We start from the raw sequence: 71,691 nt of genomic DNA on the forward strand, positions 1-71,691 counted from the left end.
ACCTGCATTCCAAATCAGTTTTCTCAAACAGATCTGCAGCAGAGATGGAAAGTTCACAGCAAAAATGCCCTCTGGGTGTCTGAGTTAACTCTGGACAACAAACACGCTAAAATGTGAATGAAAAAACTCTTGTTGCTCATCTTTCTAGTATTGATTAGCAATGAAGTCTAAAAAATTTTCAATGTGGCTCTAATCTCATATTTGGACTCTAAATAACATTCCAGTTTGGAAAAGCACCAAGCTGCCATCTGATCTAGTAGCAGAAACACCCAATGCAAGGCATCACAAACTGCAAAACCCACCTGAGCTAGACCGAGATCTGCAGTTACTCAGGGGAGAAATGGGAAATTCAACACCAGAAATGTGGTCATTCCTCAAACAAGGCCTTCCAACAGACTTTGCATTCTTGGCAGAAGCTCACACAGAAAGGAGACAAGAGAGAAAGGTGGTGGAAGTGCCATCAGCAGGAGCTGAGGGTGAGCAGAACACGGGTCCCAGGCTCCACTGCTCTGCTGTCCCTGCAGACACAGAGCCTTGCCTTCCCTCTGTAGAAAATCAGTTCAAAATGAGTAGAGAGGAAGAGACAGGAGGTAAAGGAGAATTTATGCAACACTAGACATCAGGAAAAGGAAAGGAAGGAACCAGGTTGGACAGTACAAGGAAAGTTTACAAAAAAAATAAGGTTGGTAAAGAGAATGGGGGCAGCAGTGATGCAGAAAGAGAGCAGATGAGGGAAAGCTGTGGATAACACCGCCAAAATGGCGTGGAGACTGCACCTGAAGGCCTCCTGCTCAATCCTCCCCCTTGCAAAAGCCCCTCCTTGCCCTGCCCCTGCAGGGATGCTGGCAGCAGGGCCGTCTGCCTCTGCTCCCACCAGCTGCCGCTGGGCACCTCTCGAAGCTCTTGGCTGCCCTCCCTGGCTAAGAGATTTCCTGCTTCCCCAGCCTGTGCCAAGGGGAAGCTGAGTGCCAGAGACCTGGGGACCTCCCTCCTGCTCCTGGCTGGGATCACCTTGGAGCAGAAGGGGAACAGGAAGCATTTTCACTCCTCTTGACTTGTGCCACACATCAGTGTGTTACTGCTTGGCCTCACACACACAGCCCTCAGCAGCTACACAAAGTCATTACCAGAAGAAATGGCAGAAACCCCTCAACAACCATCAGTACAATAATAAACAAATTTTGTGTTTTCATTAAGGAACAGAAGGCAAATGGAGGTTCTCTCTCTCTAAGAATCCATTTGCTTTTCTGTTAGTTTTTCCTTTTACCAAAGTAATTGCAGATATTTAGGGTCCCAGATTTTTGGATGCTCCAATATGGCTATTATGACAACTTTCTTTGCACATGACACACAGGCTTCTCTGCCTGTTAATGCATGGCAGGACAAGCCAACCAACAGCAAACCCTTGTGTCTCGCTCCAGCTCCTCAAGTCCTTCTGCTGTCCCAAAGGATTTCATTTCCCATTTCCTCTCCAAGCCAACACATCTTGGGACACTGTTAGGGCACTTACCTCCTGAACAGGACTAACCTGGCCACCACTGTCAGAAACCAGCTGTCCATGGGTGCTCTTAGCCCTCCTCTCCACAGGCACCAGGCTGCAGCTGTGCCCAGCTGTGCCCCAGCACCCCACAGGAGGAGCCAGACAGCCAGAAATATCCTTTCTGACATTTCTTCCTTCACTGTCTGCCTTCCAACCATACCCCATTTCATATTTTAAGTTTCCTGCCATCCAGAAAAGCTCTGCCTTTTAGGGGTGAGCTCTTCTGCTGCTTCCCAGCTGGAAAATTACATGTGGGAACCTCACACCCACAGCCAGAACCTGTAGAATTTTAACAAGCTTTGTTTCTCATTAATTTTATCCTAAAACATGACTTCAGTTATAGCAGTGAAAAGAAATCCCCTTTTCCTACACCTGGAAAGAAACAGCTGTTTCCTCAGTGCTGAGCCAGCCAAGGTAAATTAAACTCAAAAACACAGGTTCCCCTTTAAAGCAGTCTGAAATTTCTACCATGTTTGTAACAGGGTAGAAAGTATTTGCTGAATCCAGGCCTCATGCTCAGCTGTTTTGAGCAGTTAAAGTGTGAGAAAACAGGAGAAAGGAATGATGCTCCTGCTTTTAATTGGTTTAGTTGCTAATTACATTTTCTGACCAGCTACTCATCACCACCACTGAATGCAGTTCAAGAGGATGGAGGTTAACACCACCCAAGAGCCCATTCTGAATGCACAGCCAGCCCTGTGCTCCCCTGCTCCTGAGCATTACCTGGGAGCTGGACAGCAGAACAGAGAGCCCTTAAAGGGCAGCTGCAGGGAAATGGAATGGAGCCTTTTCTTTATCTCTGCATGGTATCACAAGCTGTACTGAGCTTATGTTGCAGTAAAGGAGCTGTAAAGAAAAGCATTTCATCTCAGAAGGGGAGTTTAGTTTAAGGGCAGATGCTTCAGGAATGTTCTGAAATGTCCACCACAGGCTGATTTGAAGAAGTTACAAAAACATCACTCAGAATTTAAGAGCAGCTGATCCTGCCTGAAGGATGAACAAGATTTCTTAGGCTTTCCACTCTTGTGCCAGACTTAAACATAAATATTAGAATATACATTAGGACATAGCCTTTTTGACAATTATTTCTTTTCATCGTCATTCAGACAGAGCTGTCGTGCTAAATGTTGATGTTTCTTCTGTATTAACCCAAGCAGAATGAATCAATGTTTTGCTACTGTATTTTAAAATAACTTATGCTATTTCATTGCTCTCTGTGGTACCTTTCTGCCAGCAGAACATTCTTGTCATTGCCAGCATAACCCTGTGTCAGCCTTTGCCAAGCAAGAACTCATTATCCAAGCCAGTTTTCCCTCTGAGAACAAGCAAGGACCACCTTGACCTTGACAACAGACACCAGAAAAAGTCCTCCTTCACCCCAGTGTAGCTGTCAGTTTACAAACCCAGCCAGCTCCTTGTGCATTTTCTCAGAATAGTTCCTTCTTGCTACATTGTCAGATTGTGCCTTCAGAGCTGTTATCCAGCGTAATATTCACCTAGAACCCCGCCCTAAGCCCTCTGGAGAAATAAAAACGTTCTTTCACCTGAAACTTCTGTGAAGATGCTCCCCTGTGACTTGTCATTGTTGGCTCAGCCCAGCTAAGGCTGACCCCTCTCTGTGAGCTTGGAAGAGGGCCCTGAAGTGTGATCTCCACAAGGCAGGGAGACTTAGAGCTGCTGGTAATTTATTCATGCAAGATCCTGGTCCAGAGGGCAGCTGAAATTCACAGCAAGTTCTAATGAATTTGTCACCTTGTGTAAACTAGAGATTCTACATTCAGCGCTGCTTTTTACAGCAGACACACAAATTCACTTCTGCAGGAGAAGAACATTCTATTCCCCATGGCAGAATCTGGTGTGTAATGATAGAAATTGGGTTTGGAAGGAACTCCAGAAGAAAGAAGTCTCAGTGGGAATTCTAAGAGGAGATGGCAGAAGGGTGTCACCAACTTCAAAACATCTTTTGTATGTTTCCCTCACTGTTTCCTTTCAGCATTACAGAATAGCAATCTTACCACACCAGTACACAGGAGTAACCAGATTTCTCCAAATGGCTCAGTCCACAGAAATGTTCCCTACCTCATACTCCTGGACTCTTCGAAACCTACCACTACAGTCAAAAGGCAAAAGTCCTCAGCTAAACTGCTACTGTCCCCTGGCATTCCAGACCAGCCTCAAGTTTGCCTTCAGTGTGTGCTTTCCACAAAAGTTGAACAAATTTTGTAGTGTACTGGGAGTGCAAGTAACATGCTATTTCTTCTAGTCAGCCAGAGGATTAACTTTGCACAAAAATGTGGTTATAAGAGCTGTTGAATAAGTAAATTAGAAGACAAGGTTAAGTGAACTAGACAACAGAATCTGAAATAACTAAAATTCATAGTATTGTATACTGCTGGTCTTGCTTAGGGTTTGCTGAACACTAATTTCAATAGCTTCTCCCTTTCCCTTAGCCTGGAACATTAATCATGTTCCAAGGCAACAGGTTTCCATGACAGCAAACATTAACTCTCCTGCAGCACAGCCTGTTATTTCTGCTACAAACACAAAGCTTTCACTCATATACTGTAACCCAGCCCAGACACCCTCATTGAAAAAGATCCCTGAAATATGCTAACAGACATTTAAATCAACAGCTCTATTTCCTTTGTACTGTGATCCTGCCTAGGAACACACACACTACTGAATTGAGCAGGAATGCTGTCAGCTCCCCCAGAAGGACACTGCTACCTGGTCTGAGCTCAGAGCTCTGCCAGCCCTCTAAATCCAGTGATGCAGGAGGATGATGCAGACTCCAGGCTCATAAAGACACTGGATAAAGGCAATGAAAACCCCACCATACAGATCAGCTGCAGAACTGAGACCTTTGGGTTTAGTCATCTCAGGCAGGGTGAGAGCAACTCCCCCTCACAAGAGCTGTGCTGACAGAAATAAATTCCTTCACACGCACTTCCAGGGGAACAGAGCGTCAGGGACAGGCAGGGATGAGAGCTCTCTCTCTGGGAGCTGCCTTGTTATTTTGAGGGGACTGTGGACTGAACAGTCTTTGATGAGAGCTCTATCTTTGAAAGCCCCACTCACACTTACACTCTGATCTTCCCTTAGAAGCCAGCCCCACCCAACACCTCACATATGCATTCTGCATGCTCCATTACTCCAATGCAGCACTTACTCCTCCTAAGCAGAGGATAAAAAAATATGTTTTCTATTGAAAGGGCTGTGAAATAAAGCAAAAGAAAAATTCACTCTTTTGTAAGTACATTATTCTGTCCAAGGAAAATTCAGATGCAGAATCACACCTGAACTTTACCTTGAGTTTCCCACTGGGATTTCTGAAAGCACAGGTGGGTTGCAGGAGCAGTTGGAGAAGGTATTGAAGACATTCAGTGGCTTTTGGTTAAACAAATCTGATAGGAGGCAACCTAAATGTCAGTTTTCTTAAATTATTTTAAGGAACTGACACCTTTTAATGAACACTCAGAAATTTACAATGAAAAAAGAAACAAAAATTATAAAAATTCATGAATCCTGTGCAATCCTGCTGCTCTTGTCTCTCATTCAACATGATTTGTCACATTTCTTTTACTTTGGACACTATTACACTTATTTTTATGCCAGTCTAATGTTTGTCTCTTCTGCCAGGATATGTTCAGAGGTGTCTCTGAACTTATGTGCTGCAAATAGTTGCATGACAGAGAAGCAGCTCTGTCCCAACTACTGAGCAGCAAGATCACACTAAGAATCCTCCAGGCAGGGATGCTCACACGAAAATCAAGCAGCTTCTTGTTACATGCAGCTGGTGGGAGCAAGGAAGGGAATCTAGGCTAGCACCATGACTGTGATTAATGGTTATTTTAGTAAATGCAATTTTGCAAACTAGGACGTGTGCTGGAAGCTTGTCAGCAAGGTGAGAGTTTAGGTAATGGCAAAAGATTATCAGGTGGGGAATATTTAAGGACCTTGCTAATAGTTTTTTGGATAATAATTTCATAAAGTTTCTCAGAAAACTTGACATTGAGCATTGCCTAGGATAGTCAGGCAAGTTGGAAAGAGAAACATCAAGAGCAAATATAAATGGCAATGCTTCAGAGATTAGTGAACACGTACAAGACATATGCACCTCCTGCTCCAAGAAAAATCAAGGAACTAAGACATCAGGAGACACAAATCTTCTGATGAGCTAGGCACTGCAGTGCACCAATCTGTGTAGGGTTCAGTTAGGGGCAATGAAGTTCACAAAGATGGGAACACGTGCAGTCTGACAGCAACCTAAAGGTGACCCAACAACAACTGGGCTTCATTTGGGCTTCTTCCCTTGGAGAAAGACTTGAGGTGAACTGAATTCCATTACAACGTTACTTATCTGAGTGATCCCTTTCTCATTGAAGGTTCTAAGTTTAAATACAAGTTTTATGTTTCAAACCCACCTGCTTTTAAGTATGCAGGCAAAGTCACATCAGCTAAGGCTCACCTCCTGCTTTGTGGAGCTCTCCTACACACAAAAGCAGCAGGAGTCTGTAGAAGTTTCTTGAAGCATGAACATAATTCAGCAGTTCTTTTAGAGTACTTAACATGCTTTCCATTCATCTTTGTAGCACAGAGGCAGGTGGCACAACAAGGCACACCATATTCCAAGGAATTTTTGCACTAGGGTAAGGAAACCAGACTAATTCCTTCACACTTACCAGACTAACTCCTTCACACTTCTCAAGCTGACACTGGATACACCAGTTTGGCAATGCTATTTACTTCAGATGCTACACTGATATGGCTGGTATAAGTACCTCTACCCAGTCCATTATTTTCTTCCATCAGGAATTCTCTTCAACTTGAAAATGATGGAGCAAGAAGCCTTCTAGCTCTTAAAGTGACTGAAAAGACAGGCTTTTGTACCAAGAAATCTTTTTGATACTCCTATTTTGATCCAATTCAGAATTCAACCAACATGACAGCTGTTAAGAGTTAGAGAATCACAGCATGGCTCCAAAAGGGAGTAACATCAAACTACTGATGATTTCAGTTAGTAGAAGTCACTTATAAAGGCAAAGAGCAGAAGGAGCCTCTTTGCACATTCTGAAGTGATTTCTTAATCAATTAAACACTGTACATTAAAAAACTTAATTTCAAACCATGAGAAAATAATATACAAATAATACCATTTCATTAATTTACTATTATATTGAATGTCTTCAGAGCTATTAAAGGCCCTTCAGAAATTTTCACTGTCTTTTCCAGGCTGAAAGTATGCTTTTGACATCAATACAGAGAAAACAGATGGATAAAATAATTATAAAAAAGAGCAACATGATGCTATGAACCAGTTTGTCACAGTTTTACTAACAGACAGGAAAGCACAGGCAGAATAGTGGGCTGACAATCAGCAAAGTTGTGTTGTGTGAAAGTGCCCCCACTCTCAAAAAAACCCCAGTGTCCCTTCTGTAGGAATGTACAAACTGATGATGAAGGAAGGAGCAATACCAAAATCAGAATAAGCATTCAGGACATTTAAAGATTAGAAAGACCTCTGAAAGAAAATATTGATTGTACATCTCAGAAATCAAGGGGAATGTTGAAGGGAAATGCAACAATTCTCGCATCATTCTGGCATATTTGTCTGATAACTTCCCTAATTTTTGTGTAGAGTAATTTCATTATTTGACAGAAACAAAACATCTAGCTGAGAGTTATGGGTTCAAATAAACAGAATTTCTCTGAGCTTTGGATTCTGTTAAAGGAGGACAATCTCTCTAAGGGAGCCAGTTCAATCAGTTTATAGAGTCTGAACTGCACTGAAAGGCGAGTTAGCACACCTGGCTCCACACACACTCTGCTGCAATGGCTTGTAACACACAGCCCAGCTGACTCCTCTCTACTGTGTTATCCTTTTCACAGCTTGCAGATTATAAAAAGCTGATTAAATTGCTCAACCTTCAAAAACCAGGGCATCTTCAACTACTAAGCTGATCATCCCAACAGGTGCATGAATTTGAGACTGGAAAATTCTACTGGGAAATACAGGTTTGGGATACCAAAAGATATAAAAGATTATCTTCCAAAGGCTGATTATTTCTCTTCAGATTTTCTCCTGCACTCATGCTGCACAATTTCAAAGTCTGGAGCCTTTGGAGAGGTCCAGGGGATCTAGGAAGGGGATAGGAAAATGAGGAGAAAGACAGAAACAGGCCATCTGCATGCAGCAGCATATAGAGGATTCATTAAACTCAGGAGAAGCCTACCTTCAAACAGTCTTCCAGATTAAAAGGAGGCATGGAGTGCACTCTAGGAGCAGTTGGAGCAGTCTTATTAGCAGACTAGAGCAGAAAAGAGAAGAAAGACAGTGAAAGAAAGGAGCTGCTCCAAAGAGATGCATATTTCCTCATATACTTCAACAGTTAATCTTGTCACAAGTTTGTGAAATCAGGGCCCACAACAATTTGGCTTTTAGAAAAAAATTATTATTACAGCAGAATAACCATTACATTCAAAATAATGGACATTTGTACAAAAGTAGAGTCATACAGTCAGCAGTGAACAAAACTAGTAAAAATACCTCTTCAAAGTATTGTCAGAGGAGCATCTTGTGATGACAAAACCCGTAGCTAAAAGACGTGGTACAAAACAAGAGCTGAGTCCAGCAACAAGAGGAGAAACTAGACTGGGGCAATAACAACTCTGAGAAACTCATGTACAGAGTAATGCAAAGCACAGAATTGTTAAACCCTTTGCTACATTAGCTGACCTTCATCTTCACCATTATACAAACAAACCCCTTCAGTTACTGGTTTTTGGTATTTCTCTGAAGATCTGGCACATTGGGAAGAATTTCAGGAAGTGCACTTTGGAGGTGCATACAGCAGTTTTCTCTCCAGGTAGTTTAACATTAAAATGCAGGCTTGTTCATGTATTCTTCCACTGTCTAGAAAACAAAAACAAACAAAAAACCCAAACAAATTAAAAAAAGAAACAACTGATTCATTATGGAATGGTACAGTAATATTCAGAGAAATCCTTTTGTCCTCTTTGAGGACTGCTGTAGTTTTGCAGGAAATTATCTAAAATAAATCATGCCATAGCATAGCTGTGGCCAAACTCATCATGCCAGTGGGCTTTGCACACAGTGGCTGAGTTCCATGTGCACAGGGCACAGCAGGTGAAACCTGCTCAACTCCCACAGCACAGCCCAAGCCAGTTCTACCACTGTGCTACTCCCTTCAGGATTGCGATGGATCCTTCACTACCAAGGTAAAAAAATGAATGAAACCCATCACATGCAACTGGTTTTGCCATTTCTGCCTCAGTGTTACTCATTACATTCCAAGTTACAAGAGAATTCCTGCAGGGCTCTGAATAAGGGTTACATATCTGTGCCCTACAGAAAAACTACACAGGTGCTTCTGAATGAAAGCAGAGTTTGCCAGCAAATACTCTTTCCAATTTTAAATGTTAATAGTAGGTCACGTTTCCAATGCTATTAGTGAAATAGAAGAGATTTTCTGTATTTACATATGCATACATAAAATATAACCTTAGATTATGTTCTTATATTAGAGAAATATCTTAGATACATCTTAAACTATTTATTAAGAAACTCTAGCAGTTCAGCTGCAAGACAGCAACAGCTTTATATAAAGACCCTCCAGATGATACCAAAAGGGTTGAATTGAAAGCTTATGTATCTGCACTGTTGTACCTGTTGAAACTGAATGTAAGACACACTTGGATAATTAAGTACCAGAAGTGCTTAGCCGTGTTTTCATCTCCTGTCAAACAAGGAAGATTAGGAAGATGAGGTGTTTGCCTTTTGTCCTCCTCTCCCTTACCTCCTGCAACATGTCAGAGTCTTCTATGGCTTTCACTGCAGTCTTCTTTGAAGTCTCTTGTACTTCTCCACCAATTATAAACTCATCAAGAATAAAATAAGCTTTTTCAAAATTGAAGATAATATCCAGCTCACACACCTGCCAGAACAAGAGGCCACAAGCACATTTAAACCACTTTTACAGTATTACAAGCACTACTAGGCCAAGAGCTGTTGTGATGATCAAATATCCTCAGCATAAGCACCCCTGTGCAGGTAGCAGGGTGAAGAAACAAACTGCATGTTATGTAATATTGAAGCTTCTGCACACGTTCTCTCCACATATACAGACTTACAGCAGAGATATTCCACTTATTATTAACTTCATGCTGGCTGTCAGAGATACAAGCTGACTTCCTGGCCTACTAACCTTATCACAGGCCCTACACAGCCCTTGTGGTATGGGTTACCTGGGTTCACAGAGCAAGAAAATTCCCTGCCCAGCAGGAGCCACCAACTGCTTTTTAGTTTTGAGGAAGTACAGACATGTCATGGCACACTGATTTAACTAAGATATGAATTAAGGTAGAAAGGATCATTTCAAAAATATTCAGAGAAAAGATGGGCCTCTTGTATTCTCTAAAGACTTACTGAAAGACTTGTTTGGACCTTCTCTAAGTCTTTTCTTTAAAAACACACTGATTTTATCTTTTGCCTCTATGTCCTTAATTGTTACACAGTATTATGAGACAAACAAAACCAGTGCATCTGAAAATGTCAGGAGAGAGAATTAAACCAAACAAATCAAACAAAATTCAAACAAACAAAACAAATCAAAACTAAACCTATTTTGAGTTTTTAAAATATTTTTTCCTGAAGTTTTCCCTTCAAATTCTATACCAAGACACATACAAAGCATCAAGATTAATTCTGGGTGAGTGGAAAAAGGATGAGAAAACAATCTTATGACCATTTCAGCACTGTTTTAAAAAACACTCTAATAATTAATTTCAATCTGGATTGAGAGCTCCTGCAGGGCAAGTACAGCAGATGGAACACAAAGCAAATCAGCTCCACATAATTTTGTTTATCAGACAGACAGGAACGAGTTCATGGGAGAAAGTGAAACCTACATTTCCAAAGTATCTGTCCAGGAGCTCCACGTATCGATGAACGACCTCTAGTGTCAGCAGCTCGTTGTCCTGGTCTTCTATTGCACAGCAGAAATACAAACTAGCATACCTGGGGAAACACAGGCAAACACATGGCAGTCAACAGCTGGGACCTCAGTGCTCTGCTCATCTCTTACAGGTCATTCATATGACAGTTAATTCTTATCTAGTCTCTAAAGTAAACATTTTCTGTCACTCTTATAGTGTCCCAGAGAACACTTTCATAGATCAGATTTAAACAAATTATTATTTTAGTTAGAAGAACCAACTACACTCTTGGTAAAGTGGGACACCTGTAACACTGAAACAGGCAATAAATCAGTAGTAAGCAGTTCCTTCAGGTCTCCTCCTCCTGCTGCAATAGCACTGCAGTGAGTGGGGTTAATTAGACTGTAGGAGAAGCCACCCCTTCTAATTAAAAAATAACAATAAGGCAAAGGTGAAAGGCAAAGGTGAAAGAAGTTACATCTCAGCATTTGTCATCTGCTGGCTGTCAAATGACAGTGTTTTACAGAGGGCCAGAATGCATGAAGCTGCTTAGATCAAAGAAGCTTTGTAGCTAACTTGCACCAAAACTTTATGTTTAAACCAACCCAAGATCTATTCAGCTTGCTGATACTGTGGCTGGAGGCCACTCTGTCACAGCTTCTGATCAGATGTTTATATGCTTCTCATCACAGTATGGAACTCAGTTTTTGCTAAATGGGAGATGATTAATTTACCCAGTGTACTACACATTAAGGCTACATTTGTTTGCTACAACTGTAGGAGAACAAACAGGCAGTTAACATTAGGCATTGTGGAACTGGGGATCAGTGATTTCTTTGGAAAATGAAATGAGAATTAACACCTTTCCAGAGCAACAAATATTTCAAAAACAAAATTTGACAGAATTATGGAAGTGCCTTGGAACAATTCCTCCAATCTCCACAGCTAATAAAATCCAGCACACACATCTCAGCCAGGCTACCCTGTGGAATTTGAAGGGGCAGTGAGGTCTAATCCCTCTAAACACCAATACCTATTACATTACTCGTGTTTTTCTCATTTGACAGACTGTACAAGTATTTTGCACCCCACAATGACCCTGCTGGTGTGTCCAGGGACACTGCCTTGTTGTACCCAGATTGCCAATGGCAGGCTCCTAACTCAGCCCAGCTCTACAAGTGTTGTTTGCTGCTTTTCTTTAGGTGAGCCTTTGTTTTTCCTCTTCCAGCATGTGTTACTCATATGAACAGTGATTATACGTTCTTACAAAATTACTCACACCTTTTGTAAACAAGCTTGAGGTCTTTCCAGTCAACAAAACTACTTGTTTTTTGATTGCGAGACAAAATAATCTGAATAATTTCTCGAATGATCTTTTTCTTCTCTTTATCAGGTAGCGTCGTGTACCATTTCTGAAGCCTTAACTTCCCCTGCCGACTGAACAGCAGTATAAAGTGTATCTAGAGTAAACAAAGCAACATGGTTAACACCAGGGCCAAGGCCAGGGAAGAGCATTCCTCTGCCTGGCACCAGAAATCCCAGAAATCCAAGTCCTGGTCACACACCTCCAACCCTGGCATGATGGTTGGACACGGTGTCAGTGAGGTCTGGGGGAGGCTCAGCATGGGAAAGATCTCTCCTCTCTCCTGTTTCCTTCCCAGGCAGCTCTCCCCTCCCTGTGGCACATCTTCCCTAGGTAAACCCTTCACATCCTCTCCTACCCATCCTCCTTACCTTGTGCAAACAGCAGCTTTGCTTCCTTTTCTGCCCCTGCCCTGGGGAACAGGAGGAGCATCACCACTTTGCAGTGGTGACAAGAGGGCACCACCCCCTCCCTCCAGCAAAATCAGATACCTCAGTGAAGGGAATAAAGACATCCACAACAGTAGTAGGGAAATCAGGATCAGTGTGGCAGAAGGCTAGAAATATGAAGACTGAGATGGTAATCATAATCACTAACAACTCTGATATTGCACTATTTCAGATCACAAAACAGCAGGTTCCTAGAAGAGGCAATAAGGGGCAGAAGAAACCTACTTTGGAAAGGAAGCTTGACTGGTTTTATTGAAGAAATTGGGATATTATGAAACTCAGACAACTGTAATGATGAAAGACAGACCTCAGTGAGTGATACTGTATTAAGTAAAGGACAGTATCTATACTGTTCAAAAATTCCCACTTTGAAGCTAGTCATAACTTTACAAGGTTTGACCTATGATTGTTTCCTGTCTAGCATAAACAGTATTACTCAAATACACAACAGCCAGCTTTTAAATGCCTTGGGAGAAAAGTATCAATTCACACTTATATAAAGAGTACTATTGGCAGGTTAAAATAACTGACCATAGTGTATATTAGCAGTACAGTATCCCATTCACCCAGAGCAAGAAAATGGCTTTAAGAATGTAAGACATCAATTTGAGCACAGCATCCTTCTACAACAGGACACCTGCTGAATGGGAAAAAACCCCTACAAACCCACTGGGGGGTGGGGGGTAGATGGAGATGTGTTTAATGGCTGAAGACATCTGAAGTGCCCTGCTCTTGCCAGGCATCCTGACTGGGCTCTCAGCAGTACCAGTACCAGGCCCAGGTGTCTGCAGGAAGGGTGGCTGTAGCTGTATCCATGTGTGTGACAGGTACACTGCCAGCTGTCCATACATCCATGTGTGTGACAGGTACACTGCCAGCTGTCCATACACTGACTGGTGCCTTCCCCTGATCCTGGGGGACCAGGGAGAAGCATAGGAGCCTCACGTTCCTCACTTGCTCCCAGCCTTTGCAAAGCCCTCATCCAGAAGGTCTCAGCACATCCCTCACCATTAGCCTAATCGTGTCCTTCCCGAGAGGTTTTTCAATCTCTACCCTAATCTCTTCTGCTCCTTGCTTCCTGTTCCAGTTTATTGCTGTACCCATACATCATCACATTTCCAAGTGAGGATTACAAAGTTAATGCTCACAATCACTATTAAGATTACAATGCAGATTTCTGTGAAGATATTCCACAATCATTCCACACTCTGGTAAAGTCTGGGCAGCGAAGTCAGAGAAGTTTCTACACCAAAAAAAAAAAAAAAAAAAGGAAAAGCTACTGGATTTTAAACAAAGCATTCATTCATAATTCAGAACCATTCTCTAGCTATTGAGTTGCATAGTTGAGTAATCTGGAGATAAGAGTTCTGACTATACTGAGAAAGACTTCAAATGTGGGTTCATTTTAGGGAAAGGAGGAAGGTTTAAGCCATGTGTGTCTTTGGCAGGATCTACTGCTGGATATAAGGATATAAGGCTCTTGCCATTGTTAGTCCAATGTGCTTGATAAAATTACAAGGATTTTGTAGCTGCATTCTGTTGAGTCCTATAATATTATCCAGACAAGCTTGCTAAATAAAAACAAGTATGCTGCTGGCCTGATTACAGTGAAGAGCAAAGCACCATGGTTTTGCCTTTCTCTGTTCATATTACCAGCTGGGTTTTAACATGGCCATCTTCCAGCTGCCAGGGTTACCCCTTCCCAGGTGATGTAGGGACAGCACTCACTATCCACACACTTGCACACTGAGAGAAGCTGGATGAACAAAAGGCTGTTTTGCTTGCTGCACAGCACATTAACTCCAAAGCCCTTGTAAAGATGAGGGTGTTTTGAAAACAGAGCATAGGTTCCACAGATAAGAGCAGCAGGTCAGCAGAAGTCCATCTATAAGCCATTGGGTAGAGGTAGCAGCTATTTGATAAACAAATTTCTAAAAATATGGTGAACCATCAGATAGGAGAGGATGATCAGATTTGACTGAAAATGCAGGGAATGAGCCAATGAGCCTCAATCAAAAGCTGACAGCATGTTCAGCATAAGGCTGTGAGCTTTGTGGCATCCTTTGCCTGCAGTGCTTCAATAGGAAAAGAAAATTAAAAGGTATTCTGGTTTAGGGTCAGCTGTTGGATCCAAGAGACCTTAAACTAGAGTGCCTGCATGTAATATACATATATATCTGCAGAACTGCAATCTTATGCCTCTAAAAGATTAAATACCAACAAACCAGGGAATCACTGTGAATTTAACCACCACTTAGTATTAGACAATTAGTTACTGCAGGATGTTATGCTTCACCCATAGAAAGTGAGCTGCTCTCCACTTAAAACTGCTTTGTGAACTCCACTGTTTCTTCTACACATGCAGTTGATGTCTCACCACCAGTTTTATGAGCTGAGCCAATGTTCTTTGCAATCAGAAAATATCCATTAATGCTCCTAAATGAATAAATGTTCATACACAAGCTCCAAAAATCTCATTGTTTGGGTCTCCTGTTCCACACTGTTTCATATACAGACTAACTGCATACCTCACATGGCAATTTAATTATTACAGTAATATATACAGCTAGAAAATAGAACCTTTAGCAAAATTTTAAATTTTACAGTCTGCAGCAAAATAGTGCACACTCAAGCCTAGGTACATATCAGTGGCCAGCTAAGAATTACTGTAACAAAACAACTTATTAGAAAGCTGCAGGTACTTAGAAGCAAAAATATCCCCTTCAATTTGGGGAACTCTGTAGGAGGTAAATAATACATTCTTAAAAGGTTAAATGGTTTTCAGCATTTTAAATTTCAACATCCAGTGCTGCTTTCAACATTCAGTTCAGCTTTGCTCTGCCCAGCCCCACTGTCAGGACACAACACATTCCTCACTCTCATTGCTCTGTTCATTACATCCCACTGGAAAGACTCTGATGCATCAATAAACCTGCTAATATTGAAGTACTGCACAAACACAGATCTAACAGCTCATCTGTTCCTTGCTCCTTGACTGTGAAAACATCTTTGCTTTCCTGTAGTGCTGATGACAAGACAGATGTTGATTAAGAAATTTTTGGTTCATTTTCAGCAGCCAAACTGCAAAGAGAAGTAGATTATCCTGCAATGCTTTACTCATCTTTAAAAGTCCTAATGCCAGAGGAAAACACAGGTAAATGACTTGCTACAAGCAGAATATCTTCGAAAGCAGAGTGCTTGGGTCCCTTTCTTACCATCCCAGGGCATGCTGGCTGTGACTAACAATCACCAGACCCAGGGCTGATGCCAGAGGGAATTTTTAGGTGCAAGACTGAGTGGGTTGGGATGAAGAGTATAGTTCCTAAGAGAGCATTAGCTTACTTCACATGTGGAGTCTGTGGAGACAAGCTTGGTCTGGGAGCTGAGACTAATTTTATTTGCTTGTTTTACTGAATCAGACCCAACCACCCACAGCACTGTGCAAAATGACCTCCATAAACGTCAGTAAGGAATCCAAATGACTGCATTTTTTATTTGTAGGCTATTGGAAAAATAGTTTGTTGGGGTGTTTTTTATATCAAGCATTTAAACCGTGGAACTCTACCCCCTTCTCATGCATCTATGAATCAATTGCAGCAGTAAGTTACTTAACAGACTGGAAAGTTATGGCCCTCTGTTCTATCAAGATTTACAGAACTGTACCAGGATAAAAACCAACACCCTTAGTTTCAGGGCTACAAAAAGAAAATCAAATTCTAGACTTTGACATGAAATAATTTACCAATAAATAGAATGGACATCGAAAAGGCAAAATACAGAAGGTTTGCATATTCATGAACAACAAATACAAGAGAGACAAATGAAACTAACACACACTGTGATTTCCTTCCACCTTCCTTGGGAGACCTTTCCCTCCTTTAACTAATGGGCTGTACTAATCTGATAAGCAGCTCACCCAAGCTTGTCTTCTGGACTGCTCCCTGCCAGGACTGCAGGTCCCCTTTGGTGCAGCCTTCCCCACTGTTTGGCCATTACACACTTCAGACTTATCAAACACATTACAACTGGCTCAGTAGGTTCCAACTTGGATCATTTTTGCCTTTACAGAGGGTTTAAATTTTAACCTAATCTGCAACAATTAGTACAACTGTCTAAAGGGCTGCATTTCATTCCATACACAACAAACCACCTGCAGGGGTAGCAGATAAAAATGAATACATGGGAAAGGGGCTTTCCTAGCTTTCCTTTCCTACAGTAATTTCTCCAGTTCACTGTTTCATAACACAAACATGTAAAAGATGCTAAATTTCTTCCTGAAAGGTGATCTCCAGGGGTGTGCAAGAAGCTCTAATTCATCACACTGTGAGAAAGAAGAATGTGCACTAGAACTGCTGCTCCTCTTCCTGTAATTCAACCTGCATAACCTTTGCTGACTGGTTCCAAACCTGTTCTGTGGCATCTGGCTTCTCCATGTCCCTGGGGGAGGAGAGGAGGACAGAGATGGGAACTCACCAAGGAGCCTCAGGGGAGGGGAGGCACGAGAGGAAGACTGCAGAAAAAAGAGCAAGAATCCTCTTTCCTGTCTGGGTGTGTGGTTGGGCAAGGATTTGTTTGGTGAGGCAACTCTGTCACTTCAGCAGCTCTGGGCTAACACTGCCTCAGCTGTAGCCTCTCCAAATTTGGTTAAGAGCCTTCCAAAATCAAAGCCACCTTTATAAAACAGACACCTGAAATTCACATGTAAGTAAAATCTGCAAATTAGGAACTGCTATCCTTGGCAAAGTGAGGAAACTTTCAGCTTTCCTTAAAAACTTTCTCTAGGGCAACAGACAATACAAGACATGCTAATCAATGAAAATTCCCAGACCACATAAAATGAGAAGTGGGATGAAAATCCAGAACTTCAGCTGCCAGCAGAAGCCTGGGGAAAACCAGCCTGACTGGCTGTACCTGGTGGAGAGGAAGTGACCTGCTATGTGAAAGTTCTTTTTTCACTTATTCTGATTCCCCTGAAGCCTGCTTCATCTGCTCCCACTGTTTTAGTCTAACAGAGTTCATAGTCTGCTTCTCTTTCACTATTTTTCATTCTTTCCTTCTTTCCTCTGATATGAAAGAATCTATGTCCCAACACAGACAACTGTCCAGTATTTTATCAGTATTTACTTTTACAATAGAAAATTACCAAAACCTACTTTCATTGAATTTTCTTTTAAAAAATGTGAACATTCCCATTATTCCAGCCATCAGCCTTTTTTTTTTTTTTATTTCCAAACCATTTCAAGAATAAAAAAATTCCATTAAATTCATTAAATTTGTGCTTTGTTTAGTGAGTTTGTTTTGCTTTGGGGGGGGGCGGTAAATACTGAAATTAAAACAAATTGTGAACACACAGTTGGTTTGGAATGCCAGGTGTTTAGGGTGAAATGAGAAACATGCACTGAACAGACCTATTGACCTATTAACAATCTACCCACATCAGGACAAAACAGAATACTAACACACTCAAGTACAGATATTTTGGTATGCTGCTGTTACATGAAATCCCATCTGGCTACTGACTTTTAATACACTCTCTGGGGTTTCAGACACTTCTAAAGCAAATATGTAAAAATTCAAAACAGACTATTTTATTAAAAATATTAATTTCCTTGTTTTTCCTGTCACTAAAACATTTATTCACAGCAGCACAGGAGCTGACAGATGTTTGTTAAATACTGTTGGCTCTCAGCTTTAAAATTTCAAACATGTACTTAGTCTGCATGATGTAAGCAAATAAGGAAAAAAAAATATGCACAAACCCAGCAACACAGAAATTCTGAAGCAGTGTATTGCTGCCTACCTGGCACAGGATTCTTCCTCACTTAATCTCCATTAGGAATATTTCTGAGCAATTTCCCCTGAACAATGCATCCAAAGTCCATGCAATAAAAGCTGTGCCAGATCATTACAGGCACACGTGACCATAGTTACACATTGATTTTATGCTTTTCATGATGCAGCAGTCACCCTTATCTTATTACTGAAAGATTCTAAATGGACCAGCACACCAGCATTTGAAGGATATTTATAACATATGGTATCGATCCAGACAACAACAACCTTCTCAATAGCCTCACTTGAGTTAAATAAAACTATAATCAAAACAGGACAGCTGAGCTCAAGCTGCTCCCTCCTGGATCCTAACTAAGGACTGGAAAACAAAGCTCAAGGAACTTGAGCCCAAGCTCCCTCTAGTCTGCTCCAGCTTATCTCTTCATTCAGCAGTTCGAGTCCTCCCAGCCTTGGCTCATCCCTCATAAACTGGTGGCGTTCCTTCACCTGTGAATCAATTCCTCCCTACAGCACAGGCATGCACTGGTGGCCTTCCTGCCCAGTGTCCTCCTACAGCACAGGCATGCACTGGTGACATTCCTGCAGCACAGGCATGGACTGGTGACATTCCTGCCCAGTGTCCTCCTACAGCACAGGCATGCACTGGTGGCCTTCCTGCCCAGTGTCCTCCTACAGGACAGGCATGCACTGGTGACATTCCTGCCCAGTGTCCTCCTACAGCACAGGCATGCACTGGTGGCATTCCTGCCCAGTGTCCTCCTACAGGACAGGCATGCACTGGTGGCCTTCCTGCAGCACAGGCATGCACTGGTGGCATTCCTGCCCAGTGTCCTCCTACAGCACAGGCATGGACTGGTGACATTCCTGCCCAGTGTCCTCCTACAGCACAGGCATGCACTGGTGACATTCCTGCCCAGTGTCCTCCTACAGCACAGGCATGGACTGGTGACATTCCTGCCCAGTGTCCTCCCACTCCCAGAGGAGAGGCTGAACAAGCTGCTGAGAGCTACCCCTAATTCACTACAACCCCAGTGCACTTTACAGGCACAAGAAACTATTTTTCCAGCCTATTCCTTGAACTCCAAGTGAAGAAACAGAGCTAAAATCTCACCCAGAGGATCTGCAAAGGGTGCAGCTCTTTTAGTTTCATTTCCACTTTGCCTTATCAGTTATTTGCAAAGCCCTGCTACATGAAGGCACTGCAGGCACTTCCTTTGCCTCTGACCTCTCCAGGAGCAAAGTTAAAAACCTTTGCTCTGGGACAGGGAGGCACACCCAGATGGTGACAAGCTAACCTGGCTCGTCAGGGGCTGACAGACACTGCTCCAGCCTGGTGATTCCCATGTCTGGTGAGCAGGAACACTGCAGATGGGCAGCAGCCTCACACTCATCCCTCCAGCTCCCAACAAAGATGCTCACAGAAAACCTGAGCTCCAAAAGGACTAAAGATGTATGTGAGTTCAGATCATGTTTATAGCTCTGAAAGAGCACAGAATAATCTTTTGGAAACACTGAAGCATTTCACTTTTGCATTTTCAATCAAGAAATTCTCCATTTTCCCTTTTCAAATGGCATTGTTTCTTTAAGGTAAAAAACCAACATGGATTTAACCTAAGCATAAACATAAAAGCAACCACTGTTTACAGAAGGAAGGGCTAGAGCAGAGAATCCTCCAAAATGCTTTATATGTTGGCCCAATATTTAACCTGTAGAATGTGAAAGGATCACAGATTCCAAGTCCTGTCATGAGACTTCAAAGCAAGGAAATACCTGAGGTACTGCCTCTTTCCCATCCCATCTCCTGAGCCCAGAGACTGTTGAGCTTCATGCAGCACTTCCCACAGCTTCTCTAGAGCTCAGAGCACACAGGCTCACCCAACATTTCACCTGCTCTCCTTCCAGCACACAGCCTTGCACAACAAAGGCACAACAACGTACATTTCTGCATTTTACTCAAACAGTGGGTTTGTTTCTCATTCCTTTGTAGTTTCTGCCCACAACTTACCCCAGGGGGCTAAGCAGAGGATGGTGACCTCAGAGCTCCTGTGCTGCTTAACAAGCCAGCTTGAGTGTCTGAGTAAAACTATTCCAAGCTCCTAAGGCAAGCAGCAAGGAAACACCAGGCATTTACCGGTTAGTGAAGAGGAATTTTAATGCCTTCTCTAAGAGAGGAGAGCAGATGGACATCCCACATAAACTCAGCAAGCTAGAGAAGAGAAAAACACTGGTGAATGAAGTACCTGGGGTCATGTCTGTAATACTGAGAAACACACATCAGGACATTCCAGGCCAGACAGGCACGCCAAGCTTGTCTTCAAACACACAAATGGAAATTGCACCTTCCCATCCTGCCCCAATGCCTTTGCATGCTGTATTCCTACTCCCAAATGAAGTGCCATGCTTGCAGGACTGGATCTTGCAACTCCCTCTCTACATTGCAACATCTGCAGAAATGCAAAGGCCCAGGGGTGGCCACTCAAGAAAGCACAGAGCCAATGCAGCCAAGAAAATGCAGATGACAGCCTGCAGGAATAGGACAGCAGGAAATGGAAGGGCAGGGATGGAAATCAGTAACTGGGCACATGTGATACAGACAGAATCCTTTTCACACAAGCAGTATTGTTTTCATTTAGGCATCACTAGCAAGAGCATGACTGGCTCACAGAAATGCCTGATGTGGATGCCAAAGCATAAATCTTGCAAGTACTTGAGGAAGAGGCAGCTCTATCTGCCCTCCCTGACTCACTGGTTTCCTCAGTACTTTCACCACATTGTCCTTTTGCAGATCTTGCAGGCTTCAGGAGGTCCATGGGATCATTTATAAAGCAGGAGATTTTGAAGTAACTAAAGACATGGAAAAGCAGCAAAACCTGTCATTTTCTTGCCTCATGACAGACCCAGCTACTCATTATCCCATTTGCCCACCCTAAATGCCATGGCTTTCTCTAAAGCCATCCCACATCCTAATAACTCCTGGCTCTGACATGCCTTCACTTTCCTTATTTCTGAGCAAAAAATAAATACATTTTAAAAAACAAGAATTATTACATTGCTGATTTTTAAGAAAATAATCAGCAGATGATCTATCATAACATTTATTTTGCTTTCCAGGAATAAACTTAATATCCAAGCATGAATGGGAATTCCTGCATGGCCCGAGTGGGCTCCAGTATTAAACAGTGACAATCTGTAATGGCCATGGGCACTTGGAGAAGGAACATCCAAAACTGTCAAGTCAGAGATGACACACTTCCAACATTTTTCCTCACAAATCCCACAAGATGCTATTCTAAAGTCCAACTGAATGACAGTAAGTAACAGAATGCCAGATTATGGATCAGCCCCTGAGCTGTACTCTGATCTAAGCAGCTTCCAGAAGGCCACAAGCATAAGGAACAGGGCATGTGTAAAATCATCTGGTAGTCCCAGACCTTCCTGACCTCCAGGAATCACAGGTTTAAGAATTATGGGACAGAAACTGCATGCAAACAACCCACCTGGGCCCCACCCTCTATGAACTGCCTAACTACTGGGACATCCACAGCAGTGAATTGAAAACAGTCAGTTACACTGTGTGAAAAAGTATTCCTATTTATTTTTTATACATTTAGTGCCTAAAAATTTCACAGGATGTACCCTGATTATTTGTGTAGCAACCATCTTTCTAGTGTTCATGATTTCATGTGTTTCTATCACTTCCCCTGCAGTCACCTCTTTACAGGCAGAAAGTCTACATACTCAGAATCTTCTAAAAGGATGCCATTCCATTGCCATTATAAGTTGCCATTGCCACTAAAAGTTCCTACAAGACAAATTAACAAAGAAATACCACATGAACTTTTTTTTGTCATCTAGCATAAGAACTGCGGTCTTCCACAACACACTATTTTATTCGTCATTTTCTCTCCTCTCATCTGTTCTAATCTGTTGCCATCCTTGTCTCTCATAGGTAAATCCTAGAGGCAAAGTTCATGGTCCTCTGAGGCCAATACACAGGTGTATCATGTGGAAAATAAGCAGTCATTCTTAGAACTGTAAATAGTAAATTCTGTGCAGCACAGGAAACATCTTTTGCAGATCTACATCCATTTTCACAATTAAGGGCATTGAGGGTGTTGATGACATCAATATTCAGAAGAGCTGAGAGTTCATTTCCAAACACTAGGGAGGTGTCAGCAGCTGCAGTCACAGCAACTGATATTCCCACCCCAGCTTCTAGATCAGTGACTGGTTATCAAATATCTTGCTAAGTGGAAACAGTGCTTGCCAACTCCTTTTCTTTTCAGGCCAAGTACATTTTTAGAGCAACTGTGCTCAATGGGATTCTTTTGATCTTTCTCCAGGGTTTCAGATCATGCCCACAAGTACTAATTTGTCTCCCTGTAGTGATGAGTAGCACAGGTAGGAGGGATTCAGACCCTTTACTATACAGCACCAATTCTGCATGCAGAGCTACGCAAGCAGAGCCCTGTATTTATTCACAAAAGTAATCCTGATAACACTGAGGCAGCAGTAGGATCGAAGTGTTGCAACACTTACAGGCACAAGAGACTAACAGCAACACATGTCCTTGGGGAGACTTATCTTTTTCTCCTCTGTGCTCTCTCCCCACTCTCTGACTTTGTTGAGACAGCAATCCTTCATGACATGTATCTCTGCTGCACCCACACATGAGAGGAAGCAGAATTTAGTCTTTCTAAAAAGTAATTTTTAAAACAACATGTCACAAAGCACAAGCTGGGCATAAAAGCTGTGTTTCTTAGCTGGATATGAAATCAGTTTTGCTAAACAGACTCTTCCCTGAAACTTACATGGAAATCTCTGAGAGCAAACAATTGGAACTATCCTCTTGCTAAGACATAGTACCATTTCCACCTTTAATTCCATCCCAAAACACAGTCGAAGCAAGCACAACATTTCAAAATTTCAAAACAGAGGAACCGGTCTATGGAAAGTTGAAATGACCTCTGTAAAGTTCATCACTCGTGAGCCTGGATAAGGCTTACTCCTGGTTTGTAACCCAGCAAACCCTTTTTTCTTGACTCATAACCGAGTGCTAACAACCCCTTTCCATAGACTACATGACAGAGAAATTTAAAGCTAGAGTTCCCTGACAAAAGCACTGTTTCATCAGCACCAGACCCTCAAGAGAAGAAAAGGGTAACGCTGACAGCACTAATCTAATGAAGCAACACCAGCAAGTGTTTGTACTATGGCCTCAAAAAAAGGAAAAATAAAATTCTTACTTGTAAGAATGCACACTCACCTTGTAAAATTCTAACCATCAGTACAGCAGGCAGACTCCAGATCGTCAATAGCAGCACTGCTGTAAAAGCAGTGCTCCCGCGGGACTATCGTGAGTGCTTTGAAAACTGGCATGTGTGAAGTACCCGCATCAAGGAGGGTTCTGAGATCAGATTCCCTGAAATCAGCTCCCATATTTACTGACCTTCAAGGGCAAAATAGGAACTCCAGTTGTTTACATAAGCTTTACAAGAGGAAACTGGGTATGTAGGGCTGTCTCGGGGTGTAACCAGAAAAGTTACATCTCTACAGGGACTTAAGGTGTGGAGACTGCACTGCTATCTGTAAACTCATTACTGTGCATATTCTATTTGCAAATATAATGACAGGTACACCTTTCTAAATACAGGAGACTAACACATATTTAGCATTCTGGCTAAACCACAGAAACAACACAGCTCTGCCTTTGAGGATAGAGACAAACAACAGCACTTGGCCTCCACTGAAGGAGTTGAGAGGCTTCTGATCAGCTGCACTGCCAGTAACTGGTATTACAGGTGCACACAATGGGCAAATTGTGCAAGACAGCAGCTCGGGGCATGCCCGCAGAAGCCTGAATTATCAAGCAGTGAGATGGTTTCTCTATTAAGAGGCATCACTGACCATCTCACTACTTGGGAGCAGGCAGTCCCCCCGTGGGGAACATCCAGCTATTGTTCTCTGGATGTTGGCCACCATTCTTTACAAAAGAGAGCATCCACAGCAACCTTTCTGATCTCATCAAACCAACACCAAGGCAGCACTGGATAGGCAAAAGGTCCCTTCCCGGATCCTCCTGCCCGTAGCTCTTTAACCCGGAGGGCTGCTGCCCCGTCCAAGCTCAAACTCGCCACTGCCAGCCCTGAGCCGGGTCCGACAGTGACACTGGTGACCGACAGAAGGTTCAGAACCAGACCCACACGCTCTCGCTGATCATTACCTGATGGAAAGGTGCAGCCAAATCCCAACAAGCCCCATCAGACCCGGCAGTGGTGCAGAGGCACCCGGGCTGGAGGTAACGCTGCAGTGCAAGCCCTCCACTTACCTGACAACAGGGAATACACCTGGGGAAAAGCTCTTCCCAACGATCCCGCCACAGGAAAACCCACCGCCAACACTGACCCGCCTTACCCCCAGTCAGCCTAGAGACAGACACATCCACACGAAACCTCACTCGATCCTTCTGCAGGCACTGGAGCCGTCCGGCACCTCAGCTCCTCGAGTTACAGGAAGACTTTATAAATAAAGCCTCTCTGTAACAGCCTTGTTTTCCTGATTGTCTGAGAAAGGCTCTCGGCGTGACCCGGGCTCATCCCGAGGGTCGGAAAACAAAGCGGAAAAGAAGAGAACTTTCATTTCCCCGAACAGGTGCAAACCTTGTTCGAGCCCGCCTGGGGATGGCTTTCAGCGTGCCGGTGCCGAGGGCAGCCCCGCTCCGCCCGGCCCCGCTCCGCGCCCTGACAACGCGACCGTCGAGGGGCTCGGCGGCTCCGGCAGGGCACGGGCGGCTGCTCCTGCCCGGCCCGGCCCCGCTCCGCTCGGCCCCGCTCACTCACCATGGTGCGGCGGCTGGCTGGGAGCCGGCCCAGCCCAGCCCGGCCCGGCCGCCTCCGTCCCGCCCGCCCCGCTCAGGTGAGGCCGGGCCGCATCGCCTTCCCACAATGCCCCGAAAGGGAACTGCCGGCGCTCCTCCCGCCGCTCCGGGCAGCGCCGCGGGGCACGGGCTGGGGCCGGGCCGGGCAGGGCAGGGCAGGGCAGGGCAGGGCCCCACAGAGCTGGCAGGCCGCGTGTGCCGCGCCCCGCGCACGGAGTGACCGCACCTGCTGCCCCTACGGGCATGAGCCGCTCGAAGGGCGCCTTTCCCACCTCGGCATTCCCGACACCAATAAAACAGTTCATGTTTTCACTGGCTCCAGCTACTCCCCTGTCAAGCATTCATGCCCTAAAGACACGGGTAGATCTACAGGCATGATTGCTCTACTGCCCATCTCCATCAAAATGGAACTCTGATAGTTTAAATACGTTCAGCGGCTGGGCTTGGCTCAGCGGTGCTTTGTGATGCAGCTGGGTGAGAGAGCAAGACATCAGCAAATCCCCGTAACCTGTGGCAGGGATTTGCTGATAAGCAGCTGGTGCCAAAAGAATGTGTAACATCCACAGACTCAGCACTTGAATCAAAAGATCTAAATCCAGGCCTAGGGCTTCTCAGATTTGTACAAGGAGTCTGATCCAGATGCAAACTACCACAGGGGCATAAAGTGAGAAGACTTAGCATGCTTAAATCCCATGTCTGTAATCTAAAGGAGAGGCATCTCCCAGAGCACAGCATGCTTCAGTTCAGGATAAGGATCCCAACTCCTCAGGCAGGGAAGAACTGTGCCCTGCTCCTGGGTGCAGTGGTGCATGTGAGCCATCAGTGAGAAAGGGAAAGAAATCCAAAGGGACTTGGGGACTTCAGGGATCCCTGTGGTGTCAGAGACAACCCCTCTGCAGCCTCTGGCTTCAGAGAAGGGAGACAGATCCCTGGCCAAAAGCAATTTTTGCATGTACAGCTGAGAGGGCAGTTGGGTTGAAACCCGCTCCCAGTTGGAAATACAAATTTGCAAGAACAGAGTGCAAATGCAGGTGTGTGCTCCTTAAGTTCATTCAACAGCGTGGAGGTAAATTCCACATTTCTCTAACTGTGCATGACCCTTCTCCCCTTAGCCCTGCCTAGGTTTTGGGTTGGCCAGTACAGACATACTGCTGCTGCTTGCTGAGCTCTGGTTTCTGCATGTTCCAGCCCACCAGGCAGCACATGGCACACTGTGCTGTGATGCTGCTGGCTGCCCAGTGCTCTGCTTTCACTTCTGGAGTGCACCACACACAAGGTACAAGGCCCAGCTGCCCCACAGATCTCAGAGATACATCTGCTCACTTGTCCCTGCCCTTTCCAAGTTCACATCCCGGGCCCATAAAGCAGTACTATCTGCAGAGGGCAGGAACATCTCACCCTTCCTGCTGTGGGGTGCAGCAGCGTGTGCTGGCCTCACTGGTTTTACTGGGGCACCACCTTGCCTTCAGTGAGCCTGCCAAATACATACTTAGTACAATCAGAATCTGTTAAAGCAGACCAAAACCTTTTACCACATTCTCTGAAGGACTCACACAAAGTGCCACAGTACTCACACTGCCTCTCCCCGGAGATAAAGGTCTGCCTTCCTCACAACCACGTTCATACCCCTGTCCCTTGCACCCCCAGCTCTACCTGCTGTGGCTTATGCAGAATAGAGGTCTGACTCTGTACTTAAAGCCCAAACACTGCCTTGGTGAACAGGGAGTGTTCACAGATAGCACTGCAGCTCTGGGAAAGCCAGAGAACACTCAGAACAGGATTTGCCTAACACACAAGAATGTGGACACCACAGTGCAGCTGTACTGCAGATGTGAGGCATCAATACTTGCATCTCCAAAAGGAATTTAAAATTAAGGGATGAACGTACCCCTCACTGCCTACCTCTCTAATTTACTCAAGTGATGGACAATAATATTTTTTTTGCTTAACAACTGTTCCCCAATCATTTTACTTTTCTATGCAAAGATCTTACCTAATTAGGCCATAAACTCAAGAGAACCAGCCTGCTGCTTGTGTGTTTTTGCAAGTAATCAGAAAAAAAGTGGCAGCAGCAGCAAACACAGCATGCATAGAGTGAACATTAAGAGCAGTGGCCAAAGTCAGCCCATTATGGCCAATCTTGGAAGCTGGCAGAAAGAAGCCCTACAGAAACAAGCCTGCAGATATAGGATCATGCCTAAATTAGATGCTTTCCAGCTCAGAAAGCCAAGCTGCACTTAATGACTTGCCTAACTAGCCATGGTAAGGACTTGGAATTCTCCCCTCCCTGCCTCTCTGCCACTAGCACTGTGTAGCTGCATAATTTCCTGATAAAGAAGATAACCATCAGTAGTTCCTAGCTGGGAAGTTTGAGCTGTTAGTGTCACTCAGCAGGGGGAGGCAGCTGGGGTGCACAGCTGTGCCAGGTGAACCAATGGGGTGGGTGAACTTATGTCAGTTAAATACCACAACATGAACTACTTCCACTGCTTCCCTTAGGCTCAGTTAGTTAACTTGAACATGAATGTTTGCAAAGTAATGCATATTTATTTCTCTAACTCAAAACTGCTGCAAAAAGCAGATTTGAGACCCTTCTTTTTTGGCTTCCTTTTCTGCATGGAAGGAGTATAAACATTTTCTTTCTTAAGGGTTCTTTGAAACAGGCTTTTAAGAGAGGCAAGGAGCTTTTTACTGCTTTGGCATATTTTATCCTCTTTGCTTATATTCCACTCTCTTAGCAGCCTGTCATATTCAGAAGTAGAAAACATTCACACCAAGAGTTACAGCTGATTCAGTGAGCCTTGAGTGCCTACACCTGATGAAAAAACTTCCCTAGCTCCTAAGTAGCAGTTTTGGTGGCTTTGGGCATTATTTATGTTAAAAGAAGTCATTGCTAAAATGTCAGATGCCTAAATCTGCAACAGGCATTGTCTTGGGTCCTCCTAATCTCTGCAAGCTTTGTGCTCTTCAGAAGCTAATCCGGAACCATATAAGTAAAACTATATATTCAGCAGTGATTTACAAGTCATTGGGAACTTATTTTCCTGTGCATTTCAAGAGGAACAAATCCTGTTAGCTTCAATTAAGAGACACAAACTACTGTCTAAAGAACAGTAGGGAATGAACAAAATCTAACATTCTCACTTCCTTCTAAACAAAACTGCACAAGCTTTCCTTCTGAAAAAAACCCAAACCACCCTTTTACTGCAGGAAGAAGCCTTTTCACTGACACTGAGTATCACAATAAATGAGACAGAAAATTGAACACTTATTCTGATTCTAGCCAGCAGATGCTTTGGTGTTGTTTTTCAGCACCTGAACTGAGCTCACAGACTCCTTCAGGTAAGCTGCCCTGTGCAAACCAAGGAGTTGAGGCTGATGAACACTCCACTTGGTGATTTTATAGGAGACCTGCTGTGCAGATTTTTAACCACTCGATACTAGTTCTGTGGGGGAAAGAAAAAAACTTTAAAAGCCCGATTTAAATTCAGCTGCAGGAGGTAGCTTTTAATTGCACTTTGGATCAATAGAGAAGCAACCTAACACTTGCACTTGGTTACTAGGCAGGGCTTGTACTTTTCCAGACTGCTTTTCCAATGTTCCTTTTTCCTTATTCGCTCCCAAAGTCTGGATTCTCCACAATGTAAGTGCAGAACAAAGTATTCATATCACTAGAGCACATACCAAACCATGTACCTGTGCCATAGATGTTGGTATCTTATCAGCAGCAACATGTTCAGTAAGTAGCCCCAACATTTATAAAGTATTAGAAAAGTGTTAAAAATAGCAATCCAAATAATTATAGCCTGAAGTGACAGGTGTACACAAGCACTTAAAGGGTGTCAAGTGGCATTTTATTTCCCAGCTGTATAAAATTAAAAGCAGGCCAAAGGTAGACAAGCATTACCAAAGCTCCATAGAGAATTCTTTCAATCCAGAGAAAACTTGTTCCTGTAGCCCTCTTGTGTTCAGCTGGATTAACAGCTATTACAGAGAGAGCACCCTTCCTTACCTCCCCAAAATCACAGCTCTGCATGCCTTAACTACACTGCCAGTCAGTTCTTTGTCCTGTACACCTTCACTCAGTTTCTTTCATGGTTTTCCTCTTTCCATCCTGGTTTTAAAATCAAAACCCCTCCAGGCTCCCGTGCTCCTGAAACAGCAGAGTGCTCAGTTGGTGTATTCATACCAAAAAACAGGGAACCACTGCTTTGAAGTAGGACTAAAGCACCTCTCATTGCCTGTGAGCATACTGATATTCCCAGCATTTCTTCTCCATAAAAGGACTGTAATGAGCACAATTTACAGCCTTGTTTGCCTCTTTTAGTTAATGCCTGTGAGTTCAAGTTTTAAATTGAGTATCCCACAAACACCATTTAGACACGTGCAATTCTCTACCCTTGCAGAAATCACCCTGACATTCTCCAAACTCTGACTGTTGACAGTTCTGTTTATTCCACATCTTCCCTGCCAATCACCAAGTTATGGCTGCACTGCAATGAGTGCCTAATGGGATGGAGTGTTGTAACTGAGAATAGGGAAGTGGATTGTGTCCTGAACCACACTCACCTTCCATGTCTGCTGCCTCAGCCATCCTTCATTCAAGCACTGCAAGAGACATCAGGAGGCTCTGGTGAGCAGGGCAGTTGTGCTTCAAGAGCTGCTGTCACCTGTCTCAGGGAGCCAAACTCCAACATGGATGTGCTGCTGTGGAGGAAACCTGGAGAAGGAGCCATATACTAAGGAAGAAAGAGAAATGAATGAGAGCAGAGAAAAGACAAAGGACAGCACCAGAACTGACAGCACAAGCCAGCCATGGCTCAGCAGCAGTGCCATCAAGGAGTACAGGCAAGCAGGGCCCACCTTGATCAGCTGCACAGGTGCACTTGAGCTCATGAAAACTCAAGAGTTTTCACAGATATACACATGCAGATTTTGAGAGAAGCTGAAAACAGGCTTCAGAAAGAAGACTCAGTATAGATACTGCAAGGCATAGAATCTTTACTTGAAAGACAGCTAAAGTAGCAAAGCCAGGAGCAATTTAAACCCTAATGTGTATTTCTCTATAAACAAGGTAAAGAGGAGAAAAACATGTACCTCCACAACCCATAATATCTTTGTGATACAAACCAATTTAGGAATGAATGTGCCAAATTTCCTGCAGACAAACCAATCATCCCACCAAAATTAATATAATACATCAGGAGTAAGTCAAAGAATATGCTTCTACTTCTTTGTGTGACCAGATTACACACTAAAACTTGTCAGAGACCCTGGGTATACAAATGTGAGTCAGACAGCAGGTAGCTACAGCAACTCAGAGCTGCTGATTTGTTGGGGGGAAAGAGTCATGCACAGGAGCAGAAAGCAAAACTTCTAATGACCCCATATATTTCACTTTATGATTTGATATTTAATTTTATGAAAAAAAAGTATAGATTACTAATATTATTTTGATACTTCCATTGCCAGAGTAATAAAACAAGTAATGCTCTCTTTAAATCTGTTCAACAATTAGCTTTTGCATATTAAAAGTTGAACAGACTACACAGCTGCCTAGAGCCCGTGGCCTCCCATCTTCCAAAGGGACAAAAAGCTTTATAGGATCACTTGATAGCAGTCACTTAAGAGATCTTGATCCTTGCCCTTTATGAAGGAGAGACCACATTAAAACTCCCTGTAAGATGGTTAGTTGATGACAAAATCAGTTTTTAAATGTTAGGCTGGGAAATTAATCATTTTCTGTAGCATTTGATCATGGCATTTCACTGTTAGTCAGGTTATTCATCACTGAGGACTTGGTCAACAGACATAAAAAACCTTAGAGAGCTTTCCTTCTGAACTGTAGTAGTGAATCTGATCAACATTAAAATCTGTCCCTTTCCTGCATCTATTGTATTCTAAATCTCCTCAATGAGTAAAGTCAACATTACAGGTACTAAGATCTGGCACAGCAATCTGAAACTTAAATGAAGTTTTCAGTATCAGGAATTTGAGAAGTGATCAACTGTGCACTCTCAGTTAGAAAACCAATACATCTATTTTTGTGCTTTCACTACAAGTACACTATTTGCAATTCTCCAGCATCTTCAACTTTAACTAGAGTTCATATGCCTTATTCAAAACATAAGATGGTCTACATAGACATCTAAACAGGCTTTTCTGATTGTAGATCAGCAACAGCCTCATTTTTTCCAGTCAGTTTTCACTGGAATTTGCCTTGGGAAATGTGAGAAGTTTAAGCAGTTCAAAATGAGACATATCATGTTAAAAAAAAACCAAACCCTACAAAAATGATTATATACCACACATGCTCTTCAGCCCTCATTCAAAGGTGGCAAGTTTGTCCCACTCTTCCAGATTCCCTCTCTAGCTCCCAAATACCCCAAGGAAGCAGTGAGCCACACAACATACTGATCAACCAACATTCAGACATTCCAAGTGTTACACAGCCAGCCAGGGCTGAATTTGAGCCTGTGAAGGCTGTGAGGGATAAGGATGCTTTCCAGTTTATCTCCATCCTTTCCCTATGAGAAAGTATCCTGAAATAAGTGCAACCACCTTGTGTGGCTGCAGTTTGTGTCCTCTGTATACATATTTTAGGCTGTGCTCACCCCATCCAGCAAAATGAGCATTTCTTTGGCACCTCAGACAGTCCAAGGCATCTCAGGAAAGGATCCTGTGGTACTCTGCAGGTAAGAACCTTTGCAGAGCTCTGAAGGGCAGCCAGATGAAGCAGAGATGATGTCTGTATGAGCTGGCAAGCAGAACACAGGATAGGGTTACACATCCCCAGCTGGGATCACACAGCAGTTGCTCATGTCTCAGCTCACTGGTCCATTGTGGGCCTTTGACCTGCTGCAGCTCATTCAGTTCCAATACAACATACCCAACAAGCTCTCCCAGAACCTACAATTTGTACATGGGGCACATAAAGAAAGAGCCACAGCACAAAATGCACATCATGCTTTCACAGGATGGAAAAAAAATGGATCATCCAAATAGACTAAGTGAATATCAAGAAATATTTTATTGTACATGTAATCAAAATTTAAAAAACAGACAAGGAGGAGCAAAGGACAGATTTATCTAGATTCTCTTAACTATGTAGGGTACAGAAATACAACTAGGAAAGAATTAACACATATTAGTACCCTTTGCTCCCCTTCCCTGCCCCAATGGAAGAGGTTACACAAGCGAGATCTGTAATGCTTCAAATCAAGGCTTCTCAGTAACTGCACACTTGAGCTGACATAGCTAAGTATGTTCAGTTTGATGAGAGAATGAGTGCCTTCCAAATAGTTGTTTATAAACAAAACTACTCTCTCTTTAGTGGTTTGTGAGCATTACTCATTCAACACCAAGAGTATACTTAAAAGACTAATGATTTAGTGGCCATAACTGTCATTATATCTGAACTGACACAATCTTTAAGTATATCAATTATAGAAAATAGATTCCTTAGGCAGTAGAGAATATATTATCTAGTGGCAAAAACATAATGTAAAGAAAGAGAGGAAGTATTCACAGGGAAGGGAGTGTGTTAAGCAGGGGCACATTGAGTAATCAGAACTAAAAAAAGTTGAGTTCTGAAGTGCTAGCTGCAAAGCAGTCACACCTCAGCATTGTGGGTATAGGTGTCAGAATGTCTGGGTTGGAAAATATGGTACTCATTGCACATCTACATCAATCTCCCACCTTAACTCACACCCTAGATCCTCCTAACCTATTACAGTGGGATATTAAACAATTCTAGCACTGTAATTCATGTTCTGCCTTACATGCTGTGAGGAAGAAGGCATCCGTTCTCTTCCAGAACCAGACAGGACCAAGTCTGAAAGGGAATGCAGAGACTTCCCAGAGCTTATTCACCCCACAACACTTTCCTTCCTAGTTTAGAAGGGCGAAGGCCTTCAGAGCATAAAGCTGCAACTGTTCTTTCTCTCAACATCTTAGAAATAAGCCTTCCCAAAAAACCTAAGCTATACAGCATGTAGGCAAAATTGAATCAAATGGGTGTGACAAGTGCTGAGTCCTGTATTGAAGGCAAGACAAGTTTTGGGATCCCCACAAAAGATGGTTTTGTTTATTCTCCAGTGGCCCAGTAAGGCCAGCAGATAAAAACTCTTCACGAAACTTCCAGAGAAGGCCCATGGAAAAGCAGACAAAGTAACAGTAACCATCATATTCTGGATTCTAATGCCCTGTGGAGACTATCAGATTTTTGGCTTAAAATGCAAGTGAATCACCATGTATTTAATGATCTTAATCTATTTCAGCCTACAGCATGGTCCAATGCAGATTATTAGTGTCAAGTTACACACCTAGGACTTGAATTCACTAACACTCATAGCACCACTTGATTGTTGCTGTAAGTAAAGACAGTCTAACCCTCAACTCTTCTGCCAGAAAGAGCATATTATCTTTGATAATTGTGTAACACCACCCATTCCAGGCCAGCTGACCTACCTTGTTTTGTCCTCACACATATTGCATTTGTTTTCAGATAAATCTTAACAGCTCCAAGCTTAAACTCTGTGACATATCACCTTAGCTTCCAAAGTTACAAAATAAATTCTTCTTTACAGTATTCAAATGTAGGAGATTCACTTAACTGACAAACCAGTTTACTGACAGTATCTCTCACTAGTTATTTCCTTTACTGCCAACTGCACAGTCATAAAAGCCTCACAGCTCTTCTTCATATTTCTCAGCTTTGAAACAGGAAATGATCAATGTAGATATCTCAGGATTAACACTCCTAGGTGCAGGGAAAAAAGCAGCTGTTCTGTACCTCAGTAATTATTGCTCAGTTTTTATCTGTTTTAAGCAACATCAAGACAGTATTTGAATTTATGCTGTACTTTAGCAGAGACAGGCTCCCTAACATTAAAGAACATCAGCCTTTCCACAGAAAAAAACCTCTAAAATTTAGCTGGCCATTTTTTCTTAACTGTTCCTTGTAACAAGGCAGATTTGTTTAGGTTTCCATTCTAACAAGATCACAGTTGTCAGAGTACATGGCTCATACCTGTGGCCAGTCTTTAGAGTAGGTGGGCTGCACGTTTTCATAACTACAGAAGTTTATCAGCTATGCTAAAACACTACATAAAAAGCCCAGGATTGTTTGCAGATTCACCAGCTACCTACACAGAACAGCTGTTCCACAAAAGTGATTTCACTAACAATTGAACTTGAAGACAAGCACTACAAGAAAGCCAATAAAAGATCTTGTGTGATCAAAGGTTCTCTTACTATCTCATCTGAAAGAAATTACCTTCCACTTGAAACTATCTCCTCCTTCCATAGGAATAACCAAGATCTCTTTTGGAGGCAATTTAGACAGTGACTGCTCAAAAACATTTCAACAGAACTGCTTTTTGGACGAGAGAATAAGTTATTTTACCATTTGCACAAATTGAATTTACTACACTCATTTTACTCTGGTAATGTTTTAGCTACAAGGTATCTGTACAAGATATATCAGCAGAGATAGCACATTGTTAACACTACATATGTAAACTGAGAGACAACAGGTCCTTCCACCCAGGTGTCATATTGCAGATAAACCATTTATGTCAGTCCGAGAGGCTGCGGAACCGCGCTTCAGCACCACGGAGATTCCCGGGGAGCCCAACAGAAAAGCTGTGCTCTACAAGGGTGACTGTCCATCCTGGAACAGCAGCAAGAGGAGAATCAAGCAACCAGTGTTTGCAGTAATATTCTTGAGGAGGGTTCCATTCATTCGGTGCATATTGCTGTACATAAGGTGCATAAACCTGCCACCGAGGAGATCAGCGGGAAGAGAACCCAGTGGCAAGGCTGCAACCAACTACTGGTGTCATGTCCCAGATCTGGAGGAGAATTGTGGAGAATTACACAGCATTAATGTCAGACTCACAGCTCCTTCTATGCAAGAGGCATAGAAGCAAAGATATCCCTGGACACAAGGTAACAACTCCTTTTTAACCTATGCTTGAGGAAAAGCTCATCAAGAGTTACAGCAGCCTTACAAACCAAAAGCCAAATTTGGGGCTCAAGAGTCTTGAACTTCTGTGTAGGCCTGCTATAACAAGTGCTACACAGTTTGTCACAAACATGCCTAGAGCCAAACAAGAACAGGATGGCACAGGCTCAGTTCTGACATGCATGGTGAATGTAGAGCCCAGGCACAGCAAGATTCTGTATCAGTCTGAACTCTATGTCACTGTCTTATAATAAGGGCTTTTAGTGGCCATGCTCCAAGCCATGGAGTTCAGAGCAAAGGAACCTGCACATTTCCTCAGGTCTGTGTCTCTGGGGCTGCTGGCAGATTCTCCTGCTGCCCATGCCTGCTATGTTTGTTCAGAGACACAACAGCTGCACTCCATACAGTGGAGCTACAAGTCATTTCCTCATTCAGCTGCAGAAGAACAGGTTAGCAAATACAATTCCTTCTTCACACAATAGATAACTTGTAGAAATACTTGTCAGGAAAAAGGAAGAACGTACAAAACTGAACTCTCTCTTAAATATCTGCTAGAAATGCAGGAAAGAGATGCAGCAATACCTTCACAATCCGGTCACTCCCACAAGTCACCATTAGCCCTCTGGAGATGTCCATGGACATGTGTGAAATGTTGTGTTTGCCTTCGTGAAAGGTTGCCAGGGAGGTACGGCTGCACAAGAGCAATTGAAATGAAAGCCAGCCATCAGATGAGGTTTCATGGCATCATTATAGCAGTGCAAAATAAACTTAAAAGAAAATTAGGTTGCTCAAGTACTAATAAATCTATTCCAAGAGCTGCAGTGCCATATTAAAGGGGATAGAATTAAATTAGCAAGTCATGCTAAGGCACTGCTTGTGGTGTTGTACAGGTTTGACATTTTCTGCAGCATGACTGTTAGTAATACTAGAGCAGAAGTGGGACACAATTAATAAATACTCCTACACCCGGTTAACAAAGTCAAGTTCATTTTTCCCTTGCTGGCTACAGAAGTCAACTAGGGCACAGCATCCTACTTTTCAAAAAAAACCAACCCCAAGCAAACAAAAAGTCCCAATAATGAAAAATCCAATAACACAACAAAAAACCCCAAACACTCTCAAAAATTTCACATCTGATTACTCTGTTCATACCAAAGAAAAGGGGTTCCTTCATTTCTAAGACAGGTTTAATAAGACAGCAAATGATGTTTAACCTGATTTGCTTGCATGGGGAAAATAATGTTGAGTTCTGAAGAATATTCCCAAAGTTTAAAAAAGTGTACATGAACTAATGCATATATGTCCTGGCAGCTGAAATGCATTGCCTGGCACCCACCTAGCAATGTTAAGTGCAATCAATAGCTTTTAACTAAACTGAAATGTTGAGACAAATATATCTCAAGTCTAGATCTGGGCTCCTGGAAAAGAAGAACTAAAAAAGGATATAAATGTTGTAATTCCATATCTGATCCAAATGCACTTGCAGAGGCAGATGGGGGATCTCTGCCATCACAGTGCTTTCAGTCCCCAAGGCCTAACAGAGAGTCAGCTCAGTGTGTTCTCTAGCATTGTGTGTGGATGTGGAGCAAGGCCAAGGGTTTCTGCACACCAGCAGTGTTACTACAGTTTATTACTCCCTAATACTCACTCTTCATCCTTGATGGACTCAAAACAGGAATCACAGACACGGACCTGGAACTCAAATCCCATGATTGGGTAGCTCGACCGTTTGGTGCTGCACTTGCCACAAACTGCCTGCCCACATTTTCTGCAATGGTGCTTCATGGAGGAAGAAGAAAATCAACAAGTCACTATACAATGTCACTTGACCACCATACAAGTGTCCACTGCACAACAAAAACAACAAAGCTTCTGTTTTGCAACCTGCAGAAAGCAACCTGCTAGGAAACCCCTGCTTCTTCAACCAAAGACCAATGTCTCTGGAGTTCTGAACAGTCACTTGGATCATTTATGGATTTATCTCCATACTCTGTGTCTATCCTCTTCTCTGGCAAGCTTCTTCTGGGAGAAGGGGAAAAAGAGGCTTGAACAAGCAACCCAGTCAAAAACATTCTGGTGCAGTAAGAACAGGGCCATTAGTACTTCACTGGAGTGAGCATCTACAGTCTCAGTTATGGGGCACTGTTTGCCATTTTACACAACACTTGAAGATTAGCTGTCCATAGTTCCAAAGCATGGGAACATTCAGAGAAATCCAACAGAGCACACCTAGCACAGCCTGCTTTGACCTGTGACAGGTTTGTTGCAACACTTTCACAGAATTTGGAAATGTCTTAGCAGTGCTTAGAAGCCATGACTTCTCAATACACCTCACTTCAAAGGAGCAAAAATACAAGAGATGAAAAGATCTACCAGCCTTAGAGATCTTCTGTTTACATTTTGCTCAAGTGCTGAAGTACAGCTAAGCACTGAAACCAGCCATCTCACCTGTCTCAACCCTATCGTTTTTGTGTCCCACATTTGTTTGATATTCCAGAAGAAAGGTTGCTCACACTTCTGACAGGAATCACTTTCTAGCCATTGAGGAGCCTAGAAAAGAGCAGGAAATGTAAGCAATCAGAATTGTTTTCCTCCACACAACAGTCAAGGAAGTTTAAGAACCCAAAGTAAAGTCTTACTTGGAAAGATGCCCTGGTTCAGTTCTGGACATTACAACAATAAATTGCCTAGAGCATAGTACAAAGAAAGTTTAGCACAAAAGCCTCAAACCCAAGAATACAGTTACTGGTTACCTACACACCTCCTACACTTTTTAAGCCTCCAGGAATATGTTATATTACTGCCTTAATAAGAAAACTTATTCAAACACCTACATTACTAAACCCACTGCAGGCATTCAAAGACTGCTGCTCTGGTTGTGTGGATGGCTTTTAAGGACCAGTGTAGTCCAAACTGCAGAAGCTATGAGGCAGTAATCCCCTTTAAGAAAGGGGGTGTCCAGAAGTAAATTCTGTGAGTAATTATCTTTTCTACTTTCATGGGATTTCAGTTTGAAATAATTAGGAATTCATCTGCATTTTCCATCCTGCCCCCATCTTCGTTAAGCATCCCTTTTCCCACCCACACACTTTTCCTGCCATAAATGGACTAGGCCAAATGAAAATAGAGCTTTTACACATTTCAGCTCTCTCAGATACTTTAACTGAACACCCCTGAAAGAGATAGAAAGAGAGGCACAATATTTTTACTACATGGACTTGAATTTGAACATGTATATTCTATACAACTTTATACATCTCATGAGGAAGTCTCCCTGAAACTGGAGGAGGAAAGCTGGAACAACACAGCATTTTTTCTTTTCAGTTCATTTACACTGCTGACAGTAAGAAAACAAGAGCATTCTCACTTGCACCACCATGGATATGAACTGATGCAGAAAGAAAGTGTATGGCTGGGTCAATTGCTGTGTACTGAGATCTTTATTAAAAAAAAAAAGTTGCCTGGGAACTGAACCTCTGCCTTCTGAACTGCATCTCAAAATCTACCTCTCACTTCTTTACCTGTTTTGACACAAGTTGAGAACTTATTTCAAGACTATTGAAGCACAGTCCTTTGGTTTCTTTACTGCAAGAGTTTGACCGCTTTAGATTGTTCCAGAAGCAAAGGCCACAGCCATTCCAGTGAACCTGTTGCTCTCTTTGAGATAAAACTCTAAGCAGTCCAAAGCATCTCCTGCACTTTTCCATTTACTACAATGCAGCATGGACAGCCCTTAGAACAGAACAGGTTTCAATAATAGCATTCAGCTTTAAAGTGAATGTTTTAGGTTTCAATAATATCATTCAGCTTTCCTCATGTTTAAAACAAAATGAGGAAAGCAGCCTGCAGAACTGACTAAGGAAAGTCACATTAGTCTCTGAAAAGGGGAAAGAAAATATCTTTGACGTATGACATGAAGTTACCTCTTCTCGGCTGATATCCATGTTCCAAACAGCAATTCCCCCATCAGCTGAACAAGACACCAGCTGCCGTGTCAGCTGGATGTAGCAGATAGCCTGCACCTTGTCACTGCCAACAAAGCACACACCAGTTACCCACAAGTGTTTAAACAAAGCTTGGTTTCTCAGCAAACCCTGATTCCTTCTCATAAATCAAGCTACTGAGGAAGGCCAAAACTGATTTTCAGTTTGCTAAGTCCACTAAGTAGAGCTCTGAGGATGAGTGAACAAATGCTGTCACCTGAGCACTACCCTAGCATCAGGATGTTGAGGGAGTTCTTACAGGCCTGACCAGAATACCAGAGGTACAGTTCCATGTTAACATTTGCTGGCAGTAAGCCCTGACGGTGAACTGAGTGTCAACTGACTCAGAGTGCTTGTGCAAATACTCTTCTGTGTTGGCAAGGAGAGCCACTTGTCAAAACAGAAACAACTGAATAAATAAAGAGAAATATTTGTTTCAAGGTGCTACTAAGCAGCAGGTTCCACTTTTGCTAACAAATCACAGTAAGTCAGGCTGTAGGTGCAAAGCAAAATATGCGTTCACCAATAAGACAATTTAATCCTAAAGAAAGTCATGTCAAAACAAAAGTCTGCCCTAAGAATTTAAACAAAGAATCTGACTAGTATCAAACTGCTTTGCAACATCTAAATTAAATTAAAAAGTCATTCTGCTTCTCAGAAAGAACCTAACTGTTACAAGTCCTCACCAGGACACATGAGGCAGCAGTAACAGCAGTATAAAGTCCTCCAGTTACTTCAGTTACTTTTTTGTAACCAAGGCTCTATTTTTAATTCTTTAGCCATAAGACTAAACCCTCAAGATTTAACAAGAGTTCTAGAGCTAAGGCTATCAGTCTTGATCAAAGGTAGATGGAGGCATCTATGGAATTAGACAAGAGGAGAACACACTACAAATATCTTTAAATATAAACAAAATCTCTACTACCAGTGCATTCTAAGTAGAATATATCTTCTGTGGTGAACTGCCTGTCAGACTAAATTAGAGCCCTATATTTAAAAATGGCAGCTAGTGTTGGGCGTCTAAAAATTAAGAGTTGATTGTTACAGACAACTACCTCAACTTCAGAAGAGGGGAAACATGACACTTTCTGAAGTTGAGAGACTACCCCTGTAATTTAGCCAATCAGTTATGACCTATCAGTTATCACTGACAAAGACAGGGAGAACAGGAACATATTGAAGCTTATTTTATATGCAACATGATTATACATAAAGGTTCTAGCCCTCCTCTCAAAGGTAACTCAGTTGCAGTATTTACAATACAGACACCTGCAATTTTTACTTAAAGGCCACACCAGATGATTTAGGATTTTTACCCACCTTTTCCTATAAACTATTTCTGTGTTACTTCTAAACCACGGTAACATGAAGACATTAAACATGAAAAAGAAAAAAATCTTTAGTAAGGCCTTCCTAGTACTGATTATCCTTCTTCTCCTTCAAAGTTCTGCAAAGAGTAATTTTCTCCATTTTTCACAATGATTCAAATATCTTGCCATGCTATTTAGTCTTCCTGGGACTGTGTGTCCATTACAGGATGAAAAATAAGACTCCATTACATACTGGTGTCCCTGGAGCAGCAGTGTTCTCCCCTTCCTTCCACCAATATCCCACATGATAATGCTGTGGTCAGAGGCACCTGAGAAGAGCAGCCTTTGGACAGGATCCCACCACAGGGAAGTAATGCTCCCTAGGAGAGAACATTCTGCAGTTAGATGTAAGGGACTGGCTCCCCAACACAGTGATGCCCTCCTGGAGCATTCAAGTGAAACCTGAGGTCCTGCCTTACACCAGCAACATATTGGAAGCCTTAAGGCAAAGGAAACATCCAACAGCAAAGTGCAGTCCTGACAGAGTGGCAAGAAGTACTGGACAACTGAACAGATGTCCCTAAGAAGACAGATATAGCATAAGCCAGAAAGTCTGAGTTCTACTCTTTCTATTTAGGAAGGTGATTTTAAGAGTTGCCAGGCTGCCACATGAGCTTTGGAAGATAGAAGCACCAGCACCTGCCAAGCAGAAATCACTATCTACAACACAGTGAGGTGCTTGGTCAGTGGCTGCAGCACAGCTCGCAGTGTTCTCAGCTAAAGCTACTCCCTCACATAACCACACAACCTTAAAATAGCTGGACTAAGAAACAAAGTGAGAACTTCACTGCTGTTAGCAAATCTGCCACCACTCACTAAATTACAAAACTAGATTTCAGAAGGCCCAGTGCAACTGTGAATTAGGGATAGAAAGAAATGAGTCATCTGACAGTAGCAGCCTTATACTGAACCCATACCCATGGTAACGTTGCCAGTACACTACAGGAGTAATTTTGTTACTCATGCCACCTATAGTTGTGAAGTTGGGACATTTTATTTCCTTGCAGAAATCCTTCCATTGCTCAGTTGTCATCAAAAGCCTTGTTAGTCCAAAACCAAGATGATGAATGGTAATTAGAGCCCCGATCAGTTCTTTCCAATGCTCTGAAGCAAGAGAATTTTTTTTTTTGCCTCCTTTAGGGCTATGCTGTTTTCAGACTGACCCATTTGGAAATAGCATGTGCACCAAAGAGGCATTAACTTTGGGTATTATCTCAGCATTACACAGAGCAGGCTGTTATGCATGGTGAATTCTGGAAGCTGAGAACAAACTCTGAAACCATTTAAACTGCAAAGCAACTGCTTGCTTATGAAGTCACACTTAGCAAGAGCTAGAAAGCAAACAAGACTTTTAAATCAGACTTTTAAAGTCTGTCAAACACAACTGCACTCAAAGGAGAATTAGATGCCATTTAAGTTTAGAGTTACTAGATCTCGAGAATATTATACAAATATGGTGGAGAAAAAAAAGTTACACATAATCTAATTTGCTTTAAAAAAATAAATGAAGGAAAGAAGTTGAAATAAATAGTACAATACCTGTTGAAGAAAAATCTGTTTCTGCCCCTGAAATAATTTTTTATGGTAGCTCAATTCTTGTTTTAAGGATCACAGTCCCCATTTGGAAATATATGAGCCAAAGGTGGCTGCTGTGTGGACAGCACTGTTGAAGTTGGTGCTTGGAAGCCCATCACAACTCAAGAGACAGAACATAACAAGAAGCACCACACAGACATACTGCTTTAGAGTAACTGTAACACCTACCAAGAAGTTGCATTTGAACACAGACCAGTACAAAAGTATACAGAGGCAAAGGAGTCTCTAGGGCCTCAGAAGAGAATTATTTTGTTCTAAACTGAAACAATCTGAAGTTCTCCTTGAAAGCAGAAGAGACATTTATCACTTGAAAATCTCAACTTGCCTCCTGCATTCTAAACCAGCTGTATCACTTTACAGTCATCTGTAGATCAGGAGTCTACTCAGCTTTAACAAAGCCTACTCTATACTTCCAGCTGTTAAACAAGGCAGCCTTTTCCAGGGTCAGAGACGCATGACCCAGTAGTTCATCCCTACCCACATGCAAACTGTCAGCTGATTTGAAAGTTGCAAGTACCACATGGGAAAAGGCATTCTCTTGTTTATTTTTCTCAGTATATTATTAAGTTACACATTATTCTGTGATTTGCATTCTTGCCTTACTCATTGCAGCAGACAGTAGCTCTGTATTACGTTATGGACCACCTGATTCTTCATTTGATATAAGTACTTCAGCTTTCTGTAGAGGAGGAGACATTTGCCTTAGACTAGGCAGTTTCTCTAATGCTGAGACTAAAGCTTTTAAAGGTGGCCATCTAGTGGATAACTTGTGTTTAACTGAATGCATATGTTTTGTTTTTCAGCTACAATAAAAATACCTGTAGGTATTTATAAGGCTAAGATTTGCCTTCAGCAAGAATGTTTGTTCTTTAACAGAAGTCAAGTATAGCTTTCAACAGCTTATGATAACCACTGCCCTGGACTGGTTTTTCATCCAGTATCTACCCTAAGAGGCAGATAGGCAACTGACCATCTCACCCCAAGTTACAAAGAGGTACTGTATCTGGGAGAGGTGGCTTTAAGACAAAGAGTTACTTTACCTTCATGCCCTTTAAGGGTTGTGATAACTGAACAGGTATTCTGCTCCAGCTTCAGAAGAGTGATCTGTCCAGAATAATCACCAACAAATGCATGCTGAGTTTCATGATCATATCTGAACACCAGTCAAGGAGAAGGTTCACATGTTCAAAGAGTATTTTATATGACTGAAACAATCAGCTACAGAGGTGAAAAAAATTGGAAAAGAACATTTTAATACGCCAGATAAATATTTACATAATTACTTTTAAAGTGGTTGGAGACTGTAATAAACCTTTTTGATTCCTTTCTTCTCATCACACTTCCCTACACATTCAAGTAAAACTGTACAGAAAATAAGACAAGAGTTTTAGAAAGCCACTGGAGAAAGCCATGAGATAATCCATGCCCTAGTTTAAGGCAAGCCAAGTAGCTTCAGGCCATTTCTAGCAGCTGTTTACAGAACACACTCATGGCTGTTTACAAGATGCCAAAACTCATCAGGCTACTTGCTGCAGTGCAGAGCTCTCTGCAACTATGAGGAACACCTCACTGGACACTGGGCTGCATTCAGTCTTACCTGGTATCTTCTCCAATAAACCCTTCATTTTCTAGCATGGTTGTAGTTGATATCTCCAGGAGAGGGAAACCAAGATACAAGGATGCTGACCCTCCACAACAAGTTCACCTTACAGTGGAAGTACACCCCCAGTGTTCCAGCTACTGCCAAGGTGAGGCTGTCTCATTTCTTGTCCTGTTCTCTGGACTTTCCAGTTTACCAATGCAGGTTCTTGAGTGTGGTATTGAAAACTGACCTAATTTCAGAAAGGATTCTGTCAGTTAACACTGAGATCAAAGCCACACTGATCCATTAACAAGGTGGCACATTGGGCAAAAGCGTTACACCTCATAAGAGTTCTGCTACTTGGTTATTGCCACGATGCAACTATGAACTCCAGAAACCAAAGCATGGCAAGTCAATGGAACTAGATGATTTGCTGCTTTTACAAGACTTTTGTTATTATTATATATATAGCAAGAGCTATGAAAGACCCATGCAGCTGACAGCACATAACCCAAGAGCTGTGTATAAAGTTAGGTGTCCTCCTTGAACCACACAGAAACACAAGCTGCATCTAGAACAGTAGCCCCTGGTATCCAACAGAGGCTAACTTTAGGACAGTCTACCAAAAAGCCCACCACCCTAAGTGAAAATGCAGAGGCTCTGCCATCTGATGACATTCCAAAGTCTCTTAAGCCTTCAGGATCATGAGATAAACAATTTGCTTTCAACAAATCCTCTAAGTCCCTGAACATGTGATCTTTTCTTCATCTTGAAGTTCAGGCTTGCCTTATCCCCACTAATCTAGTAGAGAATAGGCACTCTGCTGTGTTTTTCAGAAGCTTACACATAGGATCATTAACAAACAATGTTCTAAGGAACTTCCTGTTGGGAGGCCAAGCAGCTGGTACACACACCAGCAAGCTGGTTCTTCCTAACACAAATCCAAAGAGAGATAAATTAAAATGGATTTTCAAATGTCAAGTTCTTCAGTGGAAATTTATTTTTATATTGATATAAAAGGTCATATTCTTTTCTCCATTTTAATAATAAACTGTGTCATTATTTGTCATAGCATTAGCTATAGAAGCCACTGAAGTCAGTGAGACTCAGACTGTTCCCCAGACTGCTGTGAGCTGGTCTCCAATACACACACCAGCTTTAACCTATTCTGTGCTGCATTCAGCTGAGGTGAGCTGCACATGGAATGTTTTGTGGGACACAACTCCCCTGGACTCTAAAACAGAGCAGCAGTACAACAGTACAAACCTGGCAGTTTTTCACTCAGTAAGGCAGGGTCTGCACAGATGGGAGACCTCAGAAGGACAGACATGCAGCTGGCAACTGAGTTTTCCTCCCAGCTTCTTACCAGGACATAGGTTACAGCCACTCTAGAGAGGGCTTCATGTTTTCAAGAGATGATGTTGACCTGTTTCAGTTTTTTAATCTTGCTACTTCTAAAACATTACTGCCATTAAACCTCATACAGCAACCAATACCTTCAATTACTGTCTGGCCACATGTAAACTGCCACCATTAACAAGTGCTAAAAAAACAGTTTTAGTTTAGTTTGCTTTCAAAAGCTTCGATATGTGAACTACCTTTCAAGCTATTGGGTTTGTAAGTCTTTTACATAGGGTAAAGAATGTCCTGAAGTACTTACAGCTGAATAGACAGAGTGTCTAAGCTGCAAATGCTGCTGTTAAATATAGTTTACAGAAAGCAAATTGTACACAGACAAATTACTACTGGTGAATAAAGTTTCAATGTACCTGGTAGCTTAAAGATAGAAAAGATTAACTTGAGCAAAGACAGAAAAATTAAAGCAGTCCAAAGGGTTTCATGATGTTTTATGCTCTGGAAAGACTCAAAGACACACTGGCATCTGTTGAACAAAGGGACTTGCCCAGGAGGTCTGTGGGCCATGCTATAGATACTGTCACTGCCACAAGATGCTACAGACAGACACCTCAAAATTATGAACTAGTACAGACTGGGATTTCTGCAGCTCAAGGTCTCTTCTGCTATCTAATAACCACTAACAGAAATAAAGGTATGAAACTTCTAATGAGAATAAGGGTTAGCAGACTTGCAAGAGATGTCATGGATATCTAGCTTTTATACATGGAAAGTTGGGAACAAATTGAGGTAAAGGAACAAATAGTCTTCCATTTTCAGGGTAGCAATCATTTTTTAAAGGATACTGTAGACATGAGGCCCAAGAGGTGAAATAATGTCTCCCCAGCATGCTCCCACTCCTGGTGCACATCCAGCTGATACACTTGTCATGACCTGTGCTGATAAGCCACTCTGATGCCAGGCAGAAAGTAATAGCAGACACTCGATTCTGGTGAGCTGCAACAAGAAAAAGATTCCGGCTATTTTCCCCAAAAATCCAAGTGCTGTGTACTTCCATTCTCATTCAGACAGACAGAGGTTGAAGATGATATCCAGGCAATGCCCCAGGGAGATTTTTCATCATTATATTACACTTGCATCTTGGCTGAATGAAAAGGTTCCCATAGTTCTGTTTAGGATTTGCCTGCTGAATAGCTCAAATGAACCAAACCCATCACTCAGCTGATGTAAGCCTTTCCCCAGAGAGAGAGAAGCTGAGTTCAGCCCAGATACCCAAGGTTAAGGAACAAGCAAACCCTCAGCTTCCTCTAGCTAACTCGAGACTTCTGGGGAGTAATGCAACACATCTAAAACCTTGAATTGCTTTACTAAACCCATCTTTTCCTAACCCCAGAGAGCTATGCTCACATTCATATTTCTAAGCACCTGAAAGGATATCTAGTCCATGGCATTCAAACTGTTTCCTGTGACAGAAACCAAATCCCACCCAGCTTGGTTGAGAATACTACCACTAAGCAAGAAGTTACACATGCTTCAGAAAGAAGCTTCCCCTGCCCCACAAGATACAAGTACTTCCCTTGACTGAATTGTCAAATCATCTCCCTTAGGATAAAGGGAGGTTTTGTTGCTTTAAGAACAAGGTCTTTTTCTCCCAAGCAAGACCATTGCTTCTGTTGGTGTCAGGGAGTCACAAGACAAACTGCACTTTGTTTTGCTACATAATCTGCAGTCTTTGACAGCTTCCTTCAGGCCTTTCACATTAATATGCCAATTATAACCAACAATTGAGTTTTGTATTTCTATAAAGGATGTGTATAGACAAATGCTGAAATTAGTATCTCTATAAATATTAGAACAATCCAACGAACCCTGTCTCCCACATATTGGAAAAATTAGCTCTTTTTCATCCCTAAGGTTGCTCTCCTAAGGTGACAGAGAAGGTACAGACTCTTACCTTGAGCTAGGAGTAACCAAGCACATTGATTACAAGAAGTAAGGAGAGAAACTGAAAATACCAAAATCACCTTTATAAAGCTCTTACACCAACACTCATGTAGTACAACTACTCCAGCTGAAGAGCAAAATCCAAGCTTACTAGTTCTGGCTCATAACATTGCAGACTAACGATGCAGTGAACTTAATGATCATAACTACAACTTGGACTCAGCTGTCTGACAGAACACTCTTCTTATGGCAGTTACCCCCCAACTAAGTGACCAACTAACGTCAGTCAGAATTAAAGCAAATCTGGATTTGATTAATCTGTGACTGTGTCCAGTCTCCCAAGCATTGTAGGTACTTTCCCTTTACACAAATGTTAGTGTAGATAGTGGTTAACTCTTTACCTGGATAGGTCTTCACAAAGTTCATCTTATTAAAGTCCTCAGAAATATGAAACTCCTAAAAGCAAAGGGAAATTGTTAGAAGATACCACAGTGGCATAAAGCAACACTGATACCCAAAAAGGAGCAGTAACCTCACAGACCAAAATTTGCATAGCAGCAGTATATCCCACAAAAAACAGGCAGCTTCTCAGGCTGGAGCAAAGCATACTGAAATACCAACTGTAAATTAAGGTTTTAAGTGAACTGAATTTTCAACAGGGAACATGCTTTCAGAACTGAGTTTACTGAAGGGAGGTTATAGAAAAAGATAAGATCTCATTTGTCCTCAGCAGGAGCAAACAAAACTATCTTGTAGTACTTAAGATTTGCATGCTTGTGACTTCACAATGGACAGGTTTAAGTGACAGTGTTCTTTATTTGATCCATTAGACTTAATGAAATTTTAGAAGTGTCAACTTGAAATTTCCAATAGTTATCACTAGAATTCTCTGCAGTTCTTTGTAGGCTATTCATAGCAGTTATCTGTAGAATCACTCTTTATGACACTCATGCAGTACCCTGGCTCCTTATGGGGCAGTTATTATTTTGACCTTACTTTCATAGAGAAAGGAAACCATTAAAGCATCTGAGAGTCACAAGATTTCCCTCCTTTACCAAGGGGGGGGAAGAATAAAACCCAGTTTCTGTTCTGCCAAGTGTATGCTCTCCAAGACAGGGACAGCAACTACAGCAAGAGTATACAAAGAGAGAAGAAAGAATTCCCAGCAAGAAAAGAGATGAACCCAGCCTCTTATAATTTTAGAGTTAGTGTTGAAATTTCTACATCATAAAAAGATGTGCAGCAAGCAAATCCAGAGACGTGAGCATGGCAGGATACAGACAGATCCATACTCCTGGCCAGGGGCAAACCAACTGCAGTTCACAACCCCTGTCAGAGCACCACCATGGACTCTGCCCAGCTTACTGTACTGCCCTCAAAACATTTCCTTGGCCAAGTGAAATTGTTTGGGCCCACTGCTGCACTAATGGCTCAAGGCCTTCTTGAAGCTACCTGGCTCACAAGTAGCCAGAAGAACCTTTGCTTTGCAGTCCTCCCACACACATCTCAGCTGAGCTGCCAAGAAGCTCAGCCATTTAACAGTAGCTGCATTCCGAAATGAATGGAAAGAAAACAGACTATCAGCTGCCAGCAACACATGGACAATCTGAGCAATTCTAACCTACATTCAGAAGAAAAGTCACAACAACTTACCATGATAGCTCCATTATCCTGGCCAACAAAAATCCGTCTACTGTCATGATGATAAGCCATGGCAGAACATGGGGCTGTCAAAAAAGGCAAGTACATCACAATATTTAAATAGAGGCATTAGGATACACATGACTTTAATAAAAGTCAATTCTTTCACTCAGGACAAAAGCTGTTTAAGCAGTTTTACAGAAACTAGTCTGCCTAGCTACCATCCCTTGGAATGACAGTTCAATTCCCACATGTGAAGCTGAGGACAGGAACATGACTACTGTAACTCAGATATACCAACAGGAACCATATGCAAACCTGATGTCCTGCCACAAGGTGCAACTCAGCAAGAGGAATTTTACACATGCTGAAAGCTGAGCTAACAGCAACAGCTGGTTACACCTAAGAACTTGAGCTCACTAAAATTATCTCAAATGCAGCCCTGAAAGAAAAAAATGCACACCTTGGAAAGCTGAGAGTATTCTTACATCTCAACTGTCAGCTAGTGGTTAGAAAAGCTCACTTAACAGGCAGACAAGTTATCTGCCATCATTTCAGGCACCTCCAGCTGCAGATCCACAATGATTTACCTGGTGAAGGATGTGGTTCTGACAGAACACTGCCACAGATCTCATCCACCATGCAGCTAGTTTTAAATCAAAGTCTGAGCTAGATTTGCTGCAAAGCTCCCAAAATCAAGATCATTGAAGGAACCCAGCTCTTGGGGAAATGAGAAGGAGGTATTCCTACACACAGCACAGCTCCAAACCCCATACTATGCCTGGCCACCACTTCCAACACCCATGTTGTACTTACATGCCATGGTGTGATAGATGCTGGGCCAGTACTGCCCACTGTCTCTCTTCAGCCATACTCGGATTGTCCTGTGCCATGGAAGAGCAGGGAGAAGCCAGCTGTAAGTGCATCATGCCCTACATCTGAACCTCTGCATTACTTATGGGTCAGCTCCACTGCCCTCAGCTTTTGTGCTACTCAAATATAATAGAGGAACCACATAACAGAAATAACGCACTCAAATATTGCTCTAACATAACAAGAACACTGGCACTAAGAATAGGCACCCTTGGATTTGGAAAAGTTTTCTTTAAAACTATTTATACATGGAGTTTCAATAGCATGAAATGGAAATATTATTTCAGCTCACCTCAGAAATTGCTACAAATTGCATCCCTTTACCTCCTTCTTGGCTCTGGCTGATATAAGTCAAATTCAAACTACAGAAACTTTCTATCTTTGGCAGAGCAAACCACAGTTTGTTTATAGCAGATTAAGTGTCTGATACATTTTTAAAAAATTGCAAAAAATTTCTTATGGAAGTCCAAACTTTTAAATTTTTACAGCATCTCTGTGTAACTCACCCTTCAGCAAGCCAGACAGTGAATATTAATAACAGAAGCATCTCATCTTCTAGAACACCACATTAGTGACACCTCCATCCCCAAATATGAAGAATCCATAGAGGACAGTATATCTAACTCAGTATTATTTCCTCTAAGCCATGCCTCTAATCCCTCATGCAGGAATGCAAAGGACAAGCAACATTAGTGGTTGTTGGTTTGCACTGCTTCCCTGCCCTAGATATGATCAGGATTGATGAGCCAGTCAAACATTAACTGAAAAGCTGACAAGATGGCTTGGACAGCATGCCAAGATTCTTTATAGAATTGGATTAAGTCTGCAACCTTCCAGAATCATCTCCTAGAAGGAAAGGATAAGTGGTCTTGTGAGCATTTAGCATTAGACTACTCTGATGGCTGTCAAATCCTGGGAGGAGGGATGTAAGGGCATCAGCAAGGAAGTGGAAAGTTATTGTCAATCAAAAGCATTCCTACAACAGACACACTCTACATCACGACGTCAAGAGCACACAAGTAGACAGTGTTAAGGTTAAGTCCTCTTGAAATTTCATCTCCAAACCATTGTTTACCTTTTTGTTACTGTTTAAATCCAACTTCCTCATTCTTAAATGTTCTGTAAATATATGTACTTGGAAACACTGTCAAGAGGCTTCACTGAGATGTGTTGTTCTATTTACTGTTATCTAATAAAAGTTCTGGTTCTTAGAATTCTCTGGAAAAGTACTAGGGGACTGATTAGTTAGACATCATCGAGGATCAACAGTAAAAAGTTTAACAAAAAGAGCACAGGAAGGGACCAGTGTCTTGCACCACAACTACAAGAACTTTTGAAAAGTTTTACTGCTCAAAATACAACAGTAGCATTCTAATTTTGCAATCCATTTTAAGGATTTTCTTTAAAAGACCACTCAAAAAGAAAGCAGACAATGCCCACCCTTAATGAACTACTTTTTGAAAACCTGAAAGCAATACAGGTGAGCATACACTGCCCCAAAACACTGATTTTCAGCTTTTAAATCAAGTTACTTTTCGATCAGTTTAGGGGCATGTGTACATTGGTCTAGTAATTATTAGTCACTAAATATTTTGCATGAAGACTGTCTCTTAAAAGCTATCATTTCCTCTTTACAATAATCAACAGCCTACCTTATATCAGTGAGTCACCACTTCAGAAGAGCAGTTGCTATTTCTTGGTAGCACAGAATATGGGAAAAACAATGTTTTCAAATCATTCTAATGATGCCAACCTAATAGCACAGGTTAGCACCTATGCACCTTCATCAGCTTTTTAACTTGCTTTTTAAAGCAGCTCCATCATACTCAAACTGTTCTGAACATCTCTGATGGTGGCTTCCATCCTTACTAATTCAATTCTTCACTTCTAGGCAAAGCCATGTAATCATCTTTTATTTTTAAAAATTACATGATAAGTTATCATGGTAATCAAAACCATGCATTGGTGATTTTTCAAAAGCAGACTTAGCTTCCTCTCAGTATTGTGGTTAACTGTACTGAACTAGAATAAAGAGGCAAAGATTTGTTTTTTCTAAGAAATTATTTAATGGGAGTGTAACTTCTGTGTTGATCATCAATGGTACAGCCCCTCAGTGAAGTTGAGAGCCTAAGCAAATAGCTACAAGAGTTAGCAAAATTAACTTCTGAAAGCTTCTTATTTTGGTTTAAGTAAGATTTAGACTCTGCTCGCCTCATGCTTGCAAAGATAAGCTGTCAGACAGCTTTATATCTAATTATATAAAGCTCTGACTGAGCAAAATTTGAAGAGATCATTTCACAGTAGTCAGCAAGTGACCTCGGCCAAAATGCCACTTCTCCCTGATTCTCCCTCCTACAGACCTGGTTTTGTGATGCATCTCCTTATGTTGGGACAAATTAATTTGTGAAATACCAGTTCTTAAAGGACTAGAGAAGTCCTCCAGTAATGCTGCTCCCACAATCTCTTTCAACCACTCAATTGTTATGTCTTTGTTATGACAACTGCCTTAGAGTCTTTAGCACTTTCCTCAAAACTTGGTCTTTATTTAATGAAGACTCCTGGGCTCAGTACCTGAGAAGAGCTGGCTACCACTCACTTCTCCTTAAGCACTCCCTACTAAGGGCCTAGAAAGACACAGGGTTGTTTGACAGCAGTCTCAGCAAGGATGTAAAAATGCTGAAACTCAGAAAGAAGCACCCAGCGATAGATGCAGACTTTCAAAATTCTAAACTCATGTCTCTGAGAGTGGCAGGAGGAAGCAAAACATTTTTAAAAAATAGTAGAAATTACCTCCAAACTTCCCTATCATTCAGTACTGAACCAGAGCTGCTTTCAGCTGGCAGCATGCCATTTATAGAAGCACAATTCAAAGGGGTTTTGGCATAGGATTTTTTAACGACATATAAAGAAAGACACTCAAAAGTCATCTTCAAATAATACTGACTGTGGCATGACCAATTTCTGAGAGTTTTTATTGTTGCAATCACTCTTTCATTCAGAGAGTGAAACCCGCGGTTTGAGAGCAGTGACAGTGCTGTGCTCCAACAGTGTTTGTGCTCCTGCTGCACCAGCTGCCCTCTGGAAGCCAACAGCACAGGCACCAGGGAGGGAGAATGATGGAAGAGCAAGAGCCAAATCCAACCCTGTTACAACACCAGCACTGCTGCAGGCTACTACACACCTACACCAGCCCTGTTCCCAGCACTGCATCTTCCTAACTCCTTCAAACCACCATCAACCACTGGCAGCTGTTTTCCTAGCACGAGCAGAACACTGCCTCTTTCTGGTAGCTTAAATCAAAAATATTTTTACTGTTATCAACCTTGTTCCCAAAACACCATTAGGAATCTGGTTTAATCACAGTGCAATGGAAGCTCAAAGACACAGCTGATAGTTTTTATCAAATTTCTGTTAAAACTAAACCATGTTTTGACCCAATATTTAAGTTTCATAAGCAAAAAAACAGCTAAAGCCAATACTGTACTTTAAGCAGCTACTGATGGTCACCAAACAGCAGCATTGAAATGTGCCAGTGACTCCAGAGCTCCTGTGAGCCTTTAGTAAATGCATGACTTTTATCTTGCATTTAGGGTCTTGTACACAGCTGATCATCCCTCAGCATTCCAGCTGCAGCTGGGAAGCACTCCTCCTGCCTTAGCTGTTTGTCTGCTGAGGGACACACTGCAACAATTCCCAACATTGTCTTGCAGCCAGGGTCAGACAAGATGCCAACAGGGACACAGAGTTAATCATCCTTTTTAGATAAGTTCTGAGAAAGCTTCCCAGATGGCAAGTGTCCTGCTGAAAAATCCGATTGGGAAAATTAACTCTTTGTCTCCTGCAGGTATTCTTGTTTCTTTTTTCCTCTTTAAAGCTTTCTAAAAAAATCATAGAATTTTGTTGGCATTCACAGAACTACTACGAAATATTTTGTATCCTCTGAAAAAATAAAACAATTACTTTTCATTCTAGGAAATATAATTTAAAATAGGAAGAACTACAATGAGTAGCTCTAATGAGAGAATAATCTACAACATTCCCAAGGAATGTTTGTGCACCAATGTTTTCCTCACTACCCAACTTGTAAACACATTCCTCTGACTGGTTATTATGAAATACTTGACAGCCTTAGCTGCATTAAGATGCAATAAAAAAATACTTTAGCCCTGCTCTCAGTACACACAGCAGCTCTTGTGCTCCTTGTACTCTGCACTTTGCTGCCAGGAGCATAAGCAGTTAGGCAGCATTAACACCTACACCCCCCTTGTAGCAAGCAAACAGGGGAGCACTGTTTGACAACATGCTGAACTGTAGGTGAAAGCTCTGATGTACTGTAGGAGGTATCCCAGATTAGAGGAAATACAGGTTTCTGAAAGTTTAAAGATTTAATTTCTCACAGTAAGGTGGATTCAGCCGCAAGTCCACAGACTCACTTGGAAATCACACCCATCAAAGGTGGGTGGTGGCCTCTCTCTCCTTGCACAGGTCTGCATCTGACATCAAAACTTGCCCAGATAAAGATGCAGCTCCATCCTTGGCTCTTATCAGCAATCTAAGCATGCAGACTGCTCAATCTTCGGCATCTTAGACCTTGAGTTTAAACACTGGCACTGGCTGCCACAGGCAAGCCTATACCATGAAACTCTGTGAATGCTGAACCCTGATATGGAGTCTTAAAAATCATTATTTCCTCTTGTCTCCTTCAGGAAGCTCATCAAAGCAAACTAAACACAAACACAAACATTCACACCTAAGTGACTGGAATGAAAGAAAGCTGCCTATTCCCATCCAAAAGCTGTTATCCAACATATACTGCACAAAGCCATCTCCATAGGAAGGGATGACACAAACCAACTAGACACCTGATTTGTTTGCACTTTTTGACCTAAAAATAAACGCCAGAAAACCCAGTTCAGATAACACTGTTCCTCTGATGATTTTCAGCACTCATACCCTCCTACTTCTCACAAGGTCATGCTTTACAAACAAAAAGTCATGCAAATATTAATGCAAATTTAGTTTTATAAGTTTTATGGTATAACAGTAAGATTATACCCACACCAAGCTACACCTCAAAGAATGCACTTTTGTACTTTTAAAAGTTCAACGTTGCTTCAAATGGAGCCACAGTTTCTTAAGGAGCATCTCCCATCCCTCTTCACATTTAAGCGTCACTTTCCACATGGCACAGGTGAAATTCCATCTCTCATTATACACTGCAGATCCCTCACCACTTTCCTGACCACAACCCTCTGGACTACCTACTTCCTCATTTCTACTTTCCTTTCATCTAAGTAACTGTTTACCGACATTACAGCTTCTGTGGCAGACGAGCCAGTGCCGAGAACCAGCGTTAGACTGTGAAGACACCTTCCCTTCCAAGCAGAAAGCGCCGTGCACAGCAGCTCATCACCCCCTCTCCCCTCGGATCTGCCAACTCACTCCCTGCGGGGCTTCAGCCAGAGGGAAGCAGGTTTAGGACCCGCACACCGAGCCACCGGAACGGGCTCGTTCCTCTGGAGCAGCTCGGGAAGCTCCAACTCTCCCGACGGGTAAGGGAAGCAGCGACAAGTAGAGCGGAAGGCCGAGGGAAACACACTCCCTGACTCCTGGTTCTGCTCGTGAGCTCTGCAGGACCCACTCACACACAGGGGCAGGGGCTCCGCAGGGCCAGGACAGCGCGCACGGAGCACGGCAGCTTCTCCCCGCCGGTGGGAAAGTGTCAGCCCCGCGTCCCGCACCGGGCCGAGCCGATCCTCCCTCACAGCTGAGGGCATCTTCCTCCCTGGGACCGCGGATCTCCTTACAGGCACGGAGTCCCCGCGCCTCCCGGCAAAGGCGCAGCGCACACCCGCGTTCCCGTGAGCAGCTCCCGCTGCCCCGGCTCCCACCCCCAGCCCCGCGGCCCAGCCCTGCCCGGCGGGGAGCGGGCCCCGGGTCACCTGTCCTCGCCGGCCGTGATGACGCCGTCCTCCTTGGGGATGAGGAGCGCGGCGCTCACGGCGTCCTGGTGGCCCTCGACCTTGCTGAGCAGCACGGGCCGGCGGCTCTGCGGCCGCGAGTGGATCTCGGCGGCCATGGCCCGCACGGCTGCGCGCAGCGGCGCCGCCCCGCCGCGCCGAGGAGTCCCGAGTAGCGGCGCGGCCCACGCGCGCCGCTGCCGTCACGGGCGGGGCGGGCCGCCAGCCGAATTCTCTGGAATAGAAGGGCTCGGGCCGTATCTCATGGAAGAGCGGAGAAATCAATGTGGCGGTGGGGGCTGCGGCCGCCTGCCCGGGGCGGAACGTGTGCCCTCCGCTGTCCCCGGGCTCAAACACGCCTTGCTGTGGCTCTCCCGTGGGCTCTGTCCAGGAAAAGTCGTCGCCGTGCCCCCGGCTGAAGGAGCCCAGTCGCTGCCCGTCCCCGCTGGCATGGGGCCACCGTAAGGCAGCAGAGGAAAGGCTGCTCCCCCTCGGGTAATTAACGGAGGATATGGGCTCAGGCAGGACGTGTAGTCACAGGAAATACATTAGCTCCTTTCTGTCTGTTAAAGCAGCTGTAATCCTTCATCCTATAAGTTCTTAAGCAGCTGGGTTGTGCTGTTATTTTCTCTGTGTTCACTGCATGGGAATGTTGGCCACGTAGCTGGGTAACCAACAGCAGAATTCCTCCCCTCGGTGCTTGGTTTTTGGTCTTATATCTAAATACTAGCTTTTGGATGTAGCCAACACACACTGGGTTTAACTGAAAATGCCCAGACAGAGATGGGCTCCAAGATGAGGTGCAGACAAACCTCCTGGAGCAGGGTGCTGGGGATTGTGTCATTTGATAAACTGCAGTCTGGGTGGGTGAATGAGGCTTCCCCAGCATCCTGGGGGAGGGCAGCAGACAACAATTATCTTTTCCCTGACCTGTCCTAAGAGAGGAATTTTGTAGCTGACAAAGACAGTAAGGGAGATTGGCTATACAGCAAAGGAAACAGACACAGGAAGAACGGGTCCAGCTTGAAGCTTTAAAGATAGATGTGGTTAAATAGACTTTGTTTTGCCTTAGTTTTTTTCCCTGCTTCATTATTTTTCCTCTGTATTTCCAGAGTGACTTGGTCACTGAGGACAAGGGTATTACTCCAGGTCTGGCCTAACAAATCATCCCAGTCAAGACAACAGGCAATGACCACTGAAGCAAAATACCTGGCATAGCTGGGTCTAAAATCCTTCAAACACAATACTACAGGCCTTGATCACATTTGCTGTGCAAGGCTTCCCTGTGCTCCTGTGAATAGCAATGCAGTGCTTGGCCCAGTGAACATAGCTGTAGTCAGAATGATAATTTGTGATCCAAGCAGACACCAAAAGGCACCTTGTTGCCCAATGCTCTGGTTATTATTCAGTCTTGTACGCACTTATTCCTCTGCCTTTTGGCCTGACCTGCTTAGCTGCTGCCAGTTGTCAGAGGTGAGTCTGGCTCTCCGCCCGAAGAGGGGAAGATTGTGTTCTCCACGTACAGAGGCTTCACAGCAGGGATTCTGAACGAATGTGCAGCTCTAGGATGGCATATCCATAGAGAAATGTTTTCAAGAACTACTATCCAAACACTTTTTTTGATGACTAGTGGTTATGAGCTGTTTTTAACCTTCCTTTCTTATCACATGACATTCCCTCTGGCCTCATCATCTGCTACTCATCATCCTGCTGACCTTGGCTAGGGACGCCTGCTGGTGTTTCAGCTTGGAGGTACATCCTCCTACCGGCTCCTCCGGCTCCTGGCTGGGGAGCCCAGGAGCGGGGATTGTGCTGAGCCCCGGTGTTTTCCTGCTCCCGCACCGCGGCCCCGCCGCGCCCCGCCTGAAGGACCGGCACCGGCTGAGGGACCGGGACCGCCTGAGGGACTGGCTGAGGGACCGGCTGAGGGACCGGGACCGCCTGAGGGACTGGCTGAGGGACCGCCTGAGGGACTGGCTGAGGGACCGGCTGAGGGACCGGGACCGCCTGAGGGACTGGCTGAGGGACCGGCTGAGGGACTGGCTGAGGGACCGGGACCGCCTGAGGGACTGGCTGAAGGACTGGCTGAGGGACCGGGACCGCCTGAGGGACTGGCTGAGGGACCGCCTGAGGGACTGGCTGAGGGACCGGGACCGCCTGAGGGACTGGCTGAGGGACCGGGACGCGCCGTGCGCGCAGGGCCGCCAGGGGGCGCTGCGGCCTCGCCGGGCCCGCGCCTGAGGGACGGATCCGCTGGAACCCGGGATAGGGGGATACGGGGGTATGGGGTTATAGGGACAACGGAATATAGGGATAGGGGGACCGGGGATATGGGGGATAAAGGGACAGGAGGATGTGGGGGAAGGGGTACAGGGGAAATGGGGGTGTGGACAGGAAGATGTGGGGAAGGGGGAGAGGGGGACAAGTAGATACAGGGAGATGGGGACAGGGACAGCAGGATATGGACATATGGGAAGATGGGGACAGGGAGATGGGAAGAGGGTGATGAGGACAGTGGGATGTGGGGAGAGGGGGATATGAGGACAGGGAGACAGCGGGATAGGGGGACAAGGACAGGAAGATATGGGGCAGGGAGAGAGGGACAAGAAGATAAGGGGTGATAGGGACAGGGGTACAGGGACAGCACGATATGGTGACAGGGGAGATGGGGAGAGGAGGATAGGGGGAGAAGGGAACATGGGGAAGTTGGATATGGAACAGGGGGATATGGGGACAGGAGGACATGAGGAACCTCCTGCTGAATCACTGCCTTGTGCAGAGGCAGCCAGACAGGAAAATCAGCCCCTCTGCTTGGCCCTGCTGCTTGCAGGACACTGTTAAGAACTAGCAACAGGGAAGAAAAACAAACCAAAAAACAAAAAAACCACAAACAAACAAACCCAAAAACAAACAAAAAAAAACAAAAAAAAAAGAAACCAAAAGAAAAAACAACCACAACAAAACAAAACCAGAACAAAACTGTTCAAATGCCACCATTTTGCCTCAGAATGGATTTAGAGGGGTTTGGAGACTTCTTTGGGTGATGGTTTCTTTGTTGTTTTGGCTGGGGCTTTTTTAACCCAAATTGGAGCATTAAGGGTGGCACTGTTTCTCAGAGGGACTGACAGTGCCCCGTCCCCCCAAAGCCCCATTGCCTCTGGGGACAGCCAGCAGCCAGCTGGGTCCAGGGGCAAGAGGGACAAAGGCGACACAGGGCTGTGCTTCCCGTGGGCACACAGCTGCCAGCAGAGCCTTGAACAGGCCAACTGCAGTTCCATTTCAGGAAGGGAGAAAAGCCCAGGTTGGTCAGATACAGCAGAAAATACATCCCTGTCTTCCCCCCTCTCCACCACCTGTTCTGATCCCAAACCAGCCGGCACACATTAGTCTGGACATGGAACAAATGCTGCTTGTGATCCAAGGAGACAAACCCAGCCCTTCTGTCTAGGACAGGGTGGCTCATAGCCAGTGTAATTAACTGATGGCCACAGGCTCCAGGTGCTCAGTGCCCCAAAGAAAAATCATCTGATTCACTCCTTCTATTGCACAAATGCTCTTCAGGAGCTTATACACTTAATTACAGGGAATGTGGTGCATTAGGAGCCCAGATCCAACATTCAGGGGAGATGCCATGGACTTACCAAAAAGGCTTGGGGAAGATAATCCTCGGATCAGGGTTGGATTGTGCATTGGCAGCACATTGGAATGGAAATGGCACTGTGTTAATGCACAATGCATGGCACATGCATCCCAGACAGGGCCCAATATTTCTTCCAGTCTGTACAAATTATACTCACCATGGCCTTGAAAGCAAAAACTAGCATTCCTGGGAACTTGAGCACGATCTGAAGAAAAGAGAGGACAGCACAGCACTGAGCTGCCATCCTGCTGTGAGCTGGCAATACAACCCATCACTACTGCAGCAGCAGCATAGCAAAGTGTCATCTGGTGAGTGAACAGTGCCCACCTGGCCACAGCAGCAAGCCCAGAAACAAGAGCAGGGAGAATGCACTCTGGCACCAGCACCACCCCCTCGGGGAGGAGGGCAACTGCAGCTTCCACCTTTAGGTTCCCCTACAGCCTTTGATAGGAACTGGTCTCCTCCTGGGTGTCACATCCAATACAAGAACATCACAGCTTCCTGGCACCACATAATAATGGAAATTATTAATGTTAAACAAGTTTCAACCACTGCAGGTATTGCTATTATTACTACTAATAAATGCACACAGTTTAACCTGGTGGAGCTAAGCTCTTTGGGTTTTAGTTTCTTTGAAGTATGAGGGAGAGTTTTTAAAATGTTGCTTACAAAAGAGATATTTCAACTTCTTGCTCTTTTTCATCTTCATTGTGCCACGTTGCTGCTGGGAGGCAATGCAGCCATGCTTTTAAAGGAGAGGTTGCTGTCAGAAGAAGGCTGCCAGCAGGGAATGTGCTGTGATGCCAAAGGGTGAACTGCAGTTGTCCCTTTACACGTGCTGAGGAACTGGCCTTCCCTGCACTCTCCACTCTGTCCAGCAAACAGGATTTGAAATCAACAATGTTCATGAAATGTGGAAGTTGTAAAAGAAAACCAGCCTTTTTAGAGCTCTCTGAAGTTAGAAAAACAAAGTTAAGACATGGTTTGGCAGATTAATAGCCTGCTATTTTACCTGTTAATTACTTCATGACTAACTACTTTCTTCATTATGTACCTGGCTCAGAGAATGCATGGCAAGATTTACCAAACTCTCTCTACTTATTCTCTAGGCTAAAGCAACAGTAATCACAAGCATTTTCCACAGTCATTTCCTGCCAGGGTTTCAGTCTCAGTCTGAAGAGCAATCAGTCTCTCAGGGCTTTCCACCTCAGAAAGGTTTACAAAGGATGTGTTATCTGTGCTTTTAAAGACTGAGAAACTGAGGTGTCTGTAGAGAGCAGCCAGGAACAGCAGACAATGAGACCATCTGGGCAGCAATTCTGCAACTCCTGCTTGAAGTTACCCATCCATTACTACGATAAGTTAAGCTTCTCACATTCATGTCTCTGTTCTTCCTTGAGGATGGCTCCTTCCCAGCCCTCCTACCCTGAACCATCAAAGGGCTCAGGGGCCCAAAACCATCTCAGCTTTGCCAGGATGACTAAGTTCAACTGTGAAGCAGTTGGAAGTAAAGGAGGAATAGGCTGAACCAAGCAGTGTGAGCATTCACCTTAGACCTGACAGTCCTAGAGACAAAGATGACTTTGAAAAAATTAACATGCCACCTCTACTGACTGCAATCAGATTCCTCAAAGCAGCTAACAGACTGCTACACTAAGGGTTAATAGACTACACTAAACACTGCCTTAATGCAAAAACATCACACTGAACTCATTACTCTATCAAGCAGGACTGGAAATTTGATATTAATCAGCTCCCAGGATGGAAGAGCAGTGTTTTTACAGCACTACTGAAGAGGAAGTTTTTAGCAGCTAACCTGACCCCCACCTTCCAAGGCTTTTAACTCATTTCCTTTCACCCCAAGCTCCTCTACCCAGTTTATAGGCAAATACCACCAGCATCTTTGTTCAAACCTGCATTTAAACTTTTCTTTTCCAGCATTGAAAAAAGGAAAAAAGTGCTGCCTAGGAGTGGCAGAGCTGAACTCCCCTTTTTCTGAGTGGTGACATAATTCACCCTTGTACAGCAGAAGATTGAAGCTCACCAGGAGTAGCTGTGGTGTGTAGCATTCCCCCTCAGTTTGCTCAGAGCTCAGCTTGGGCAGGTAGTCCTGGCTCCAGCAGGCTAAATAATCCTGTTCACCTTTGCCAAGCCACCCTCTTCACTGTCCACTTTTGGAGAGAAAAAAAATACCCAGTTACCCACTGTTCATGCTCTAAAGCAGTCATCTTATTTTACAAGTTATTTCAGAACTAACAGAAGGGACTGAAAAATTGTTTACACAGAAACTGTGCTAAGGCAAACCTGAAAGCTTATGTCACTACATTTTTTTCTTGCCCAAACCTAATCCCAAACCTGCTTGCTGCCCAAAGCAGACACTGCTGCTGTGTGTAAGTCCTGTGGGAGTTCAGTTTCAATGCCAACCCTGAAATATTTGAATTCTTAACACAAGCATTAAATAGAAGTAACTGGAAAATTAATTCTCATATTGCAATTTTATTTTGATATTAAAACAGCACAGCAGCTGTTACTCTGAAATACAATCCTGCACCACTCCAGAGCCCAAAGATGACATCTTGCACCCCAGTAGTCAAAAAAATACAATCAATGTGTGTGTGAATTAAGTCCACCTCAGGTCCTGGCTCTGTAGTTTCTGTGAGGCAACGTTTCTCTATTCTTACAAGACAAACCATATTCAAAACAGATGCAAGACAAACCAATGCAAATGTCACTGAAATTGTTTACAGCCCAGTAACTATTCTGTTGTTACTTGTGCTCCTTACCTCCATGAGATGCAAGGCACTGAAGGCAGGTGTGGTTGGGTTAGCCAGGAGAGGTCTCCTGCTCTGCAGGAATCTTTAGTTACATAATCTCCATACTACTTATTTTCTGGTTGTTGCTTTTGAGTGCATCTTTTTTTCATTCCCCACTGCAGGCTTCACTTTCTCTTCAACAAGACAGGAAGACAACAAGGCCATGCTAAGTTTCTCCATTCACCTCTTGCAGACCTAGCCCTCAGCATGCAGCAGGAGCATCCCTTCCCCAGCTTACATGGATTGGGTGGTAGGCAGCCAATACATCCCATAGATCACCTACAGGTTTATTCTTCTTTATGATTGCAGTGGTCAACTCAAGCAGGAAAAGAGAGGCTAGCAGATTGGCTCAGTATCTGGCAGCATGTTAGGAGCTCTCAGCCTGGGGTTTGGACTGGGTTAGGACTGACCATGCACAACACATTCAGGTATTCTCAGCTAGAAGCAGTTTCTCTTCATCTTGTTTTCTTAGCTGACCAAGAGGCTCAACACTCTTTGTAGACACATGCTACAGTCACCTAGCTCCACCAGGGCTGAGTCTGCAGGAATTTCTCCCCTGAGACCAGCAGCCTCTTCTCCCTGAGCGTGCCCTTCAGAGCTGCCAAAGATTTCCCTCACCCACCCCAATCCCTCGGTTGCCACAGAAGCAGCACAACATAGAACCATCTGTGACAAACCAAAGGGATTTACTGCTTGTCTTTTGCAAAGAGTTTTGCACTCAGGAGAGTCCTGCAAGGGGCATGAAGAGATGCCATGTGCATATAAACTGCACCACAGGGAACAGGAGGAAAGGGCCCAAAGGTACACTGAGACCTCCTCATGGGGCAGTTTTCAGCAGTAATTTTGGCATACCAAAATAGAATTCTCTTCAGATACCAAACCTACGGATAATTCATCCACAGCAGAACGACTTCAAAAAAGGTCATCAGAGGGAGGGCTAAAACAAACAAGCAAAAATCCAAACAAGCAAAAAATCCAAACAAGCAAACAAACCCCATCACAAAAAACCAACACCCCCCTACACACAACAAAAAGGTCTCACAAAAGATCTCCCTCCTTTCACTCTTCTTAAATCTCAAACAATTACACAGGGCTCTGGACTCCAATATCCTTCAGCACATCCACAATCCACAACACTGACTGTTCATAATGCAGTTTTATTTTTTCCTTTGTACAAAAACAAATATAAAATTTAAATCCAATAGAAAGTGTATACTAGCAATGACAAGTTTACATTACAATGAGACAGGACAATGCGATGTGTATTGAACACCACATTAGTTTTAAAACTCTCAGTGATACATGCACTATATAAAAACTGCTAGAACTTTTATTCTATTTCTACCAAGAATATCCAGGTACCAAGATACTCAAGAACCAAAAGTAATCTTGATAGGTGGTATCTACAAAATTAGACCTTTTCCACACACAAGAAGAAACCAACATTAATAGAAACATTTATCATTCTTTGTTAAAATCCTCTCACAAAAAGCCATACATAAAATTCTTAGTAGATACAGAAAAAGGTCAGAAGCTGCTAGCATAGGTAACCATTCAGTAGTTTAGAGAATCTTTTAGACATTTTGAAGAGATACTGTAGTTTTCAATCTGTATTTTCCCCACAAAGCCAGAACTATGTCGACTCCTGTTTCAAAACCTAGTCAGTGGTTAAAACTAGTTCTTGAGTGAAGTCAAAGAGTAGTGTACAAAATATTTAACAGAACAGGGGTGTGCCTGTTTACTTCTTGAAGAAAGTCTTTTCCACATTCAAGGTTTGTTTATTTGTCCCATAAACAAGATTGTACCTGAGGGATGAAACAAAAACAGGGGTTACCGTCGTCTGTAAATAGAGTTAAACTTTTCCATGAAAACTTTAAGTCCACAGAGCACAGCCAAGCCACCTCTCCAGTCTTGTCCAGCCTCCCTGAGGTCTGTGAGCCAGGGAAGTGCATGTTTGGATAGGTGGCCAGCTCCTATTTCTAGAGACACACAGCCCTGTTGATGCTCTGTGGAGCCTGGGGATGGGGCTGGCTGCCAGCAGCCTGCTCTTCTCCCAGTGCTGGCAGCAGCACCTTGCTCCCAACTAACTGACATATTGATCATATAGGTCACTGCAAGAAGGGCAATTCTGCTCTGGGAGACTCAGCCCATGCTGCAAAGGAGCTGTGAGCATTATATTGGCAACACTCACTTACGTTCAGGGCAGGCTGGGGCAGCACCCCAGATCCACAACCCTCTCTTCTGCCTTGGCCCTCGCTGTCTGACTGTCCAGAAAGCTGGGTCCTGTTCAGCAGTTCACTACTAGTAAAGAGCTGTTTCCTCTGCACTCAGGGGAGCTATGACTATTAAAGACTCTTCTTTTATTCCCACAAACCTGCCACGCTTGCTTCTGTTACCTTGACAGCCAAAATGGATTTTTTTCCCTGCTCCAAGTTGTATTCCCAATCAAATAATATAAAATTAAGGGCAAAAAACCCTGCAAGTGCATTTTTATAATAGTTATTGCCACTATTACATAGCTGATACTCAACTTCTAAGCCAAAAAGTACTTACAGATGGTGCTTACCTGTAGGATTGTGCCGGATGAAAAATACAAATGGTCTGTCTACTATGAACCAAGGAGGGGATGACCTGGCTATTAAAATTGCAGCTTGCAAAAAAAAAAAGTTTAGAGTGAGACAAATCAAACATCACAATGCATTACATACTCTATCAAAGTAAAGTTTCCTTGTAGACAGATATATACATGCATGTGTGTATGTATATCTATAGATATATAAATATCTGCGCCTTGAATAGGTGCAGACAAATGCCTAAAACCAACTAACTTGGACATTTAAAGCCACACAGGTCACATGATATTCTTACAGGAAGCATTTAAAAAGACAAGACCCACACAGAGCTGGAAGTCTTGGGTTGTCACCCAAAGGCTATAGTAGCTTACTCCTCTTTGTAACCTGGATAGCCAGAACGTGCTATCAGTGGCCTGATATAAAGTCTAAGCTATGGGAAGACACTTCTCTAGAAGTAAGCCTGTCAATATTCTTCAGTGATCACACTGGCAAGTTGAGATTTGACTGAGAAATCACATAAAACCCATTAACTGAGTCTGAGCATACTGCTGCAGTGATCTCCAAGTGGGCTATCTCTGCCTAGTGCCAAAGCCTTCTAATGGAGTTTGCCCAAGTCTGACAGCCATCAGTACAACTGCTTACTTGTTGCTGCAGAAGCTTTGGTTCCATCTTCACTAACTTCAATTTTTGTCTTTTGCAGAACGTTAGATACATGAAGACCTTCTGTTCCTGAAAGACCCAAGGAGAACAGCACCTTCAGTAAAACTCACCAAGAGAGTCCTGCAGTACTGTGTAGCTAAGCAGCTCTGTCAGCATGGCCCAGAATACTAAAACCTGCTACAATCCTGCTGGAATCCCAAAGCTGCTGTGTAGAACAATACCTTTGAATGCAGTCACTAAGTGAGTAATTACAAAAATATGGAATAACTTATCTTACTCCTTGTTCCTCCTCATTTCCTAAGTTTCCTCATTGATGGTTTAAAGTTAGACATGCTCACATGCATTTTTAGTTTTAATTTTAAAAATTCTGAAAAAATTTGCTATCTGAATTTAAGTTACACTCCCATGTGTCTCAACATCAGGGGGAAAAAAAGCACTTAGCAACATACCTTGCTTTCAATGAAAGACAGGCATTTGTTTTCAAATTAAGCCACCACAAGGTAAGCTTTTTTGTTAAACAGTTCTATAGAAGCTAATCAGGATTTTAATGAAAGCAGAGAAGAGAAATAAAATGACATTTTACGGCTGCTATGAGTTCAAAAGTGTTTACACCCCATTTTCAGATACTAATATTTACAGCTCTGAGTTGGTTCAGTCCCCTAAAGTGTGAATGTTTTTCATGCATGCTTTCTTACAGCTCAAGTCACTAAACACATACTTTAGGGAAGGTTACAGACTGTAGTTGCAGTATTTGCTACAGACTAAAGTAAGGTATTTTTTAAGCCCTGCCAAAGATTTCAGACAATGCCTGAGACCCTTAGGCTGCAATATCAAATCTTAAGAAGCTGACCAGCATGATTTACTGCTGTAATGTAAGATGAGGGAGGAAAAAAGCCACTGCAATGTTGAACAGAAGCAAGCAGTCATGCCTGGCTGGCTACAACATAAAACCAGCTCCAATGTCATGGCAACACTTAGCCAAGAGAAAGCAGACAACTGCATTGGTAAAGCAGCACTTTATTCAGAGCTAGGAACTATGAAGGACCATCATGAATTAAAACAAAAAACCCCTTACTTGTTATTTTTGCAAAGTTTGCCTTTGACTGGTCAAACATATCTGTAATACCAAGTGCTTTCAGAGGTTCCTTTAAGTCTGTTTCTGCTTCTGCTGTAAATCTGGTTGGAACAAAAACAGAATGCATCATTATTATGCAGGAAAGTCACCTGAAGTATTGCTTCTCCTGTATCTGATTAAATACATATAAATAACCCCCCAAACACTCCCTGAAGAAGCAGTAGATTGTATAAGTACTTACTTTGGTAAAATAACCTGCACTCTTTTTGCTACCATGGTTGTCATCCAGCTTCCTATTGTTTTAGTGCTGATGTGGGGGATGATAGCAGAGAGTGGCGTTGTGCTTTCGGTGGGCAGTGCAACCAACATGCTGATCATCTCCCCGTGGTATGGCAGCTCAATGATGTTGTACCACAGCTCATTTGGGGTACTTGTAGTGCCTAAAATAATAGATACAAACAAACCCAAACAAACTATTGAGCCATAGCCATTATAGCCTTAAATCTCTACCTTAACACAGCTACTGCTAGAAAAGTCTGTCAGGAAAGCTTTGCCCACACTTCAAAACCATCTCTAAAGTCCCCAGGCTTCCTGGTGGGCAGCCCTTCAAAAGGCATAGGCTCTGTACAGCTGCTAGTGTGACATAAAACACAGACAGGCACCACGGAGCATGCACTCATTTAACATACATACTTTTCCCAGACAAATCTCACCAGCCCAGAGCAGCAAGCCTGCTATGCTAGAAGTGGCCAGGTCAGTGAATTAACTGGATCTCTGCTCCAGATCTCAGCTGTACCACAACTAGCTGTGAACTGAGAATAAAAATAAAGCAAGGAATAGCAGTAGACTGACTTTCCAAACTGAAGAGATTTTGCAGACAAGCTCCTTCCTCCAGGAGTTATTTCAAGACCTCCTGGTTCCTGTCTGAATTAGTCTGTTGCATTTGTTTAATTTTCTTGCTTCATAAGGATCTGATTAGGAAGCAATCTGAAGTCTTGCAAGATAGTGGAAAGCAGCCACTTTGAGGCAGTGCAAGAGGCCAATTAGATGAGATGGAGGGAGATAGCAGCACATCTAAGTTACAGCAAGACTGCCTTTGAGCAACCCTCTCCTCCTCCAAGCTCCCTTTGCTTACTGTGGGATTTCTGGCATGTGGCTGGGAAGCAAATGCTTTTTATAGTAGTTTCAAGTTAAAATTTGTCAGTTTAACTACAGACAGTATTTCAGGCAAGGTTTTAGGATAGCAACAAGATCTTATTGTCTTTCCCCTTTCTTCATCTAAATCTGTACTTGACAGTCCAAGCTGAAAATCTACAGCTTCATTACAAATTTAATCTTGTTGCCAGCGCCATGAAAGCTGCTCTGAACTCGTATTGCTACAAAACTGGCAGTATTGCACCTCTGTTTTCCAAGAATCATGTCAAAGTTGGCAGTTTCACTATTCCTTTTATTATGGCAGTGGTTCTGAGGCTGGATCCTACAGATATAACACTGGCTGCAGAAGTCAGCTCCAGGACAGTCACACAAGGCAAACTGTCCAACAGGTAAATGCTGCTTTCCTGATTTGCTGCTTCCATTACTGAGGCAAACTGAACAGGAGGGGAGCTCAGCTTCAGTCAGCAGATGGGACTGAAGATACTTAAGATATTTAAACTTTAGAGATTCCATTCCAAGCATGGATAAAATAGAAGCCCTGTGTTAGGAAATCTAGAGATAAAAAACCTCATTTGAGTCCTCAGGAAATGAGTAACTCAGCAGTATTTCTTTTGTTCCTTTTTAGCCTTAATAGTTTCTCTACCTTAAACACAGGCCAACATAATGGATATTATAACCAGCATCAGAAGTCAAAGCCTTCAAGATAATAGTCTTGCTAAACCCCACTTGAAGTTATAGAACTCATTTGAAACTCCAAAATTAGTATGTACTGCAGTATAAACTCACACTTTCAGCAGTTAAAGTATTACATTACATCTGCTCTAGTATACAGGTCTGGAACAGAGTCACAGCTGTCTAACATGAAGTCTACTAATACTAATTGAGCACTACTGACAGTACAAGCAGGCATTTAAAAGCACAGTGTGTCTTGCTTTTAGATTTATAGCAAGCTGTATTCTCAGGCCTATTTCTCAGAGCGTATTTAGCACACATGGAATTAAGTTCCAGGAAGCACTTCTTAGAAGGATGCAACACAAGTTTTTAATCAGAGCATCCATCTTACTTTGACCACTAAAATCCCCATAAGGCTGCAAACTGGAGCTCTGAAGTACATTGTCAGTCACATCAAGCTGCTGGTGTCAGCTCTGAGAGTCTCTGATGGAAGGCTGGCAGAACCTGCTGAACTTCTTTTCACTTGTGACTCAATCTGAAGAGCAGTTTCACACCCAGGAGATACAGCCAACATTCTAACCCAGCTCCTCTGGCTCCCACAGGACTGGAGACGGTGCAAGTCTCATTTCTCTATCTGCAGTAAAATATAAACTGAAACTCCAATCTTTCTCTCATATACAGCTCACCACCAGGTAAGCCTCCTACCATTCTGCCTGTTGGCAGCTTTCCTTTATTCTCAGCTCTTATAAACATGTACTTTTCTTTCTTACAGCAAAATGCGAATTTCTCAATTTGGGTACTTCAGACTTTTCCTTTTGAAGGCAAAGGATAAGGCAATACTTGACAGAGTATCCAACCTCAAGGCAACTGTTAAGTACCTTGCCCATGCCTCAGCAGCAGGAGACACTTCTGTAACAATCCATCTATATCAGCTACAAGAACAGCACCATTAAATGCACAACAAGCTCCTGGAAAGAGCCAATTCTACACCCTTTGTTGGTGGCAGTGGGAGTCACTGGGCTTACCACAGCGGAAGATGGACAGCTGGGACAGCATAGGAACTTGGTAGGTCTTCCCATCAGCTCCATAAAATGGGCGTTTCTTGGTATTTTCAGGTCGAAATCGTGATTTCCATAAGCCCTTGAAATACACAGCATTCACTAAAACCAGTCTGGTCAAACTGCCTTCAATATCATCTGGAGCTACAACCTGATCAATCATACCTAGAAGAAAGAAAGGAATTCTTGAGCATTTGCTGTTGTTAACACTGGCCAACTGTTTCTGAAGAACCCGATACACATTACTTTAGACCCCTTGACCTGTGAGTGTGCCAGCTCCTCATGGGACAATGTATTTAAAATTCATAAAGTCAGTGCTATTCTTGTCAAAAAGTAAACTTTCAGGATAACCAGAAATAAATATATCCTGCTAACTGATAGCCTGATGTTTTAACAACTAACAAGGCTCTACCTTTTCCAGCATGCAAGCAGATCTAAGACTGCATGGAATAGTTTCAGCTGAAACACCTCCCCATTCACACACTGCTTGCAACATTGCTATGCAAAACTGGTGATGTGGTCGAGAAAGAATTTGACAGCCTCATTTGACAAATACCACATCCAACATCATTAACACACTCCTCACATCCAGGAGAGACTTGTTTTAGCTCCAGAAGGTACCAAACACATAATTCCCCCTAGACTGGGAACATGCTGCAAAATGCGATGTCTGGCTTCAGTGTCTATAAGCTTTACAATTGGTTCAAGAGGCTTGAAGCATGAGGGGCTCTGTCAAGGCAGGGTTAGTTAAGAATCCTCCACTAAATGTGAGTCCTGAGAACAGGGTCATATCTTAGGACAGTTTAGGGCAGTCAGAGCAAAAGCTGAACTGCCCTACAGCTTCCCATAAGTCTGATTTACTGAGCAAAACATCTGAGCTGCCTGAAAGCATCACGTTTGAGAGAAAGCATGGACCCCAGACAACTGTGCTTGGATTTCTCACCAGGTACACGAATACAAAGAGTAAAAGCTGCTCTGATCCCATGGATGGATGGGATGGACACACACCCCAGACATCCCTCAAGGCCAGCACACAGGCACATCTGCTGGGGCAACAAGACTGCTGGTTCCTGACCCACCAGCTCTAAAGCATCACACTAATGTCTGCTACAAGACAGCTTTGAGCTGCAGAACAGAGCTTTCTCCACCTCCCTTTATCTTTCTCCAATATTTCTATCTAAATTGGACGTCTCAGACACCACCCTGCCACGGACAAAGGCACTCCCCAGTACTCACCCCTTGTTTCATTTTTCACCCATTGGTTGATGGAATCACATGCTGCATTTGGGTCCTCGAAGTCCACACTCTTGACACTGCACTGAAACACCTCTTTGTTCCTTGTAACAAAAGGCACTTCCATTTTAAAGCCACTCTTTGCAAACACTGCATTAGCAATTGTTACAATGTCTTTATTCTTTTTTGAGACTATCAGCCTGTTTATCTTCTTTAAGGCTTTACCAACTCCTGGTTGGAAAAAACAGCAAGTTTAATTTAGAATAACATGATAAACCAACAGTTACTTTATATGCAACTATTAATGACATGAAAAGTCAGACATTAAGTGTTGGACTAGAAAAGGAAGACCAAAGCAAGCATTCTGAAGGGACTTCCAAAACACCCATTTCTGATGTCTCATCTGCATAATTCCCAGCAAAAACATTAACTCCACTATGATGCCTGCTGCACCTATAACTGTCTGCTCAGAATGTTACAGACAGTGCTTGGGATTACACTGATGTTCAAATATTAGTGTAGAGCTACGAATCGTGCTCTTCCACAGAACAAACTGCTTCAAAAATATTTCATATCATATAAGCCAGGTCAATTGTCAGTTCTGTGATGACAAAGAAAGTCAAAGGGTCAGCCTACTCTCTCAGAGTTCTGCAGGATTTGCATAACAAATGGTCTTGAGCCTCAGAATGTAAAACAAAAATTCAAATATTTTCTTTACTTCCTTTCCATTTACTGGACAATAAAGGAAGCTGTCAAGAGTTTTATAATAAACTTCCAAGTTGAGTCTCAGTTTCCTTAAAGACTAAGTCCTGGCCTAAATCAGCTACAAGCAGGAGTTAAAGAGATTAACACACGAGCTTGCCTCTAAAAAAAGGAAAAGGGAAAGTAGTAGTCAAGATCCTCAGGACCTGAAAGCAGATTGTTCAGAGTGCTTGCTAGCTCCTTCACTGTGTGTGAGGGAAAGCAGATGGCAGCACAGAAGAACTGCTATGCTCACCATACCCAGTTCTCCTGTGTTACACCCATCAATGAGTGCCTGTCTACACAGGGAAGCTACTGCCAGGCAGGCAACTTCATGCTCAACCACTGTATCAAACAGCATCCTTGGGTGGCTGTTATTGAAGGGTTCCCTCTGTTTCCCAATACAATTTAGGCACAAACATTTCCTGACTACTTTCTTATGTAGACAGAGAAGAGATATGAAAGGAATAAATTAGTTCAGAATTATTCTCTTAGCTGCATGTAAGAAAAAACCTCAGATGGCTTTGCTGTTTCATGTATCATGAATGCTTTAACAGCACCACTGGTATGAACTTCTACATGTTCACTCTCCAATATTATGGGCAAATTCTTTTGGAGAACATACCATAACAGAGGTTCTCAAACTGTATTCTGTGGACCACTGGTGGCCCACGGAGCACTTGCTGGTGGTCCGGGGAGAGCTGGCTGGTCTCATGATGCTGGCTCTCCTCTTTGCTTCCAGCTGCTAAATTGCATTAAAAGACAGCTAAAGACAAATTAAATACTTTTCAACTAATACCTTTCCAAAGAAGCAGTTGCCAA

The 71,691-nt window shown here is 43.1% G+C and overlaps 3 protein-coding genes across 4 annotated transcripts in view; all 3 read right to left on the reverse strand.

Annotated features, from left to right (window-relative positions):
- Positions 1–7,970: 7,970 nt before the first annotated feature.
- Positions 7,971–32,779, reverse strand: AP1S3 (adaptor related protein complex 1 subunit sigma 3). The gene is made up of 6 exons (XM_036388947.1): positions 32,759–32,779; positions 29,547–29,585; positions 11,777–11,955; positions 10,469–10,577; positions 9,358–9,495; positions 7,971–8,453 (listed from the first exon to the last, which is right to left on the reverse strand). The coding sequence occupies exons 1-6, from the start codon at positions 32,777–32,779 to the stop codon at positions 8,418–8,420; spliced, it is 522 nt and encodes a 173-aa protein (XP_036244840.1). The 3' UTR covers positions 7,971–8,417.
- On the reverse strand, positions 31,989–55,406 carry WDFY1 (WD repeat and FYVE domain containing 1). Its single transcript, XM_036388661.2, has 12 exons — positions 55,232–55,406; positions 49,233–49,300; positions 48,429–48,502; positions 47,177–47,231; positions 45,677–45,827; positions 42,934–43,046; positions 40,491–40,617; positions 38,868–38,973; positions 37,393–37,494; positions 36,593–36,723; positions 35,527–35,635; positions 31,989–34,831 (listed from the first exon to the last, which is right to left on the reverse strand). The coding sequence occupies exons 1-12, from the start codon at positions 55,366–55,368 to the stop codon at positions 34,772–34,774; spliced, it is 1,233 nt and encodes a 410-aa protein (XP_036244554.1). The 5' UTR covers positions 55,369–55,406; the 3' UTR covers positions 31,989–34,771.
- Positions 55,407–62,839: 7,433 nt separating this feature from the next.
- The window catches only part of SERPINE2 (serpin family E member 2), a 23,602-nt gene continuing 14,750 nt past the window's right edge, over positions 62,840–71,691 (reverse strand). Inside the window, exons 3-10 of one of the 2 annotated variants that reach the window (XM_036388956.2) lie at positions 71,495–71,614; positions 70,132–70,359; positions 68,863–69,060; positions 66,252–66,450; positions 66,011–66,111; positions 64,918–65,004; positions 64,269–64,352; positions 62,840–63,507 (exon numbers count right to left, since the gene is read on the reverse strand). In XM_036388956.2, the coding sequence (XP_036244849.1) occupies positions 63,470–63,507; positions 64,269–64,352; positions 64,918–65,004; positions 66,011–66,111; positions 66,252–66,450; positions 68,863–69,060; positions 70,132–70,359; positions 71,495–71,614 (1,055 nt within the window). In that variant the 3' untranslated portion in view covers positions 62,840–63,469. The remainder of the gene's footprint in view (positions 63,508–64,268; positions 64,353–64,917; positions 65,005–66,010; positions 66,112–66,251; positions 66,451–68,862; positions 69,061–70,131; positions 70,360–71,494; positions 71,615–71,691) is intronic. The other variant, XM_036388955.2, reaches the window with a different exon arrangement.

The sequence above is a fragment of the Molothrus ater genome, chromosome 10 (assembly GCF_012460135.2).
Source record: "Molothrus ater isolate BHLD 08-10-18 breed brown headed cowbird chromosome 10, BPBGC_Mater_1.1, whole genome shotgun sequence".
In the NCBI taxonomy this organism is placed as follows: Eukaryota; Metazoa; Chordata; class Aves; order Passeriformes; family Icteridae; genus Molothrus; species Molothrus ater.

Bases quoted from the DNA above. Each gene is read 5' to 3' on its own strand.
- AP1S3 (XM_036388947.1), bottom strand. From the start codon at position 32,779: ATGCCTTCTTCCTCACAGCAT. The intron at 29,586-32,758 runs GTAAGGCAGAAC...TGTCTCTTGCAG, and splicing joins TGCCTTCTTCCTCACAGCAT to TGCTTGAATGAAGGATGGCT. The intron at 8,454-9,357 runs GTAAGGGAGAGG...TTTGTTTTCTAG, and splicing joins ACTCTGACATGTTGCAGGAG to ACAGTGGAAGAATACATGAA.
- WDFY1 (XM_036388661.2), bottom strand. From the start codon at position 55,368: ATGGCCGCCGAGATCCACTCGCGGCCGCAGAGCCGCCGGCCCGTGCTG. The intron at 45,828-47,176 runs GTAAAGAGTTAA...TTCTTGTTGCAG, and splicing joins CTTTGTGAAGACCTATCCAG to CTCACCAGAATCGAGTGTCT. The intron at 40,618-42,933 runs GTAAAGTAACTC...GTTCTCTCCTAG, and splicing joins AACCCTTAAAGGGCATGAAG to GGAGCATTACTTCCCTGTGG.